General features: G+C 38.9%; 2 protein-coding genes across 3 annotated transcripts in view; one reads left to right on the top strand and one right to left on the bottom strand.

The window, feature by feature from the left end:
- SsRbeta (signal sequence receptor beta) overlaps window positions 1–5,906 on the top strand; it is a 10,424-nt gene extending 4,518 nt beyond the window's left edge. Inside the window, exons 3-5 of the mRNA XM_070100590.1 lie at window positions 156–321; window positions 5,287–5,370; window positions 5,468–5,906. Of these exons, the coding sequence (XP_069956691.1) occupies window positions 156–321; window positions 5,287–5,370; window positions 5,468–5,590 (373 nt within the window). The 3' untranslated portion in view covers window positions 5,591–5,906. The remainder of the gene's footprint in view (window positions 1–155; window positions 322–5,286; window positions 5,371–5,467) is intronic.
- Window positions 5,907–20,601: 14,695 nt separating this feature from the next.
- NiPp1 (nuclear inhibitor of protein phosphatase 1) lies at window positions 20,602–63,081 on the bottom strand. Of its 2 annotated transcripts, XM_053794675.2 has the most exons (8): window positions 62,992–63,032; window positions 59,855–59,964; window positions 43,675–43,735; window positions 39,060–39,213; window positions 35,944–36,161; window positions 27,685–27,888; window positions 22,051–22,263; window positions 20,602–21,217 (listed from the first exon to the last, which is right to left on the bottom strand). In XM_053794675.2, exons 4-8 carry the CDS (start codon window positions 39,205–39,207, stop codon window positions 21,074–21,076), a joined length of 927 nt encoding a protein of 308 aa, XP_053650650.1. In that variant the 5' UTR covers window positions 39,208–39,213; window positions 43,675–43,735; window positions 59,855–59,964; window positions 62,992–63,032; the 3' UTR covers window positions 20,602–21,073. The 2 variants fall into 2 exon arrangements, with proteins under 2 accessions (XP_053650650.1, XP_053650648.1); XM_053794673.2 differs by lacking the exon at window positions 59,855–59,964 and having other exon boundaries at window positions 62,992–63,081.
- Window positions 63,082–72,089: the final 9,008 nt, after the last annotated feature.

Below are 72,089 nucleotides of genomic sequence, written 5' to 3'. Positions count from 1 at the left end.
GTTGGTTCACAGCAATCTTAAAAATTTCCTGTGTATTGATTGGGCTCTGCAAAGGCTCTAAGTAGTAAAAAAAAATTGTCATTGTAAGTTAGTATATTGTTGTACCACTATAAACTGTAAAAGAATGGATATAATATATTAATATTTTTTTACAGTACTGAAGATTTTGACATAGCTGGTGGTCAGCTGCAAGTGAAGTTTGACAGAATTGCTCCAAATGCAAATGTTTCTCACACTGTTGTTGTGAAACCCAAGAAGTATGGTTATTTTAACTTCACAGCAGCAGAAGTGTCTTACCAGCCATCTGAAGATTCTGCAGAGGTATATTGAATACTGTTTATTAATTTCATTGGTGAAATTAATTATGACATGAAAGGCATACTGTATTATTTACTACAAACTTTTAAACTGTCCAAACGTAGATCTACGTTCACCCACGTAGATCAGTTTTTTTTTTTTACATTTGAAAGCGTGTGAAATAAAACATAGATCTACATTCGGAGCACTACGCGAGCGAACATAGATCTACGTTTGGACAGTTTAATGTTAACGTAAAAGCTATTAGTTGGTAGCATTCCGAACTTGTGCCACTTGGTAATGAGCAGTATACATTAATCACTTATAAAACTGTTCTTGTAAAGTTCTCTACACTGTATTCATGCTAAAAGGGTATAGCAGTGCTTGTCATTACTAGATTACTAATTTTTTTTTTTTTTTTTAACACTGGCAGTCTCCCACCAAGGCAGGGTGACCCCCCAAAAAAAAAATGCTTTCACCATCAGATATGACAGTTTAGGTGTCACTCCAAACAGCCAGTATTCCAGACCTCTTTTAAAGTGCAGGCCTTGTACTACCCACCTCCAGGACTAGTCCAGCTAACTGGTTTACCTGAATCCCTTCACAAAATATTACCCTGCTCACACTCAAACAGCTTGTTGGGTTCCAAAAACTGTCTCCATTCACTCCAATCTAACATGCTCTCACATGCCTGCTGCATGCTCAGATATGCAACTTAGCATGTCCAGATATGCAACTTAGACTAAAAAGCAAGTTAAGAATTAACAAAATAAGGATTCCCATAATTTAAGTGTTCAAAAAAAAAATTCATTAAAAAGTTAGCTTTTTACTTCACCTTTTAATGATTATCATACATTTGTATGTATTTTTACATAAAAATAGTTAATATTTTTAAAAGGCTTTATTTTCTAACTTGCTATACTTCACACACTCTTGTCAGTTATCTGCATGAAGGGATGGAGAATAAAACTTGTGATTAGGTTTGAACCTTATTTCCTAGCTCTTTATGACCAATTGATGTTAAAAGATTCATGGTTAACTGGTGATGGGAAGGAGCCAGTGAAATGTCTTTATTAGAGTATGTGCAGATAAAGGACTACTGCTGTCAATTTAGTAATTGCCACATACTGGCATCTCCAGTCAAGACAAGGGTGATCCTAGAAATCATTCACAATTATTCAATCAATGTCCTGTCTAAAGTGTATGTGTACTATCATATTTTAAATAACCCTCCAAACTGTAACATCCCCACCCCTCCAGAGTGTAGGCACTGCACTTCCCACCTCTAAGACTAAAGTTCAGCTAACTATGGTTACCCTGAATCCCATCAAAAGTTGCCTTGCTCACGCTCCAACAGCCTATCCATTAAAATCGACTTGTCTCCATTCACTCCTTTCTAACATGCTGGTTGTATTGTATTAACAGTACTGTATTTTTTTTTTTTTTTTTCAACAAGTCGGTCGTCTCCCACCGAGGCAGGGTGACCCAAAAAAAAAAGAAAGAAAATCCCCAAAAAGAAAATACTTTCATCATCATTCAACACTTTCACCACACACACACATTATCACTGCTTTTGCAGAGGTGCTCAGAATACAACAGTTTAGAAGCATATACGTATAGAGATACACAACATATCCCTCCAAACTGCCAATATCCCAAACCCCTCCTTTAAAGTGCAGGCATTGTACTTCCCATTTCCAGGACTCAAGTCCGACTATATGAAAATAACCGGTTTCCCTGAATCCCTTCACTAAATATTACCCTGCTCACACTCCAACAGATCGTCAGGTCCCAAGTATCATTCGTCTCCATTCACTCCTATCTAACACGCTCATGCACGCTTGCTGGAAGTCCAAGCCCCTCACCCACAAAACCTCCTTTACCCCCTCTTTCCAACCCTTTCGAGGACGACCCCTACCCCTCTTACCTTCCCCTATAGATTTATATGCTTTCCATGTCATTCTACTTTGATCCATTCTCTCTAAATGACCAAACCACCTCAACAACCCCTCTTCTGCCCTCTGACTAATGCTTTTATTAACTCCACACCTTCTCCTAATTTCCACACTCCGAATTTTCTGCATAATATTTACACCACACATTGCCCTTAGACAGGACATCTCCACTGCCTCCAACCGTCTCCTCGCTGCTGCATTTACCACCCAAGCTTCACATCCATATAAGAGTGTTGGTACAACTATACTTTCATACATTCCCTTCTTTGCCTCCATAGATAACGTTTTTTGACTCTACATATACCTCAACGCACCACTCGCCTTTTTTCCCTCATCAATTCTATGATTAACCTCATCCTTCATAAATCCATCCGCCGACACGTCAACTCCCAAGTATCTGAAAACATTCACTTCTTCCATACTACTCCTCCCCAATTTGATATCCAATTTTTCTTTATCTAAATCATTTGATACCCTCATCACCTTACTCTTTTCTATGTTCACTTTCAACTTTCTACCTTTACACACATTCTCAAACTCATCCACTAACCTTTGCAATTTTTCTTTAGAATCTCCCATAAGCACAGTATCATCAGCAAAAAGTAACTGTGTCAATTCCCATTTTGAATTTGATTTCCCATAATTTAATCCCACTCCTCTCCCGAACACCCTAGCAATTACTTCTTTTACAACCCCATCTATAAATATATTAAACAACCATGGTGACATTACACATCCCTGTCTAAGACCTACTTTTACCGGGAAGTATTCTCCCTCTCTTCTACACACCCTAACCTGAGCCTCACTATCCTCATAAAAGCTCTTTACAGCATTTAGTAACTTACCACCTATTCCATATACTTGCAACATCTGCCACATTGCTCCTCTATCCACTCTATCATATGCCTTTTCTAAATCCATAAATGCAATAAAAACTTCCCTACCTTTATCTAAATACTGTTCACATATATGCTTCAATGTAAACACTTGATCTACACATCCCCTACCCACTCTGAAGCCTCCTTGCTCGTCCGCAATTCTACATTCTGTCTTACCTCTAATTCTTTCAATTATAACCCTACCGTATACTTTTCCTGGTATACTCAGTAAACTTATTCCTCTATAATTTTTACAATCTCTTTTGTCCCCTTTCCCTTTATATAAAGGGACTATACATGCTCTCCGCCAATCCCTAGGTACCTTCCCCTCTTTCATACATTTATTAAACAAAAGTACCAACCACTCCAACACTATATCCCCCCCTGCTTTTAACATTTCTGTCATGATCCCATCAGTTCCAGCTGCTTTACCCCCTTTCATTCTACGTAATGCCTCACGTACCTCTACCACACTTACGTTCTGCTCTTCTTCACTCCTAAAAGATGGTATACCTCCCTGGCCAGTGCATGAAATTACCGCCTCCCTTTCTTCCTTAACATTTAAAAGTTCCTCAAAATATTCTCGCCATCTACCTAATACCTCCTTCTCCCCATCTACTAACTCCCCTACTCTGTTTGTTTTTAACTGACAAATCCATACTTTCCCTAGGCTTTCTTAACTTGTTTAACTCACTCCAAAATTTTTTCTTATTTTCATTAAAATTTCTTGACAGTGCCTCTCCCACTCTTTCATCTGCTCTCCTTTTGCGCACTCTCACCACTCTCTTCACCTTTCTTTTACTCTCCATATACTCTGCTCTTCTTATAACACTTCTGCTTTATAAAAACCTCTCGTAAGCTACCTTTTTCTCTTTTATCACACCCTTTACTTCATCATTCCACCAATCACTCCTCTTTCCTCCTGCCCCCACCCTCCTATAACCACAAACTTCTGCCCCACATTCTAATACTGCATTTTTAAAACTATTCCAACCCTCTTCAACCCCCCCACTACTCATCTTTGCACTAGCCCACCTTTCTGCCAATAGTCGCTTATATCTCGCCCGAACTTCCTCCTCCCTTAGTTTATACACTTTCACCTCCCTCTTACTTGTTGTTGCCACCTTCCTCTTTTCCCATCTACCTCTTACTCTAACTGTAGCTACAACTAAATAATGATCCGATATATCAGTTGCCCCTCTATAAACATGTACATCCTGGAGCCTACCCATCAACCTTTTATCCACCAATACATAATCTAACAAACTACTTTCATTACGTGCTACATCATACCTTGTATATTTATTTATCCTCTTTTTCATAAAATATGTATTACTTATTACCAAATTTCTTTCTACACATAGCTCAATTAAAGGCTCCCCATTTACATTTACCCCTGGCACCCCAAAATTACCTACTACTCCCTCCATAACGTTTTTACCCACTTTAGCATTGAAATCCCCAACCACCATTACTCTCACACTTGATTCAAAACTCCCCACGCATTCACTCAACATTTCCCAGAATCTCTCTCTCCTCTACACTTCTCTCTTCTCCAGGTGCATACATGCTTACTATAACCCACTTTTCACATCCAATCTTTATTTTACTCCACATAATCCTTGAATTTATACATTTGTAGTCCCTCTTTTCCTGCCATAGCTTATCCTTCAACATTATTGCTACTCCTTCTTTAGCTCAACTCTATTTGAAACCCCTGACCTAATCCCATTTATTCCTCTCCATTGAAACTCTCCCACCCCCTTCAGCTTTGTTTCACTTAAAGCCAGGACATCCAGTTTCTTCTCATTCATAACATCCACAATCATCTCTTTCTTATCATTTGCACAACATCCACGCACATTCAGACTTCCCACTTTGACAATTTTCTTCTTCTATTCTTTTTAGTAATCTTTACAGGAAAAGGAGTTACTAGCCCATTGTTCCCGGCATTTTAACTGAATTTAATATGCAAGACTTGACAGTTAAGATACTGAAATTAAATATTTAAATTAATGGAGTTTATTTCTGTGTGTTTTTCCTAAATGTGCCTTGTTTCTGGAAATTCTTACTTCAAGATATGCAAATATAATATGCCCTTGTTTGTATGGAATATTTCCTCAGTTATTCCTTCTGTAATTTTATGCTAATTACAGATCCAGATTGGATATACCTCAGAGCCTGGTGAAGGAGGGATCATTGCTTTCCGTGACTATGACCGAAAATTTTCACCTCATGTTGTAAGTAAACACCTTTGCACTAATAAGTATACACTGTTTAAAAATCTTGCCTGGTTATTAGAATTTTTCATCTAATTAATACATATTGCTTTTCCAGTTTGATTGGTTGATCTTCGCTCTGCTGATGATCCCTGCTCTTCTAGTTCCTTACATGATGTGGTACAACATTAAGTCCAAATATGCAACAGTTCCACGTGGAAAAAAGGGCAGATCTGATTAAGCTGCACATTTCATTCTATTTATTCTTCTTGGCAAATTAATTTCATGAATTAATGATAGCTTAAATTAAAAAAATCAAATGTTCTGGATAACTTGAATGACATTAAATGGCTATTTTAATTTTTAGCCAAACTTGAGGGAAATTTCTAATTGTCTTAAGACTTGCATTCCTTTGCAAGATCCTGGTCATGTTTGGGAATTTTGTATGTCTGATATGTGTGAGTGTATATGATGTACATTTTATTTTGTGCAGTTAAATTTTAGTATGTCAGTTGTAATATTGTTTTTTAATTAAATTGAAAACCAAAAAAAAAAAATTATTATTAATCCACAATTTGTTACCTTACTAGTGGAGAAAACTTGCTACAAATGTAGATATTTGCAAGGTGTGGTGTGCCAAAATTGTCAAAAGTTGGTGCAACCTACAAGGCCTGTTGGCACATCTGCGTGTTTATCAAAGCTGAATTCTGCATACAGGTCGGCCATCACTAATATGGCAATCAGTGTTCCGATTCTATCCATAATCCGGCTAGCATAATTTCAAATTTCATTATTGTGCTGACTCAGTATAATTTGACTCAGAAATTGTGCAGATGATTGTAAATTCACAGTAGCAAGCCAGTAGAGGAGAAAGCCGTGCTGAAAATGAGAAAGATGTAGCAGAAAGTCTCTCTTGATAGGTTAAGTGTATTCTGACCTAACCACTCTGTAATCTGACACTTGCTAATCCGGCACACTGCAGGTCCCAATGTTGCTGGATTAGTGATGGCCAACCTGTACTCTGATGGGAGAGACTTGGGATGTGTTGAGCAGAACTCGGTACAGCAATTTTCAGAAGTATTGGGCATCTTTACATGTGGCAACTGTAAGATATGTTTGATTATTAATTGTGAGAGTATAATTTCTCCATACCCAGCAATGATGGAAAGTTGGCCATAAACCTAATTGTATATGACCCCCATGGGTTTAACACCTTTACGTAAATGCTGGGTAATTGACAAAATTGCTGTCCTCAAGTCAGTACCAACGTTGTGGCCAGTGGTTTCTAAGCCTTCTGGGAGATTACTGGAAAATAGCATGAAAAAGGGATGGCTGTTAGAGATGGGTAGCTGATAAATGGTGAGCCAATCGCTGATTATACTGTGTATGCTTGTTACCCAGAAAATTTGTGGGTTCAGGGACTTGACAAAAAATTACTTTGTGCTGACTAGAAATGAACCTTTTCTGCACATGAAAAGCAATGAAATGTGGAATAAAATTTCAGGGTAACTTTTAATGCATGCCCCTTGGGAAGCTCTTGGATGCCAGCAAGGGGGCTCTTGATCCAAGGAATCTAACACCCCTGCCCACCCCTTCGTCCTTGAACTTTAATGTGCCTCCCATTTGCCCAGATGCTGTATGGTCTCAATGGGCTTATCACTTGCCCAATTAAAAAATAAAATTAAGTTGCACTTTGGGAGTTTCAATGAATGTGGTGGTGGATATAGTTGTAGTGTGCATGGGAAAAAAGTTATATAGTTGGTTTACTTTCAAAACTAGGCAGGTATCCAGGTAGTTTTGTATGCCCTGCAGTGTGAAAATAGTACTGTATTCTCATGTTTCTAGCTCTCCCTCAACAGAGGTTCCTTGATGCTAATGAGGGACCCTTGATCCAAGGGCCCTTCAGAAGAGGTCCTCTTGATTCAAGTAATGGAACTTAGCCCCCTTTTCCTTGGATTGAACCTGAATGCCTGTGGCATGCAAAGAGTACGTAACTCTTATTTGGCGAATGTACACGCCCTCATTGAAAGGCTATCTCCCCCAACCAGCGAGCCAGGTACTAAGGGTTGATGATGGGGCCCCGTCGTTCAATCAGTACCCAGGTTCCAGCCAATGAGATGGTTTTGGCAGTGGCAGAGGTGTGGGTACCACTCGCCTGTCTGCCCTTGTCATTCCCATTTTAGAGCTGGTTGAAGCACGGTCTGCTCTCTAGTGGCTAATATTCTGCCTTGCTTACCGTGGAGTGCACTAATACCTATTGTTGTACATAGTGTACATACTTCTGTTCAAAAGGTTTTCTGCTGTTTATTTTGTTCCCTTTATACCCAGGATAACAGGCCTTTGGGACTCCTGGGTTGTAATAATGCCTCCTATTCCCCAAGCACTATATGTTGGTGAGGGGCTCTTGATTTAGGGAATTGGATCTGTGCTCCAGTTCCCCGAATTAAGCCTGAATGCCTTCCACATCCCCCCCCCAGGCGCTGTATAATCCTCCGGGTTTAGCGCTTCCCCCTTGATTATAATCATAATAATAATCCCCAAGCACTATATGACCCTCTCAGGTGAATAGAATGAAAATCTTGATCCAAGGAATTGGACTTGGCCTCCTCCTCCTTGGATCTAACCTGATTGCTTCTCATTTCCCAGGTGCTGTATGAACCCTATAATTATTATTGTCAAAGTGCTAAAATGAACCCTACAAGTTGAGAACTTTCCCGACGAATATAATATTTAATCATGTGGGGAATGAGTAAAAGCATCCACTGCTGCTTGCATTGAATGACTACACAGTTTTACTGCTTTATATATTTTTTTAATATTTATCCACTATATGTAATGTTCAGAACACCTTTTGCCTTGAAGTACCTGTCTCTTTGATTTCTAATTTGAGGGCTGCTTGAGATTTCTTCTTAGTCATTCTATTGTGACAGAGATGCAAACTGGTTTTATTCTCCAACAGTTGATGTTCTGTTCTTATTTTATGATAGCCTCTTTCACAGTGCTTCTGGCGAGTCTCTCTTCCTCCACTGAAGCTGAAACAAAGGTTCGTCTCCATTTGCTCCACAACCTTAGTGTTATCATTTACCTCAAGGACTGATATCCACAAAGATTCATGACATTTTCCCCAAGTCTCTATCCACCTGCCTTGTCACTTGAACTTTCTGTTCAGCAAATATTTCCCCTTACTGAGTTGGTGAGAATTATAGTCAGCCCAACAGTTTAACATCTTAATTGTTTTATTCTTCAGTGAACACATCAACTTCATTTAAGTTGACTTTTTCTATACCATGTTTACTTTTGCTACCCTCTTCTCAGATGGTCCAAAATTCAATATGGACTCTGATTTCTTAACTGGAATAGATGTTACCCTCTTACTGCATTACCATTTCTCCCCATCTATCTTCTTTTTCACCTGTGTCATGTAGTGAATGACCCTTCTGGATTGTGCCTTACATGAATACAATAATGTTCCCATCTCTTTCTTTTAAGTAATCAATACATACATGGAAAGGGATTACTAGCCCCATGCTCCCAGTATTTTAGCTCACAATCGTGAAGTGCTAGACTCAACAATCGTATAGCAACTTGGAAATATGAGGTAACCAGGTTGGATAAGTGTAACTAGGATTCCTTACATCGGAATCCCATTGCAAGCTTCAAGGCCACACCATGAAAAAAAAAAAATGTGGCTGTGAAGTATCTAGTTATTGTACTGTAAAGCACATGCCAACATCAATAAAAACTTTGTAAATCAGTTGTTCAAAACACCAAAACACATTTTCCCATAAACATCCATATTCTAATATGACATGCATTCCCAACTGCAAAATTCTGTAACTATTTTCATTTATTTTTATAACTAAAAATATTTACACAATATTTTACTTTCAGTACTGTTTTCACTTACAAATTGCATTAAAGATTGTTTAATTAATGTGTATGTATATGTTGATTAAACAGAACAGCTATAATAAAGTATACAGTACATGTGTTCAAAAGGCAGTTGAACTGTCTTGGAGAATGGGGGGGGGGATTCCCCCCTTACATACCATCAATACAACATTTGTATCTGCACAAATAACCCACATAGAAGAGAGGAGCTTACATTGTCAAGCTCCTCTCTTCTATGTGCGGGTTATTTGTGTATCATATTGTGCCTTGTTTTGTTATTTGTATCTGCAAATATACAGGGTCTAAAGCCATCAACAAACAATAAAATACCTTTCATCAGTGGACTCCTCAAAGTCAAATGCAATGCTTGCAGCTTTTGCAGACACCCACAACCCTTGTGGGTTTAGCACTTAGTTTTGATTATAATCACAGACACTCACACAAAGGATCACTTTGACATTGAAATATAGATCCCAGGCAACAAGGGAGAAGGCATTTCCTGTATGTCAGAGTCAGTCACTTGTTTGGAATAACTAAACACCACAAATGATATGTAGTCGAAGTTTTGGCAGTAAACACTGAAAAACCAAAACACTATCACTGTGGATGTATACAAGCCACCAGCTACAATTTCACAATAATTCAAGGAACAGCTTTGGAAAATTAACTATTGTCTGGAATGTGGAGGAATGTGGCAAATATTATCTTAGCTGAGATAACCCCAGGAGGCAGCTCAAACAAAAATTCACACACACGAAGTGTTCAAGCCCCGCCTGTGGTATGGTTTATTAAACCTAAGCCAGCAAACAGTAGAGCCAACAACACTGGAAAATACACGTGACCTTATCTTCACTAATAACGATGATCTGGTATGAAATATAACATTACCAAAGACAATACACTTTATCGCAACATAACTGAAGTACAGACATGTATGGGATGGGCTCCTGACCAGCAAAATGAGATCAATCATGAGGGTGCCTTCACCAAATTCAACTTCAATAATGGAAACATACAGTGGGATCAAATTAACCATGCCCTAAAAGAAACGCACTGGGAAGATATCATAAACAAAGATGAACAAGGAGGCTTTAGGAAAGGTAGGGGGTGTGTGGACCAGGTGTTTACAGTGAAACATATAAGTGAACAGTATTTAGATAAGGCTAAAGAGGTCTTTGTGGCATTTATGGATTTGGAAAAGGCGTATGACAGGGTGGATAGGGGGGCAATGTGGCAGATGTTGCAAGTGTATGGTGTAGGAGGTAGGTTACTGAAAGCAGTGAAGAGTTTTTACGAGGATAGTGAGGCTCAAGTTAGAGTATGTAGGAAAGAGGGAAATTTTTTCCCAGTAAAAGTAGGCCTTAGACAAGGATGTGTGATGTCACCGTGGTTGTTTAATATATTTATAGATGGGGTTGTAAGAGAAGTAAATGCGAGGGTCTTGGCAAGAGGCGTGGAGTTAAAAGATAAAGAATCACACACAAAGTGGGAGTTGTCACAGCTGCTCTTTGCTGATGACACTGTGCTCTTGGGAGATTCTGAAGAGAAGCTGCAGAGATTGGTGGATGAATTTGGTAGGGTGTGCAAAAGAAGAAAATTAAAGGTGAATACAGGAAAGAGTAAGGTTATGAGGATAACAAAAAGATTAGGTGATGAAAGATTGAATATCAGATTGGAGGGAGAGAGTATGGAGGAGGTGAACGTATTCAGATATTTGGGAGTGGACGTGTCAGCGGATGGGTCTATGAAAGATGAGGTGAATCATAGAATTGATGAGGGAAAAAGAGTGAGTGGTGCACTTAGGAGTCTGTGGAGACAAAGAACTTTGTCCTTGGAGGCAAAGAGGGGAATGTATGAGAGTATAGTTTTACCAACGCTCTTATATGGGTGTGAAGCGTGGGTGATGAATGTTGCAGCGAGGAGAAGGCTGGAGGCAGTGGAGATGTCATGTCTGAGGGCAATGTGTGGTGTGAATATAATGCAGAGAATTCGTAGTTTGGAAGTTAGGAGGAGGTGCGGGATTACCAAAACTGTTGTCCAGAGGGCTGAGGAAGGGTTGTTGAGGTGGTTCGGACATGTAGAGAGAATGGAGCGAAACAGAATGACTTCAAGAGTGTATCAGTCTGTAGTGGAAGGAAGGCGGGGTAGGGGTCGGCCTAGGAAGGGTTGGAGGGAGGGGGTAAAGGAGGTTTTGTGTGCGAGGGGCTTGGACTTCCAGCAGGCATGCGTGAGCGTGTTTGATAGGAGTGAATGGAGACAAATGGTTTTTAATACTTGATGTGCTGTTGGAGTGTGAGCAAAGTAACATTTATGAAGGGATTCAGGGAAACCGGCAGGCCGGACTTGAGTCCTGGAGATGGGAAGTACAGTGCCTGCACTCTGAAGGAGGGGTGTTAATGTTGCAGTTTAAAAACTGTAGTGTAAAGCACCCTTCTGGCAAGACAGTGATGGAGCGAATGATGGTGAAAGTTTTTCTTTTTCGGGCCACCCTGCCTTGGTGGGAATCGGCCAGTGTGATAATAAAAAAAAAAAAAATAATAATATAATGTACAAACCTTTGCCAAGAAAGAATTAACTCTGTGGCACCTGAGGTATGCTCAAGGCACATTTCCCTAAGAAAAAAGAAGAGAAGATGTAATCTAGAAAGAAAGAGATGCTCCCTCTACAGGTGAAAGTGAAGAATCACAGAGCTGCTCAAGGGAGCCAGTGTATCCGAAATATGGAAGGAAGAACTGGCTAGAGAAATAGAAAATGTCAAACTTAAGCTCAAGGACTCAAACAGGACCCAAGAAGCACAGGAAGAACTTAAAGCCATAAATGAAACTGAAAAAAAAAAAAAAATATTTCTTAATCTAGGGCAAAACCACATCCAGTTTTGGGGCCCCTGTTTAAATAAGATGGGATTTACACAGATGATGCAAAGAAATGAGTGAGATACTGAAGTCCCAGTATGACTCAATGTTTAGTGAGTCATTAATCAGACAAAGGGTCAACAATCTAAATGAATTTTTTATGACCGAGACTCGAAATCTGGTTAATTCAAGAATTTCTGATATAATCCTAACACAACAGGACTTTGAAAAAGCAATAAATGACATGCCCAGGCCCAGACTCGTGGAACTGTGTGTTTATCAAGAACTGCAAGAAACCCCTTTCATGTGCCTTAAATATCCTCTGGAGAGGGAGCATAGACACAGGTCAACCCACGGTCACTAAAAACAACGGATATAGCCCCACTCCACAAAGGTGGCAGTAAAGCAATTGCAGAGAATTACAGACTGATAGCACTAACATCCCATTTCATAAAAATCTTTGAAAGGGTTCTAAGAAGTAATATTGCCAACCACTTGGATATCCAACAATTGCACAACCCAGAGCAGCAGGTCACTCCTGCCTCTCATAACTACTGGACCACTATAACATGGTCTTTGATGCATTGGAGGACAAACATGATGTAGACATAGTATACACAAGACTTTGTGAAAGCCTTCGACAAGTGTGATCACGGTGTAATATACTGTAACACAAAATGTGTGAAAAAGGCATAACAGGAAAAGTTGGTAGATGTATCTATAAATTCCTAACAAATAAAATAGAAAAAGTAATAGTAAACAGAGTAAGGTCAGATACAGCTATAGTGATTAGCTCTGTTCCACAAGGTACAGTACTCACTCCCATCCTTTTCCTCATCCTCACATCCGACACTGACAAAGATGTAAGCCACAGCACCGTGTCTTCCTCTGCTGATGATACCAGAATCTGCATGACAGTGTCGGCCACTGAGGACACTGCAAATCTCCAGGAAAACATTAACCAAATCTTTACATGGGCCTCAGAAAACAATATGAGGTTCATTGAAGGCAAATTTTAATTACCCCGGTATGGAAAATCTGAGGAATTAAAAACTGAATTGGAGTATAAAACAAATTCCAACCACACAACAGAGCAAAAAACTAAAGTGAAGGAGCTGGGAGTGATAATTTCAGAGAATCTCACTTTCAAAGAACACAACAATGTCTCTACCACATCTGCTAGGAAAATGATAGGCTGGATAACGAGAGCCTTCAAAACTAGGGATGCCAAGCCAATGATGATTCTCCTCAGATTGCTTGCTCTCTCTAGGCTGGAGTATTGCTGTACACTAATGAATGGCCCTTTCAAGGCAGGCAAAATTACAGACCTGGAGAATATACAAAGAACTTTCACTGTACATATAAATACAATAAAGCACGTAAACTACCAAGAACAACTGAAGTCCCTTGACATGTACTCCTCGGAGTGGAGGCGAAAGAGATACGTGATAATATATATTTGGAATATCCTAAAGGGACTAGTCCCAAATTTGCATACGGAAATCACTCCCAACGAGAGCAAAAGACTCAGCAGAGGGTGCAATATCCCCCAATGAAAAGAAGGTGTCATGAGTACAATAAGAGACAACACAATAAGTGTCAGGGGCTGAAAACTGTTTAACTGCCTCCCAGCATACATAAGAGGTATTACCATTAGACCCCTGGCTGTCTTCAAGAGGGAGCTGGACAGGCATCTAGTCAGTTCCTGACCAGCCGGGCTGTGGTTCGTATGTTGGTTTGTGTGCGGCCAGCAGTAACAGCCTGGTTGATCAGGTCCTGATCCACCGCGAGGCCTAATCATGGACCGGGCTGCGGGGATGTTAACCCCTGAAACACCCTCCAGGTATACTTCAAGGTAACTGTAACAATAATGGGCAATTCTGAAAACAATGAACTCTGTCCGTTGTTTCTGAAATCAAGTTACCCAGCAGACTGTAATAATAATGGATAATAAAGGTTGAAGGGAGGGGGTAAAGGAGGTTTTGTGGGCGAAGGGCTTGGACTTCCAGCAACCATGCGTGAGCGTGTTAGGAGTGAATGGAGATGAATGATTTTTGGGACCTGACGAGCTGTTGTAGTGTGAGCAGGGTAATATTTAGTGATAGGAAACCGGTGATTTTTATATAGCTGAACTTGAGTACTGGAAATGGGAAATACAATGGCTGCACTTTAAAGGAGGGGTTTGGGATATTGGCAGTTTGGAGGGATATGTTATATTAATCTTTATATGTGCTTCTAAACTGTTTTATTTGGGCACCTCTGCAAAGACAGTAATTATGTATGAGTAAGGTGAAAGTGTTGAATCATGATGAAAGTATTTTCTTTTTGGGGATTTTCTTTCTTTTTGGGTCACCCTGCCTTGGTGGGAGACGGCTGACTTGTTGAAAAAAAAAAAGATTATTGTTATTTTTTCCAGATGTTACATAACTCTCTTGATGTGTGTACACTAAGAACAGCAGTGTGTATACACTGAGGGGTGTATATCTCAGTATGCTGTACACAGATTATGCTTACATTACCTTACACACTAAAGTATCCTTGAAGAAGAATATTAATACAATAAATTTAAGCACTAAGCCTGTATAGGTCATACAGTGTTGATCCTTGACTAAGAGAGTACAAGTGACATGCTGTCTTAACGACATTTATGTAGCCTTGCAACTGATAGGCTTGAAATCTAATAAACCAACCAACCACAACCCACACCATCCTAGTGCACAAGCACTGTAACCCAGTGTGCATTTGCTAATTTGTTTCTGGAGTAGCAAGCGCTACAAAAGGTTGCTAAAGAAACTTATTCCATATGATGACACTAAAATAAGCAAGAAAGTCAGTACGGTAGAGGACACTGAAAAAGTACAGGAAGACATAAACAGGGTTTTCCAGTGGGCAGTGGAAAACAACATGACGTTCAATGGTGATAAGTTCCAGCTGCTTAGGTATGGAAAGAATGAAGCACTCAAAAGGAGCACTATATACAAAACTCAAGAGAGTCACCAAATAGAATGTAAGGAACACGTAAAAGACCTAGGAATAATTATGTTAGCGGACCTTTCTTTTAAAGACCATAACAAGACAAAGATCACGACAGCCAGGAAGATGACTGGGTGGGTATTGAGAACTTCCAAAACAAGGGAAACCATGCTGATGGTGACACTCTTCAAATTGCTAGTGCTTCCCCACTTAGAATATTGCTCAGTGCTGACGGCCCCGTTCAGGGCAGGAGAAATATCGGAGCTGGAACAAATACAGAGATCGTTTACATCTCACATTGAGCCAGTAAAGCACCTAAACTACTGGGAATGCCTGCAAGTCTTGAACATGTACTCATTGGAGCGGAGGAGAGAGAGGTACATGATAATACATACCTGGAAGATACTCGAGGGCTTGGACGCAAATCTGCACACTGCCATAGCAACATACTGGAGTGAGAGATATGGGAGGAAGTGTAAAATAAATCCAGGGAGGAGCAGGGGTGCGGCAGGGACAATAAGGGAACACTGTATCAACATCCGGGGTCCCAGACTTTTCAACATCTTACCAGAAGATATCAGAAACACTGCTGGAACAAGTGTTGAAGCCTTCAATAGGAAACTTGATAAGTATCTTCACCAGGTGCCAGATCAACCAGGCTGTGATGGATATGTGGGGCATCGGGCCTCCAGCAGCAACAGCCTGGTTGACCAGGCAAGCACCAGACAAGCCTGGCCCATGGCCGGGCTCAGAGAGTAGATATACTCTCGAAATTCTTCAAAGGTATATCAAAGGTATATATGTATCCTTAGCTGCTAAGCAAAATTACACCAGGTGAATGTTCACTAAGCATGTGGTTAATTTTACCTGGAAATAATTGTGCATTAAGGCAAAGGAATCAGTAGGTACCATAGGAGAATAAGGACAATGATTATCACAGTATTTCACCTCACTCATACATAATCACTGTCTTCTCAGCACACTTATTCCCCTATAATTTTTACAATCTCTTTTGTCCCCCTTCCCTTTATATAAAGGAACTATACACACTACCAATCCCTAGGTACCTTCCCCTCTTTCATACATTCTCTTTCTTTCTTTCAACGCACCAGCCATATTCCACCGAGGCAGGGTGGCCCAAAAGAAAAATGAAAGTTTCTCCTTTTACATTTAGTAATATATACAGGAAAAAGGGTTACTAGTCCCTTGCTCCTGGCATTTTAGTCGACTCTTACAACGCGCAGGACTTATGGAGGAAGAATTCTGTTCCACTTCCCCATGGAGATAAGTGGAAATAAACAAGAACAAGAACTAGTAAGAAAAATACAAGAAAACATAAGCTTGTACATGCATGTGTAGTGTGACCTTAATGTAAGTAGAAGTAGCAAGACCTACCTGAAATCTTGCATGTTTATGAGACACAAAAAAAGCATCAGCAATCCTACCATCATGTAAAACAATTACAGGCTTTCATTTTACACTCATTTGGCAGGACGGTAGTACCTTCCTGGGCAGTTGCTGTCTACCAACCTACTACATTTATTAAACAAAAATACCAACCACTACAACACTATATCTCCCCATGCTTTTAACATTTCTGTCATGATCCCATCTGTTCCAGCTGCTTTACCTTAAAAGTTCCTCCAAATATTCCCACCATCTACCCAATACCTCCAGCTCCTCATCTACTAACTCCCATACTCTGTTTTTAACTGACAAATCCATTCGTTCCCTAGGCTTTCTTAACTTGTGTTAAGGATATTGTATAGAAATACTGAATGTGAATGATTCTTTATAATCCAATTTTTAGTTCTATATTTGAAAAAAAGATAAAGAATTTCAGCATTGTTGAATGATCCTTTGAATCAAGATTATGCAATTTTCAATTAATTAAGATTTGGTGCTTTGCCTGACAATTAGCATTAAATGCTATAAATTAAAAGATATGACATCAGATGCACTCTACAAAAAAAAAAGTTAGAGAAAAAACTATTACTGTTACCTGCAAAGATTACAGGCACAAAATAAATGGACCCAGAATGGTCTTCAGTATTCACAAACTGTTATAATTTTCTACCATTTACCACTTACAAGGGGATTAAAAAAATGAGATATGACAATAAAAAAAAAGAGGGCTAAAGACACTGACCAACACCCGATCATTTACTGACCTTCAATACTCAGTAGTAGTTAAATGAAACTAATGCCACAATGCTCAAAAAAATCCACTACCATACTTCAGTGCTTAGATGTAAAATAATCTACTTACCACTTATCCTCATTCTTTTTTTTTTTTTTAACAAGTCTGCCATCTCCCACCGACGCAGGGTGACCCAAAAAAGAAAGAAAATCCCCAAAAAGAAAATACTTTCATCATCATTCAACACTTTCACCTCACTCACACATAATCACTGTTTTTGCATAGGTGCTTAGAATACAACAATTTAGAAGCATATACCTATAAAGATACACAACATATCCCTCCAAACTGCTAATATCCCGAACCCCTTCTTCAAAGTGCAGGCATTGTACTTCCCATTTCCAGGACTCAAGTCCGGCTATATAAAAATAACCGGTTTCCCTGAATCCCTTCACTAAATATTACCCTGCTCTCACTCCAACAGATCGTCAGGTCCCAAATACCATTCGTCTCCATTCACTCCTTTCGAAAACACTCATGCACGCCTGCTGGAAGTCCAAGCCCCTCGCCCACAAAACCTCCCTTACCCCTTCCTTCCAACCTTTTCGAGGACGACCCCTACCCCGCCTTCCTTCCCCTACAGATTTACACGCTCTCCATGTAATTCTACTTTGATCCATTCTCTCTAAATGACCAAACCACCTCAACAACCCCTCTTCAGTCCTCTAATACTTTTATTAATTCCACACGTTCTCCTAATTTCCACACTCCGAATTTTCTGCATAATATTTACACCACACACTGCCCTTAGGACATCTCCACTCCCTCCAACCTCCTCCTCACTGCAGCATTTACCACCCAAGCTTCACACCCATATAAGAGTGTTGGTACTACTATACTTTCATACATTCCCTTCTTTGCATCCATAGATAACATTTTTTTGTCTCCACATATACCTCAATGCACCACTCGCCTTTTTTCCCTCATCAATTGTATGATTAACCTCATCCTTCATAAATCCATCCGCCGACACATCAATTCCCAAATACGTACCTAAAAACATTCGCTTCTTCCATACTCCTCTTCCCCAATTTGATATCCAATTTTTCTTTATCTAAATCATTTGATACCCTCATCACCTTACTCTTTTCTATGTTCACTTTCAACTTTCTACCTTTACACACACTCCCACATTCGTCCACTAACCTTTGCACTTTTTCTTTAGAATCTCCCATAAGCACAGTATCATCAGCAAAAAGTAACTGTGTCACTTCCCATTTTGTATTTAATTCCCCATAATTTAATCCCACCCCTCTCCCGAACACCCTAACATTTACTTCTTTTACAACCCCATCTCTAAATATATTAAACAACCATGGTGACATTACACATCCCTGTCTAAGACCTACTTTTACTGGGAAGTAGTCTCCCTCTCTTCTACACACCCTAACCTGGGCCTCACTATCCTCATAAAAACTCTTTACAGCATTTAGTAACTTACCACCTATTCCATATACTTGCAACATCTGCCACATTGCTCTCCTATCCACTATCATATGCTTTTTCTAAATCCATACATGCAATAAAAACTTCCCTACCTTTATCTAAATACACAGTTACTTTTTGCTGATGATACTGTGCTTATGGGAGATTCTAAAGAAAAATTGCAAAGGTTAGTGAATGAGTTTGGGAATGTGTGTAAAGGTAGAAAGTTGAAAGTGAACATAGAAAAGAGTAAGGTGATGAGGGTGTCAAATGATTTAGATAAAGAAAAATTGGATATCAAATTGGGGAGGAGGAGTATGGAAGAAGTGAATGTTTTCAGATACTTGGGAGTTGACGTGTCGGCGGATGGATTTATGAAGGATGAGGTTAATCATAGAATTGATGAGGGAAAAAAGGTGAGTGGTGCGTTGAGGCATATGTGGAGTCAAAAAACGTTATCTATGGAGGCAAAGAAGGGAATGTATGAAAGTATAGTAGTACCAACACTCTTATATGGGTGTGAAGCTTGGGTGGTAAATGCAGCAGCGAGGAGACGGTTGGAGGCAGTGGAGATGTCCTGTTTAAGGGCAATGTGTGGTGTAAATATTATGCAGAAAATTCGGAGTGTGGAAATTAGGAGAAGGTGTGGAGTTAATAAAAGTATTAGTCAGAGGGCAGAAGAGGGGTTGTTGAGGTGGTTTGGTCATTTAGAGAGAATGGATCAAAGTAGAATGACATGGAAAGCATATAAATCTATAGGGGAAGGAAGGCGGGGTAGGGGTCGTCCTCGAAAGGGTTGGAGAGAGGGGGTAAAGGAGGTTTTGTGGGCAAGGGGCTTGGACTTCCAGCAAGCGTGCGTGAGCATGTTAGATAGGAGTGAATGGAGACGAATGGTACTTGGGACCTGACGATCTGTTGGAGTGTGAGCAGGGTAATATTTAGTGAAGGGATTCAGGGAAACCGGTTATTTTCATATAGTCGGACTTGAGTCCTGGAAATGGGAAGTACAATGCCTGCACTTTAAAGGAGGGGTTTGGGATATTGGCAGTTTGGAGGGATATGTTGTGTATCTTTATATGTGTATGCTTCTAGACTGTTGTATTCTGAGCACCTCTGCAAAAACAGTGATAATGTGCAAGTGTGGTGAAAGTGTTGAATGATGATGAAAGTATTTTCTTTTTGGGGATTTTCTTTCTTTTTTGGGTCACCCTGCCTCGGTGGGAGACGGCCGACTTGTTGAAAAAAAAAAAAAAAAAAAAAATATATGCTTCAATGTAAACACTTGATCTACACATCCCCTACCCACTATAAAACCTCCTTGCTCATCCGCAATTCTACATTCTGTCTTACCTCTAATTCTTTCAATAATAACCCTACCGTACACTTTTCCTGGTATACTCAGTAAACTTATATTATCCTCATTCATTCCTTAATAAAATGCTTGCTGTACCTCCCATGAACTCATCACGCATTTTGAACAATTTTGTGCTTTGGAGAATTCTGGGGTGCTGAAAATGAATTCAATCATAATGATAAGCAATTGACGAAAGGAAATTTTATGTATTTTTTAAACAACTAAGCACTGGGGCTACAGGAAACTGTATATATGGTTGAAGCAATCGTGAATTGTGGGTTTCAATCACGAGCCTTTTCCCTGTACAGTTTATTTACTCTTATCCCTTCCCACATCAGATAACAGCAACCAATCTGAGTCCATATCTTCATAACACATCCAATTTGCAATTTTAAGCAGTGACCCAAGATTAGTAAAGAGTGACTAGGTTTATTTCCAAAGCAGACCAGAGTTATCTATCAATCTTTAATAAACTGGCCATTTTTATTTCTAAATTATTTCCATTTAAGTTTTAATGCCTGCAGTTTTGTAATTAAGGAATAACTAATATGTCTTGATAAATACAAATATTTATTCAGTTATCAATTAACTACCTACTGTCTTAATTAAACTTAAAAATTACTAATAACAATACTCTATTAAACAATTGCAAGCACAGGGATAAAAATGATAATGTACCATTCACTCATGAAAACTACTTACATTAACTATTAATGCTGACACTCAGTGTATGAGACACACAACATACTGACCTAGTGCTTATGGCCTCAATTCAGACTGACCAAGATGAGCACCAAAATTTTAACCCGATCATGGCTTTATTCATGACTATGCTCTAGTTCTGCAACACTCATCTCAAGCTTGTATCAATAACAAACAGACACTAGAAAAATACAAATATATATATCAAGAGCAAAGCTCCAACAAAATGATGGAGCATTGTGTTTTTCTTTCATTAAAATATGTTATAAAATTATGGTAGCATTCAAATAAATCTGCATCTTTTAACCACTTTTGCTACTCTCTTTACTACACAAGCAGAGATGGAGTAGGTTTCTTGCCCGGCCAAGCTTCCTTGGCATATTTCTTCTTCTTAGGTTCATCTGGATCCACAGTAACTTGAAGATGAGCAGGTACCTCAGGAGCAACAGGTTCTGGAGGTACAAGTTCGACCTGCACAAATATTGAAAGCTTGTAATACTACAGATTCATTAAATAAAAAATCAATGCTCTGAAAATGTGCTTTCACAATTAATTTGTAATTGTATATTCTATATGGTACTTCATTACAGTAAAACCTCAATTTAATGGATCTCAATAGAATTCCATTTAATGGACAAAATTTATTATCCAGAGAAAGTCCAAAAACAAATCCATTGTAACAAGTCTAAACTGTCCATTATTGTTACGGTTTGCTGGGTAAATTTATTTCAGATTTAATACAGTTCATTAAATCAAGAATTTTCCATTATTATGATCATAGAAAAGCAATCTCATCATTTGGATTTAACAAAGAATTGGTGTTACTGGACACTTTCTCCACTATTAGTACATTAAGTCAGGGTTTCAATGTACAATATACCATACAATCAATAGATTTTAATCCTAATAAACTACTGTACTATCATACACCAACAGATCTATACTTAATTCCATACATCTTGTGTAGGAACTGGAAATCTTGTTTTTTTTTGTTTGTTTGTTTACAAAGACTGTCCCCTCAAAGTGGGTGCCTTGATGCTGATGAAAGACTCTTGATCAAAGGAAATGAAGTTACCTTCCCCTTCTTAGTTCTTATTACATTCATGGGAGGAGTGCTAAATCTGCAGAGTCATAGTGCCTAGGGGAACAGAAGGCATACAGACTTGATTCAAGGAATTATAGCATAGGTCCAATTCCTTAGATCAAGAGCCCCTCACCAGCATCAAGGAACCTCCTTTGAAGGGTCCCCTTCCTAAGATCAATGCTGATTATCTCCCACTGTCTAATAATTTACCACAACTTACCTCTGGTGCAGGATTTGGTAGTGGTAAACCAAGTTTTGATGATAACAGCGAGGAAAACATGGAGTGATGAGCCCCTCCATGCCCATGTTGTTCTGGTGGTAAATCTGAATATAAGCCATCACTACGAGGAAACTGAATCTGATTTTTATTACCTCCTTCATGATCGCGTCCACTGCTACTAGACACAAGTCCGCTAATGTCCAACCGCCGTTTCTGTTTGTGATTTATTTCATTAACACTCAAGAATATCTAAAGAAAGTAAATTATTTAAGGATGAACTAAGCCTCTATATAAGTTCCTAAATGTTTTTAAGCAACTGTAAAGTATAACCATGTATAACATGTATGTATACAAAATGTGCTACACAACCTACAGTTTCCTCTCAATACATTCAACTTCAACTGAAAATAATTTTTCATATTTATATAAATTAAACTATTTTTTTTTAACACATTGGCCATTTCCCACCGAGGCAGGGTGACCCAAAAAAAAGACCCCCCTCCCCCCCAAAAAAAGAAAATTCATCATCATTCAACACTTTCACCATCACTCATACATAATCACCGTCTTTGCAGAGGTACTCAGATACAACAGTTTAGATGTCCCTCCAAACTGCCAATATTCCAAACCCCTCCTTTGAAGTGCAGGCATTGTACTTTCCATATCCAGGACTCAAGTCCAGCTAACCGTTTTCCCTGAATCCCTTCACAAAATATTACCCTGCTCACACTCCAACAGCTTGTCAGGTCCTAAAAACTATTTGTTTCCATTCACTCCTATCTAAGACGCTCACAAATGCCTGCTGTATGTCCAAGCCCTTTGCACACAAACTCTTTTATCCCCTCCCTCCATTCTTTTCTAGGACAATTCTTTCCCCTCCTCCCCTCCACCACAGATTTATATACCCTCCAAGTCATCCTATTTCACTCCATCCTCTCTAAATAACCAAACCACCTTAACAACCCCTCCTCACCCCTTTGAATAATACTTTTAGTAACTCCACACCTCCTAATTTCCACACTAATTTTTACATTTTTTTATCCATCTTTTTTTTGTTGCTTATGGAGACCATTTCAAGAAAGTGTGTATACATCAGTCCATCTACATTCCTCAAGATCAAAAAAAAAAAAAATCTCTATTTCACTTTAACCCTTAAACAGTCCAAACAGATCGACGTTCAAATTCATAGTGCTACAAAAGTAGATCTACTTTTTTTTACATATTTTCAAATATAACAAAAAAATAATGTAGATAAAAGTTTTTTTTACACGTTTTCAAATGTAAAACAAAAAAGAAGATCTACATTCTTTTACATACTTTCAGATGCTTAAAAAACGTATATATACGTTTGGACCGTTTAAGGGTTAATGCAGTAAGTACTGCACTTCGATTCTCTAATTGTCTAAACTGTATTGACATTATAAGACTGTCAATTATCCATCCATAGCTAGTGCTTGTATTTCTTATGCAATGTTATATCAAGCACAATTTTTCAAAAATATCCTTTTATATCTAGTTCACCATATTTTGATTTGCAAATTATTGCACACATTTTTCTTCAGTATTTTATCATCATATACAGACATGCATACTCCATTCCAAAACATCATTTCAGCAGAGAATCTATTTAACTAATCTACTGTACAATGGAACCTTGGCTTACGAACTTAATCCGTTCCATGACCTTGTTTGTATCCTGATCTGTTCGTATGCTGTGTCAATTTTCCTCATTTAAATTAATTGAAATGCAATTAATCCATTCCAGCCTCTCAGGAGGCATGACAAAATAATGCTAATATCAACTCTACAGCTTATTTCTTCTTTCTTTCTTTCTTTCAACACACCTGCCGTATCCCACCAAGGTGGGGTGGCCCAAAAGGAAAAACGAAAGTTTCTCCTTTTACATTTAGTAATATATACAGGAGAAGAGGTTACTAGCCCCTTGCTCCCGGCATTTTAGTCGCCTCTTACAACACGCATGGCTTACGGAGGAAGAATTCTGTTCCACTTCCCCATGGAGGTAAGAGGAAATAAACAAGAACAAGAACTAGTAAGAAAAATGGAAGAAAACCCAGAGGGGTGTGTATATACATATATGCTTGTACATGTATGTGTAGTGTGACCTAAGTGTAAGTAGAAGTAGCAAGACGCACCTGAAACCTTGCACGTTTATGAGACAGAAAAATGGACACCAGCAATCCTACCATCATGTAAAACAATTACAGGCTTTCGTTTTACACTCACTTGGCAGGACAGCAGTACCTCCCTGGGCGGTTGCTGTCTACCAACCTACTACCTACTGTATTATACGTGTTATTATTATTAGCAGTAGGTACGTATTATAATAATAATTTTTTTTTTTTCAACAAGTCAGCCGTGTCCCACCGAGGCAGGGTGACCCAAAAAAGAAAGAAAATCCCCAAAAAGAAAATACTTTCATCATCATTCAACACTTTCACCACACTCACACATTATCACTGTTTTTGCAGAGGTGCTCAGAATACAACAGTTTAGAAGCATATACGTATAAAGATACACAACATATCCCTCCAAACTGCCAATATGCCAAACCCCTCCTTTAAAGTGCAGGCATTGTACTTCCCATTTCCAGGACTCAAGTCCGACTATATGAAAATACGTAACCGGTTTCCCTGAATCCCTTCACTAAATATTACCCTGCTCACACTCCAACAGATCGTCAGGTCCCAAGTACCATTCGTCTCCATTCACTATCTAACACGCTCATGCACACTTGCTGGAAGTCCAAGCCCCTCTCCCACAGAACCTCCGTTACCCCCTCTCTCCAACCCTTTCGAGGGCGACCCCTACCCCGCCTTTCTTTCCCTATAGATTTATATGCTTTCCATGTCATTCTACTTTGATCCATTCTCTCTAAATGACCAAACCACCTCAACAACCCCTCTTCTGCCCTCTGGCTAATACAGTGGAACCTCAAATATCAAACTTTTTTCAGTCCAGAAGGCTGTTCGAGTGCTTTTACCGAATGAATTTATTCCCATCAGGAATAATGTAAATTAGATTAGTCCATTTCAGACCCTCAAAAATGCACTTATAAAAGCACTTACAAAAATACACTTACATAATTGGTTGTATTGGGAGCAGTTCGATTTTTGAGGTTCCACTGTACTTTTATTAACTCCAAACCTTTTCCTAATTTCCACACTCCGAATTTTCTGCATAATATTTACACCACACATTGCCCTTATTAATTTAGGGAACTGGAGCACAGATCCAATTCCCTAGATCAAGGGACCTTCACCAAGGAACCTCCCTTGAGGGGTGAGGATGTATCCTGAAATTTCGCTCATATCCAAAAGCAAAAAATCGACTGAATGACGGTTCGTATCATGAAAAGTTCATATGGTGGGGCGTTCGTAAGCCGAGGTTCCACTGCATTTTGTCCATATATGGATTTGTCAGTTAAAAACAGAGTAGGGGAGTTAGTAGATAGGGAGATGGAGGTATTAGGTAGATGGCGAGAATATTTTGAGGAACTTTTAAATGTTAAGGAAGAGAGGCAGTAATTTCATGCACTGGTCAGGGAGGTATACCATCTTTTAGGAGTGAAGAAGAGCAGAATGTAAGTGTGGGGGAGGTACGTGAGGCATTACGTAGAATGAAAGGGGGTAAAGCAGCTGGAACTGATGGGATCATGACAGAAATGTTAAAAGCAGGGGAGGATATAGTGTTGGAGTGGTTGGTACTTTTGTTTAATAAATGTATGAAAGAGGGGAAGGTACCTAGGGATTGGCGGAGAGCATGTATAGTCCCTTTATATAAAGGGAAAGGGGACAAAAGAGACTGTAAAAATTATAGAGGAATAAGTTTACTGAGTATACCAGGAAAAGTGTACAGTAGGGTTATAATTGAAAGAATTAGAGGTAAGACAGAATGTAGGATTGCGGATGAGCAAGGAGGTTTCAGAGTGGGTAGGGGATGTGTAGATCAAGTGTTTACATTGAAGCATATATGTGAACAGTACTTAGATAAAGGTAGGGAAGTTTTTATTGCATTTATGGATTTAGAAAAGGCATATGATAGAGTGGATAGAGGAGCAATGTGGCAGATGTTGCAAGTATATGGAATAGGTGGTAAGTTATTAAATGCTGTAAAGAGTTTTTATGAGGATAGTGAGGCTCAGGTTAGGGTGTGTAGAAGAGAGGGAGACTACTTCCCGGTAAAAGTAGGTCTTAGACAGGGATGTGTAATGTCACCATGGTTGTTTAATATATTTATAGATGGGGTTGTAAAGGAAGTAAATGCTAGGGTGTTCGGGAGAGGGGTGGGATTAAATTTTGGGGAATCAAATTCAAAATAGGAATTGACACAGTTACTTTTTGCTGATGATACTGTGCTTATGGGAGATTCTAAAGAAAAATTGCAAAGGTTAGTGGATGAGTTTGGGAATGTGTGTAAAGGTAGAAAGTTGAAAGTGAACATAGAAAAGAGTAAGGTGATGAGGGTATCAAATGATTTAGATAAAGAAAAATTGGATATCAAATTGGGGAGGAGTATGGAAGAAGTGAATGTTTTCAGATACGTACTTGGGAGTTGACGTGTCGGCGGATGGATTTATGAAGGATGAGGTTAATCATAGAATTGATGAGGGAAAAATGGTGAGTGGTGCGTTGAGGTATATGTGGAGTCAAAAAACGTTATCTATGGAGGCAAAGAAGGGAATGTATGAAAGTATAATAGTACCAACACTCTTATATGGGTGTGAAGCTTGGGTGGTAAATGCAGCAGCGAGGAGACGGTTGGAGGCAGTGGAGATGTCCTGTTTAAGGGCAATGTGTGGTGTAAATATTATGCAGAAAATTTGGAGTGTGGAAATTAGGAAAAGGTGTGGAATTAATAAAAGTATTAGTCAGAGGGCAGAAGAGGGGTTGTTGAGGTTAGAGAGAATGGATCAAAGTAGAATTACATGGAAAGCATATAAATCTATAGGGGAAGGAAGGCGGGGTAGGGGTCGTCCTCGAAAGGGTTGGAAAGAGGGGGTAAAGGAGGTTTTGTGGGCAAGGGGCTGGGACTTCCAGCAAGCGTGCGTGAGCGTGTTAGATAGGAGTGAATGGAGACGAATGGTACTTGGGACCTGACGATCTGTTGGAGTGTGAGCAGGGTAATATTTAGTGAAGGGATTCAGGGAAACCGGTTATTTTCATATGGTCGGACTTGAGTCCTGGAAATGGGAAGTACAATGCCTGCACTTTAAAGGAGGGGTTTGGGATATTGGCAGTTTGGAGGGATATGTTGTATATCTTTATATGTGTATGCTTCTAAACTGTTGTATTCTGAGCACCTCTGCAAAAACAGTGATAATGTGTGAGTGTGGTGAAAGTGTTGAATGATGATGAAAGTATTTTCTTTTTGGGGATTTTCTTTCTTTTTTGGGTCACCCTGCCTCAGTGAGAGACGGCCGACTTGTTGAAAAAAAAAAAAAAAAAAAAATCTACTAATCCCTGTTCTTTTGGTTTTTTCACTTTTCTTGAATTTTTTTATTCTCCGACTATTATTTTCCCATCATATTTTGTTTTTGCTTGTGTCTTTTAAGCATCCTGTACTGCTTCAAGTTACAACTGTTTAAAAAAAATATATGTATCTGAGAAGACTTACCTTTGAAGGCACCACAGTAGTTTGAACAAGGTTTCTGAATCTCCCAACACTTGGATCTACATCTTCTGGGTTTATGACATCCTCTTCATCTTTAAAGCTTACATTATATTTGTGCCTTTTAAGTCCTCTTTGTTTGGGATCATCTTCACCAATACCTAACATTGATATACGTCTATTGTGGGCAGTGTTAAATTCTGTTAGGTTCTGAAATGAAGAAAAATTAATGAGAACAGAATAGCATTTTCCTGAAAAATGTGCACAGTGAAGTGTTAAAAATGCAATATTGTAATATATACGCACTGTAATTTGTATTATGCACATCTTTGACACCAGAGATTTCAAACGTGAAAGTACTATATATTGAAAGTTGTTTGATCTGACCTCTAAATAACAGATCGTGTCAAGTATATAACCACCCTTTGTATGGAAAATACTGGTTTAAACTATAAGAAAGCCAAACAGTCTCCAGGTGCAAGGTAGGGCTAGGGTAGTGGCCATGAGCAGTCATTGGAAAACTAATATTTTTTGTTTGAAAAATACAATGTGTAACAGAGGAGGAGCCAATGTGAAACCATGGAAGTCAAAGACAGAAATGAAAATAAAACCATCAATCCCTATCCTAGGGATTAAATTAGCCTTGATATTAGTATCAAGATTAATCTTGACCTTAATGACTGTCTGGTAGTTGATTAACTCAAGTGATATATTATATTACTATTATTACAGAACTGAAGAAGAGAAAATAGTGGTGGTGCATTGAGGCCTCTCAGGAGACAAAGAAGGTAAACCATAGAGGTAAAAAAAAGGAATGTACCATAGAATAGTGGTACCAACACTGGTGTACAAGTGTGAAGCATGGAAGTTGCAATGAGGAGAAAACTGGAGGCAGCAGAGATGTTTAAGAGTAATATATAATGTGAATGTTATGCAGAGAATTCAGAGTTTGGAGATTAAGAGGTGTGAAATTATAAGTATTATTTGGTGGGCTGAGAAGGGTTGTTGAAATAGTTAGGACATTTAGAGAGGATGGAGCAAAATAGGATGACTAAAAGGGCATATAAATTTGGGGTGGAAGGAAGGAGGGGTAGAGATCATCCTAGGAAAGGTTGGAGGAAGGGGGTAAAGGAAGTTTTGAGTGCTAGGAGCTTGAACATCGAACAGGCTTGTGTAACATGATAGATAGGATAGAAGGCCAGTGGCTTTTTATGAGTTGACATACTGTTGGATTGTGAACAAGATAACATTTATGAAGGGATTCAGGAAAACTTGTTAGTTAGACTTGAGTTCTGGAGATGGAAAGCACAGTGCCAGCACTCTAAAGGAGGGGTGACAATGTTATGGTTTTAAGGGTCATCTGAACTGTGATGTTGGCACCCTTCTGACAAGACAGGTGACTGAATGAGTGACTGAAAATGTTTTCTTCCTTGTCGCACTAACTTGGTGGGAGACAGTCAGTTATAACAAATAATAATAATAATAATAATAATTTTATTATTATTTTTTATTATCACACTGGCCGATTCCCACCAAGGCAGGTTGGCCCGAAAAAGAAAAACTTTCACCATCATTCACTCCATCACTGTCTTGCCAGAAGGGTGCTTTACACTACAGTTTTTAAACTGCAACATTTACACCCCTCCTTCAGAGTGCAGGCACTGTACTTCCCATCTCCAGGACTCAAGTCCGGCCTGCCGGTTTCCCTGAACCCCTTCATAAATGTTACTTTGCTCACACTCCAACAGCACGTCAAGTATTAAAAACCATTTGTCTCCATTCACTCCTATCAAACACGCTCACTCATGCCTGCTGGAAGTCCAAGCCCCTCGCACACAAAACCTCCTTTACCCCCTCCCTCCAACCTTTCCTAGGCCGACCCCTACCCCGCCTTCCTTCCACTACAGACTGATACACTCTTGAAGTCATTCTGTTTCGCTCCATTCTCTCTACATGTCCGAACCACCTCAACAACCCTTCCTCAGCCCTCTGGACAACAGTTTTGGTAATCCCGCACCTCCTCCTAACTTCCAAACTACGAATTCTCTGCATTATATTCACACCACACATTGCCCTCAGACATGACATCTCCACTGCCTCCAGCCTTCTCCTCGCTGCAACATTCATCACCCATGCTTCACACCCATATAAGAGCGTTGGTAAAACTATACTCTCATACATTCCCCTCTTTGCCTCCAAGGACAAAGTTCTTTGTCTCCACAAACTCCTAAGTGCACCACTCACCCTTTTCCCCTCATCAATTCTATGATTCACTTCATCTTTCATAGACCCATCCGCTGACACGTCCACTCCCAAATATCTGAATACATTCACCTCCTCCATACTCTCTCCCTCCAATCTGATATCCAATCTTTCATCACCTAATCTTTTTGTTATCCTCATAACCTTACTCTTTCCTGTATTCACCTTTAATTTTCTTCTTTTGCACACCCTACCAAATTCATCCACCAATCTCTGCAACTTCTCTTCAGAATCTCCCAAGAGCACAGTGTCATCAGCAAAGAGCAACTGTGACAACTCCCACTTTGTGTGTGATTATCTTTTAACTCCACGCCTCTTGCCAAGACCCTCGCATTCATTTCTCTTACAACCCCATCTATGAATATATTAAACAACCACGGTGACATCACACATCCTTGTCTAAGGCCTACTTTTACTGGGAAATAATTTCCCTCTTTCCTACATACTCTAACTTGAGCCTCACTATCCTCGTAAAAACTCTTCACTGCTTTCAGTAACCTACCTCCTACACCATACACCTGCAACATCTGCCACATTGCCCCCTATCCACCCTGTCATACACCTTTTCCAAATCCATAAATGCCACAAAGACCTCTTTAGCCTTATCTAAATACTGTTCACTTATATGTTTCACTGTAAACACCTGGTCCACACACCCCCTACCTTTCCTAAAGCCTCCTTGTTCATCTGCTATCCTATTCTCCGTCTTACTCTTAATTCTTTCAATAATAACTCTACCATACACTTTACCAGGTATACTCAACAGACTTATCCCCCTATAATTTTTGCACTCTCTTTTATCCCCTTTGCCTTTATACAAAGGAACTATGCATGCTCTCTGCCAATCCCTAGGTACCTTACCCTCTTCCATACATTTATTAAATAATTGCACCAACCACTCCAAAACTATATCCCCACCTGCTTTTAACATTTCTATCTTTATCCCATCAATCCCGGCTGCCTTACCCCGTTTCATTTTACCTACTGCCTCATGAACTTCCTCCACACTCACAACTGGCTCTTCCTCACTCCTGCAAGATGTTATTCCTCCTTGTCCTATACACGAAATCACAGCTTCCCTATCTTCATCAACTTTAACAATTCCTCAAAATATTCCCTCCATCTTCCCAATACCTCTAACTCTCCATTTAATAACTCTCCTCTCCTATTTTTAACTGACAAATCCATTTGTTCTCTAGGCTTCCTTAACTTGTTAATCTCACTCCAAAACTTTTTCTTATTTTCAACAAAATTTGTTGAAAACATCTCACCCACTCTCTCATTTGCTCTCTTTTTACATTGCTTCAACACTCTCTTAACCTCTCTCTTTTTCTCCATATACTCTTCCCTCCTTGCATCACTTCTACTTTGTAAAAACTTCTCATATGCTAACTTTTTCTCCCTTACTACTCTCTTTACATCATCATTCCACCAATCGCTCCTCTTCCCTCCCGCACCCACTTTCCTGTAACCACAAACTTCTGCTGAACACTCTAACACTACATTTTTAAACCTACCCCATACCTCTTCGACCCCATTGCCTATGCTCTCATTTGCCCATCTATCCTCCAATAGCTGTTTATATCTTACCCTAACTGCCTCCTCTTTTAGTTTATAAACCTTCACCTCTCTCTTCCCTGATGCTTCTATTCTCCTTGTATCCCATCTACCTTTTACTCTCAGTGTAGCTACAACTAGAAAGTGATCTGATATATCTGTGGCCCCTCTATAAACATGTACATCCTGAAGTCTACTCAACAGTCTTTTATCTACCAATACATAATCCAACAAACTACTGTCATTTCGCCCTACATCATATCTTGTATACTTATTTATCCTCTTTTTCTTAAAATATGTATTACCTATAACTAAACCCCTTTCTATACAAAGTTCAATCAAAGGGCTCCCATTATCATTTACACCTGGCACCCCAAACTTACCTACCACACCCTCTCTAAAAGTTTCTCCTACTTTAGCATTCAGGTCCCCTACCACAATTACTCTCTCACTTGGTTCAAAGGCTCCTATACATTCACTTAACATCTCCCAAAATCTCTCTCTCTCCTCTACATTCCTCTCTTCTCCAGGTGCATACACGCTTATTATGACCCACTTTTCGCATCCAACCTTTACTTTAATCCACATAATTCTTGAATTTACACATTCATATTCTCTTTTCTCCTTCCATAACTGATCATTTAACATTACTGCTACCCCTTCCTTTGCTCTAACTCTCTCAGATACTCCAGATTTAATCCCATTTATTTCCCCCCACTGAAACTCCCCTACCCCCTTCAGCTTTGTTTCGCTTAGGGCCAGGACATCCAACTATTTTTCATTCATAACATCAGCAATCATCTGTTTCTTGTCATCCGCACTACATCCACGCACATTTAAGCATCCCAGTTTTATAAAGTTTTTCTTCTTCTCTTTTTTAGTAAATGTCTACAGGAGAAGGGGTTACTAGCCCATTGCTCCCGGCATTTTAGTCGCCTCATACGACACGCATGGCTTACGGAGGAAAGATTTAGAAAAAGGAGAAAAACCTAGATGTATGTATATATATATATGCATGTGCATGTCTGAAGTGTAACCAAAGTGTAAGTAGGAGTAGCAAGATATCCCTGTTATCTAGCGTGTTTATGAGACAGAAAAAGAAACCAGCAATCCTACCATCATGCAAAACAGTTACAGGTTTCTGTTTCACAGTCATCTGGCAGGACGGTAGTACTTCCCTGGGTGGTTGCTGTCTACCAACCTACTACCTGCAGTTTAAAAACTGTAGTGTAAAGCACCCTTCTGGCAAGACAGTGATGGAGTGAATGATGGTGAAAGTTTTTCTTTTTCAGGCCACCCTGCCTTGGTGGGAATCGGCCAGTGTGATAATAAAAATGATAAAAAAAAAATAATAATATTATTATTATTATTTTTTTATTATTATATTAACTTACTGGCTTCTCCCACCCACAAAGGTAGAAATATATTCACTGTCATTCATTCAATCACTGTCTTGCCAGAAGTCTGCTGATATTACAGTTCAGCTGATCCTCCAAATTCCAAAATCCTACTCTCCCCTTTTGGACAAGCAGTGAAGTTCCCAATTCCAGGACTCTTTGTCTGGCTAACCAGTTTCCCCTGAACAAATTCATAGGTACCTTGCTTACACTCCAACAGCATGCCAAGCCATAAAAGCCGCTAGTCTCCATTCAATATGACCTATTACGCTCACATAATCCCACTAAATGTTCAAGCCTCTAGCACTCAACCTCCCCCCCATCCCTTCAACACTTATAATCATGTATGGCATCAGGAGAATGAGAGGCAAATTCAATCCAAGGAAATGTAGGGTAGTGTCAATTCTTTGGATCAAAAAGCTATTAATCAACAACAAGGCACACCTCCTTTGAAGGGCCAAGCGAGATAAAGAGTTAATATCGAGTATGAAATGAGCTTAAAAACAGCAGCATGCACTGGATTGTATTAGTAATTGCACATGTGTAAAACTGCTGAAACCCATAAAAATATGAATAAAAAAGTATGCTTTATCTTATGGTTAGTTATTAAATTAGGGGGATAGTGTACCTAATAAAAATAAAAGTGGAAACTTCGATAACTCGTAAATAATCAATACAATGCTATGATTTGTCAAATGCTTGGATGTCCAAGCCCCTCACATACCAAACCTCTCTCACCCCCTCTCTCCAACATATCCTAGGATGACCTCTAACATCCCCCCTATCCTCCACTACAGATTTATACTCTCCAAGGCATCCTATTTTCCTCCATCCTCTCCAGTGTACAACCACTTCAATAACCCCTCCTCAGCCCTCTAAATAATACTCTTAGTAACCCCCATACCTCCTCATCTCCAAACTATGAATTCTCTGTGCAATATTCAAACCACACATTGCCCTCAAATATGACATGTCCATTGCCTCCAGTGCTTCACTCCCATAATAGAGTGTTGGTACCACTATACTTTGATACTTTTTTTTTTTTTGCCTCCAACAATAACGTTCTTTGTCTCCACAGATGCCTCAATATACTGCCCACCTTTTCCTTCTCATCAATTCTATGCCTCACCTCATCTTTCATAGAACCCTCCATTGACATGTCTACTCCGAAATATCTGAACACATTCACTTCCTCTATACTCCTGCCTTCCAACCTGATATCTAGTCTTTCATTACCTAATTTTTTTGTTATTCTCATCACCCTGCTTCTTCCAATATTCAGTTTTACTTTTCTTGTTTTACATACACTCTTGAATTCTTCCACTGACCTTTGCAACTTCTGTGCAGAATCTCCCAACAGCACTGTTTCATTGGCAAAAAGCAACTGTGACAACTCTCACTCTGTATTAGATTCTTAATCTTTTAATCCCACACCTCTCCCCAACACCCTAGCATACGCTTCTTTTACAACCCTCATTTAAAAATCTGTTAAACAACGACGGTGACATTACGCATCCCTAAGGTGTACTTTTACTCAAAAATAATCTTCTTTCCTACATACCCTAACTCAAACCTTACTATCCTCATAAAAGCTCTCAACTGCTTTAACCCTTTCACTGTCCAGGCCCCTGACAAATAAAAAAAACTTGTGGTTACAGTGTCCACATTTAAAAAAAAAAATTCTCCTGAAATGGTAGAAAATCATTGCCTAAAGGTAATGACACCAAAAACATGAAATCTGAAGGAAAACTTATGGAATTTCAAAGGCATAAAGTTAGCAGTCTTGGCAAATTTTATGCACTGGCGATTTTGCTGAATTTAAGTCCCATTTTAAATAAATTCCATTGCTCAATTTGACCAAATTCTTAGCTATTTTACTAGTATGCCTTCCATTCTAGCAACTGAGTACAAGAAACCACCCATTCAGTTACCAAAACTACCCTCTAGTGCACAAAATTCAGAAATTTGGCAAATTTTATGGAAAAATTAAAAAATTCTAATTTAAAAATAGTTCAAAATAAACAGTGCAGCCATTACAGGCACTAAAACAACATTTCCTCTGTGTAATAATTATATCCCAAAGCTTCTCCTATAATACACTTTTCTTTCATTGTCAATTCATCACACAAAAAATTTAAGATTTTCCCTATTTTTCAGATAATAAAATATAACCAGGAATTATGTGTCATGGTTTTCGGTGTCCCAATAATTGAATTAGACCTAGTAAAGTCCCATAAAACATTTTGGGGGGGTGTAGGGATGGTCTTACCTGTTCTCAGGAATATCGTCAAAAATCAAACATTTCTGTTACTTTGAGGCCAATTTCAAGCTACTTCTGGCTCTGGAACCAACTAAAATCATCTTTATTTCAGTAGTAAGTTTTCCATTCTATCAAATTATATGAAGAAACAGCCAATTTTCAATCAAACACACGGTCAGTTTTGCTTTTCACGTGCACCACATGAGGTACATGGAAAAATCTAATTACAGTGATGAGCAATAAATCCTGCAGACTGATATGATAAAGGATGCATTGACAAAAGGCACAGGTGTAAGCAGCAACTCACATTACTGTAAGTATATAAGATTGCACCAAAACTCTTGATAAACACCGATGAACCAGAATTGGAAGAGTTCACCAGCAAAGTACCAGGAGATGAGCATAATACCTGTACTCTTAAGGTGGTAGACTACATTCACTTCAGTTCTTCCTACAGTACTCCTTCCAGCCAAGGTGGTGTTTGGATACTGTACATCACATGTACATATGTAAATATGAAGAAATTTGAAAATTACTACTACTAAAGGCATTGTTGAGTTTTGTATCCTATGTTTGTAAACTGCAGATTTTATGTATTGGTAATAGTATATTGTATTATGAAAAAGTTTGGTAGTTTCAGAAAGCACCTGGCCGTGAAGTGTCTGGGTCAGTATGGCTGCACTTTAATGTGCTAACATTTTTTAAATATAGTATAAGCAAATATCAACAGATTTATACAGTGTTTTTTTATTAAAACTTACATTTAATGAAAAATAGGCTACTACCTACATCTAACTCTGTTTCAGTCTCTGGGAGGCCTAAAAGACCTCCATCACTATCTTCTGTCATTCTCTCCAGCTCCTCCATGACAGGCTTGGGCGCAGTTTGAGGTCTTTCTCTTAAGGTGTACATTCTTGTGGATGCCCCGAAATGAAATGTAGAGTTTACTGGAAGCTGTGTGGGTTTTTGACTTTCAAGTCTAATTTTTCCAATGTAGGTTCCATGGGCTGAAAAATAAAGGACATTTATATAAGACAGATTTGCCTTCACATTTTAGTAAATAGCTCATGACTCCTGTAATACTGTACTTGATAAATGTTTTTATTATTAACAGTGCTGAAGCATAACTGTCACAGTACCTCTCAAGAATAAGGAGAACTGTAATTTCTAAATTTTTATCTATTACACTAATTGTTTGATTTTATTATTATTATTATTTTTAATGCACTGGCCATCTCCCACTGGGGCAGGGTGACCTAAAAAAAATAATGCGAGCTTTTTTTTGGAAGTTTTTTTTACATTTAGTAATTTATTATATTATAATTATCACACACATGGGGAAGTGCTAAACCCATAGGAATCACACAGTGCCAAAGGAGAAATGGGAAGCATTCACATTCAATCCAAGGAAGGGTAGGGTAGGTCCAATTCCTTGGATCAAGAGCCCCTTACCTGCATACAGGAACCTCCCTTGAGGGAACCCTGTTTGCTCAAAGCCTGGTAATTTCTCTCTTATTTACTTCCCTTCCCACAGAAAATTGGTAGATCAAATAGTAATCTCTCATATACCCACAACATGGTTGGTACATCATATTATTTACTTATTTATTGTATACAGTATAGCCTTGTGATTAAAATCACCAATACACTGCCAGTTGAAAAAATAGTTTCCTATTAGCATTCTGAGCTATAATCCCTTTTTTATAATGCTAATGTTAATTTTTGAAAAATTAGGACTCTTACCTTCTTATTTTAACATATCAGTCATTTCTCACTAAGGCAGGGTAAGCCAAAGAAGAAAAACACAATCACCATTACTTATTCTCTAGCTGTATTTCCATAAGTGTATAGACACATCAATTCAAATGATCCACCAAGCCACAGCATCCCTACTCATCCTTCCAAGTGCAGATACAATACTTCCACCTCCAGCACTTAAGTCCATCTAACAGGTTCCCTGAGTTTCTTCACAGATATCAGACTGTACAGTATACAGGTGAATGAAATAAACTTATACTGAAAGCAAAGAAAGAAAAAAAAAAAAAAAAAAAAAAAATCTGAGGTAACCAAAATGGTCAAGTGTACCTAATGTAACATGGGATTATTACATTCATGGGAAAGCGCTAAACCCATAGGGGTCATACAGCACCTGAGAAATGGGAGTCAATCTGGTTTGATCTAAGGAAGGAAAGTGTAGCTCCAATTCCTCAGCTCAAGAGTGGCCCATCACCACCATCAAGGCACTCCCATGAACCGTATATAACATATTAACTGTATAGTACAACTATTCTGTTTCAAACCTATTTTGAAGCTATGTGGAAGAAAAAAAATTCTCTATATTCGTGTAACCTTTTTACATTTTGTTAGGTTAAACAACAAGGTAGTACACATAAAAGTGCAACAACTAACAACTAAAAAAAAAAAATAAAAAAAAAATTACAAGGGAGAGGGAAAAAGAAGATATGTAAGAGTAAACTGAAAAAAAAAAATGTGTAAGGTAAAGACAAACAAGTGTGAATGAGCTGATTTAGATGAGAAGTTGCAACTGCCAAGAATGCCAGTTAAGACCCCAGAACTTCTTACACAATTATTACTTTCAGAACACAGTGAGATACACATCTCAGAAAGAGAATGGATTAAAGAGAATAATTAAAGGAGACAAATGAAGTCAGGCAAGATGTTAAATACACAAACAACCCGCACATAGAAGAGAGGAGCTTACTACGACGTTTTGGTCTGACTTGGACCATTTACAAAGTCACACTAATGTAAAGGAGAGCAGGAAGGGTATATATAGGCAGGAGGTAGTAGCAGTGGTAGTACCATTACTACTACTACTACCTCCTGCCTATATATACCCTTCCTGCTCTCCTTTACATTAGTGTGACTTTGTAAATGGTCCAAGTTGGACCGAAACATCATAGTAAGCTCCTCTCTTCTATGTGCGGGTTATTTGTGTATCATTCCAGTCACGGTATTGTGCCTTTTTTTTTTGTTATTTTTAAGATTTTAAATATATATAGTACTGTAGGTCACATACATAGTTTTGTAATGCAATAAGATTATAGTAAACAGGTGATAACACAATTTGCAAAATATCCAGAGTGAAGAAAAATAGTGAGATTCCAAACACCTTCATGATTTCTCATGAAAGTGCTGGGAATTTCACTATTTTTTTTTCAATGTGGTTATTTTGCATATTTTAGCAAATTACTCTGGTTCAAATGAATTTAAAAATGATAAGGAATGGCACTAAACTTGTAGGAAAAGAATTTAAGAGATTCAATTGATGTAGGGATTACCCTGGAGACTAACATGATTCCAAGAAGTTAATGTAATAATGATGGATAAGGACATTATAACTGGAATTATTAAGTAAATAAAGAGTAACAATTGAAAAAGAAAAGGAAACACTAGGGATAAAATTGTTCAAAGCTTCAAGAAAGGATTACTTAAAAAACTGCAAAGGAATTGTCATTAGGCACTAAGTTAATGCTTCTTGTTAAAATGCTTCATATAGTTTAACACAAATACAGTATTAACTATACTGTAATAATAATAATAATAATAATAATAACAATAAAATATATAAAGTATATACAGCAGCTCATAAATTATCTGGCAATCAGTTATTTAGCGTTTAACATTACCTGGCAGTCTTGTTCGATTTGGCATGTAAAATACTAAAAAATAAAAAAAATAATGTACTGTACAACAAAAATGAACCACAGAAAGATGCAATCAACTGATGTGATATCCACCCATTTCTATTTATTATACAGTATAAAAGAGAAGCAAATAAGATAAAGTTATAGGATAAAAAATAGTTGGTGTATTATTTTTGTGACCATTGTGTACATAAGATATGAAAGAATAAGATTCATACTGCACGTGCTTATACTTACTGCTTCCAAGGTCTACAAGGAAGGCCATGTTCAGGTGCTTATGATACACTAATGAACAGTGAATTCTAGAGCATGAAGCATGGTCAATACAAAAATCATTCAGCTGAGGATTCCGACCAAATAAATAGCACTTCTTTTCGTCTATCATCAGTTTCTGAAAGGAAAACATATAACATATTATACATAGTACTGTAATGCATACAACTATAAAAACTGAAGATGTACCAGTATGAACATTAAGAAAATTCTTCCTGTTCCATGATATCACTCCTGATAATATTCATAACTTATATGTTCACCCATCCTCTACTGACCAAGATGAATATCTGCCTATCGTCAAAACTTTACTCTCCATGGGAAAATGGAGGAGAATCCTTCCTCCATAAGCCATGGGTGTCATAAAAGGTGACTCAATGATCAGAGCAAGGGGACTAGTAACCCCTTCTCCTGTATAAATTACTACATTTAAAGAGAAAAAACTTTAGTTTTTCTTTTCAGGTCACCCTTCCTAAGTGGGAGATGGCCAGTGCATGGAAAAAAAAAATGAAAAGCTTTACACATGTCTGATAAATAAATATATAAATTTTTGTTTTCAAAAAAGACACAACTGTGTTCTAGAAATTGATTTACATTAACTGTTTCTTACATGGAGAACCAGCACCAAAAATAATCTTAAAAAAAATGTGAGAAATATTCTTTTCAACCAAGTTTATCCCTCCACAACTCTGGGGTTAGGGGTGGGTATCATCATCTTCGTCTAACTTATAAAAACAATAAATATGGATGAACTAGATGATTCATCCTTTGATTTTTTGGCAGGTTCTGGGGGAGAATATACAAAATGGTTCATCATCCTCAATGCCCAAACTTAGAAAATAAACATTTTAAATGAAGACAGAGGAATAATTGACCAATAAATTACTTTTGGGCTATGTAAAATGTTATATAAATAGTTGTTAAATGTTTTATAAATAGCTGTTAAATGTTGATAAAGATAGGGAAGCTGTGAGTTTGTCTATAGGGCAATGAGGAATAATATCTTGTAGGAGTGAGGAAGAACCAGTTGTGAGTGTGGGGGAAGTGAGGCAGTGGATAAAATGAAAGAGGGTAAATCAGCTGGGATTGATTGGATAAAGATAGAAATGTTGAAAGCAGGTGAGGATATAGTTTTGAAGTGGTTAGTGCTTCTGTTTAATAAATGATGATAATAAACTATGCATGATTAGGGTCACAAGTGACATGGTCCTTAGGCAAATTGATTAATTAAAACCTAACAAATCCCCAGGCCCTGATGAAGGGTTCTAAAGGAATGTAAAGAGGAGCTTGGCAAACCTCTGGCTAATCTTTTCAATATATCACTACAGACTGGCATGGTGCCAGATAAGTGGAAAATGGCAAATGTGATACCTATTTTCAAAGCAGGTGACAGGTCCTTAGCTTTGAACTATAGACCAATAAACCTAACCTCCAGAGTGGGAAAATTTATGGAATCAATAATTGCCAAGGCAGTTCGTAGCCACCTTGAAAAGCACAAATTAATCAACGAATCTCAGCATGGTTTTACAAATGGGCGTTCCTGCCTTACGAATTTATTAACTTTTTTCACTAAGGTATTTGAGGAGGCAGATCATGGTAATGAATATGATATTGTGTATATGGACTTCAGTAAGGCTTTTGACAGGGTCCCACATCAGAGACTACTGAGGAAAATTAAGGCACATGGAATAAGAGGAGAAATTTTTTCCTGGATAGAGGCATGGTTGACAAATAGGCAGCAGAGAGTTTGCATAAATGGGGAGAAATCAGAGTGGGGAAGCGTCACGAGCAGTGTTCCACAGGGGTCAGTGTTGGGCCCCCTGTTGTTCACAATCTACATAAACGACATTGATGAGGGCATAAAGAGCGACATAATCAAGTTTGCCGATGACACCAAAATAGGCCGTCGAATTCATTCTGACGAGGATATTACAGCACTACAGGAAGATTTGAATAGACTGATGCAGTGGTCGGAGAAGTGGCAGATGCAGTTTAATATAGACAAATGCAAAGTTCTAAATGTTGGACAGGAAAATAACCATGCCACATATAAACTAAATAATGTCGATCTTAATATTACGAGTTGCAAAAAATAATTAGGAGTTCTGGTTAGCAGTAATCTGAAACCAAGACAACAGTGCATAAGTGTTCGCAATAAAGCTAACAGAATCCTTGGCTTCATATCAAGAAGCATAAAAAATAGGAGTCCTCAGGTTGTTCCTCAACTCTATATATCCTTGGTTAGACCTCATTTAAATTATGCTGCACAGTTTTGGTCACCGTATTACAGAATGGATATAAATGCTCTGGAAAACATACAAAGGAGGATGACAAAGTTGATCCCATGTATCAGAAATCTTCCTTATGAGGATAGACCGAGGACCCTGAATCTGCACTCTCTAGAAAGGCGTAGAATTAGGGGGGATATGATTGAGGTGTATAAATGGAAGACAGGAATAAATAAAGGGGATGTAAATAACGTGCTGAAAATATCTAGCCTAGACAGGACTCGTAGCAATGGTTTTAAGTTGGAAAAATTCAGATTCAGGAAGGATATAGGAAAGCATTGGTTTGGTAATAGAGTTGTGGATGAGTGGAACAAACTCCCAAGTACAGTTATTGAGGCTAAAATGTTGTGTAGTTTTAAAAATAGGTTAGATAAATACATGAGTGGGTGTGGGAGGGTGTGAGTTGGACCTGATTAGCTTGTGCTACTAGGTCAGTTGTCGTGTTCCTTCCTTAAGTAAATGTGTTCTGACCTGACTAGGTTGGGGCATTGGCTTAAGTCGGTAGGAGACTTGGACCTGCCTTGTATGGGCCAGTAGGCCTGCTGCAGCAGTGTTCCTTCTTTCTTATGTTCTTATGTTCTTAAATGTATGGAAGCAGGTAAGGTACCTAGGGATTGGCAGAGAGCATGCATAGTTCCTTTGTATAAGGGCAAATGGGACAAAAGAGAGTATAAAAATTATAGGGGAATAAGTCTGTTGAGTATACCTGGTAAAGTGTATGGTTGAGTTATTATTGAAAGGATTAAGAGTAAAGACGGAGAGTAGGATAGCAGATGAACAAGGAGGCTTTAGGAAGGGTAGAGGGTGTGTAGACCAAGTGTTTACAGTTAAACATATAGGTGAACAGTATTTAGATAAGGGTAGAGAGGCTTTTGTGGGATTTATGGATATGATAGGGTGGATAGGGGGGCAATTTTGACAATGTTGCAAATGTACAGAATAGGAGGTAGGTTATTGAAAGCAGTGAAGAGTTTTTATGAGGATAGGCTCAGGTTAGAGTATGTAGGAGAGAGGGAGATTATTTCCCAGTAAAAGTAGGCCTCAGACAGGGATGTGTGATGTCACAATGGTTGTTCAATATATTTATAGATGGAGTTGTAAGAGAAGTGAATGCTCAGGTGTTGGCAAGAGATGTGGGGTTAAAAGATAAAGAATCTAACACAAAGAAGGAGTTGCTCTCTGCTGATGACACTGTGCTTTTGGGAGTTTCTGAAGAGAAGTTGCAGAGGTTGGTGGGTGAGTTTGGTAGGGTATGTAAAAGAAGGACATTAAAAGTGAATATAGGAAAGAGTAAGGTGATGAGGATAACAAAAAAATTAGATAACGAAAGATTGGATATCAGATTGGAGGGAGAGTGTATGGAGGAGATGAATGTATTCAGATATCTGGGAGTGGAAGTGTCAGCAGATGGGTCTATGAAAGATGAGGTGAATCATAGAATTGACAAGGGGAAAAAGGTGAGTGGTGCACCTAGGAATTTGTGGAGACAAAGAACTTTATCCATGGAAGCAAAGAGGGGAATGTATGAGAGTATAGTTATAGCAACGCTCTTATATGGGTGTGAAGCATGGGTGGTGAATGTTGCAGAAAGGAGAAGGCTGGAGGCAGTGGAGATGTCATGTCTGAGGGCAATGTGTGTTGTGAATATAATGTAGAGAATCCGTAGTTTGGAAATTAGGAGGTGCGCGATTACCAAAACTATTATCCAGAGGGCTGAGGAGGGGTTATTGAGGTGGTTCGGACATGTAGAGATGATAGAACAAAAAAAAATGACTTCGAGTGTATAAATCTGTAGTGGAGGGAAGGCAGGGTAGGGGTCAGCCTAGGAAAGGATGGAGGGAGGGGGTAAAGGAGGTTTTGTGTATGAGGGGCTTGGACTTCCAGCAAGCATACATAAGTGCGTTAGATAGGAACAAATAGAGACAAATGGTTTTTAGGACTTGACATGCTGTTGGAGTGTGAGCAAGGTAACATTTATGAAGGGATTCAGGGAAACTGGCAGGCCAGACATGAGTCCTGGAGATGGAAAGTACAGTGCCTGCACTTTGAAGGAGGGGTGTTAGTGTTGCAGTTTTATAACTGCATTGTGAGTGCACCTCTGCCTTGGTGGGAAACAGCCAATGTGTTAATAAAAAAAAATAGTTGTATACCATAAAACAAGACTACTAGAAACCAATTATGGTATTTCATGATAAACTAATGATGGAGTTAGGTCATATATACTAACTCATTGTACAATACATGACAGCTTACTGTAGTGAAAATTATTGTATGATAGAGTGAGCACATACCTGAATTAACTTTTCACCTTTGGCCACATCCAAATGCAATCCTACAGGCGGTTTACCTGCCCTGAAATAAAAAAAAAAAAATAGCTGTTACTAATACATTACCCAATTTCAAAATATTACAAAAATGTTTGTTTATAACATTGTCTCAAAAAATATTTTCATTATAATAATTTCCAATGATGAATACAGCTGCTCTGAGCTAGGCCTAATGCAATTTGTTCAGGTATTGCATATAAATATATGTTCCATAAATTTCAATATAATCACAATGGCTCTTGAATGTAATGTAGTGTGCAGTGGAACCTCAGTTTTCGTATGCCCTGGTTTTTGTAGGATTTGGTTTTCGATGACATTTTTCATCAAAATTTTGTCCCAGTTTTCGTACATCTGCTCCGTTTTCGTAGAGTTGACAATGGTCCGCAGTGCCAAACACGTCCGCCTGCCCACGCCCACGCAAAGCATCCCACGTGTTCTGACTCAGTCTGACTTTGTTTCTCATTGAGTGAGCATTACCCCACGCATTCATCCGAAACATTTCATAATAATCCATTGCTTTTTGTTCTTGTTTATTGAGTGCAACTGCTTAATAAGCCACCGTGGGGCCATATAAAGTTCCAAGTGCCAGCTCTTTGATAAAGAAGGGAAGAAACATGATACAATTCAAGAAAGAACTCGTAGCAAAGTAGTACTACAAAGTGGCGTATGCGGGGGGCCATCTCGCCAGTAAAAGACAAAGAAGGCAAGTAACCCTGGAAAGAGCCTTGATACCTTATGGAGGGGGATTCCCCTTCCAAACAATAACCTCTCCTCCTCCCTCTCCCCTCCTCGCTGTCTTCCATACACCAACAAGAATCTTCAATAAAGGTAAAAGTGATTTATATAGTCATTTATATTTATTTCTCATTGCTTTCTGTACGTAAAACTATAGTTATTCTCTATAAAATGTATTTTTTGCTAATATTTTTGGGTGTCTGTAACGGATTAATTGGAGTTACATTATTTCTTATGGGAAATATTGCTTCAGTTTTTGCACAATTTGTTTTTCGTCAGACTTTCTGGAACAAATTAATCACGAAAACCAAGGTTCCACTGTATACGTATTGTAATTTTAATAAAGGCAAAACTATTGTACAGAACACTATACCAAACTATCATCCCTATCACACTGACATTTACCTATTCATTATAAAACACAGGATATTGAAGTTAAAAAATCAGTTTCTACCATTAACCTTCCCATAGACACACAGGCAAGAGGAAGAAATTATGACTTGTCTGCCGCATGCACTTTATGATTAATCAAGTCTGTATTAAACTAATGGAACTATTTACTAATCTGTATATTGTATAATACAAAAATTAAGAAATTTATTGTTCTTGTATTGGTGGCAAAGAGCATATGTGTTGAGCATAATAGCAATTGTGAGAACAAAGGTTGATAAAAAGTTACCATGGCTCCTAAATTTCTAGATAATAATACAGTGGACCCCCCGTTCGCGATGCTATCGGTATCCATTAAATCCGGTAGCCGATGCATTATATCGCCAAAAATTTGCCTCGGTTCCCGTTACAAAACCCGGTATGCAATGCGATTTGTACGAGACGTGTCCACGTGTGGCCTGAACTGCCCCGTGTGTGCCAGTGTTTACAAGCCAGCCAGTGTGCGCGCATCTAAGGATACATTCGGTACATTCCATATTATCCATATTATCACTTTTTGGTGCTTGTTTCTGCAAAATAAGTCACCATGGGCCCAAAGAAAGCTTCTAGTGCCAACCCTGTGGTAAAAAGGGTGAGAATTAGTATGGAAATTAAGGAAGATTTTGAAGGGTTTGGGGTTAACCCTGAGAAGCCTATGCCAGTTGTGGAATCCATTGTGCCTACTTCAAAGATTAAGGAAATGTGTGCAAAGTGGGTTGAATTGCAAACCTTTATGGATGAAAATCACCCTAACACAGCTATTGCAAGCCGTGCTGGTGACTATTACAATGACAATGTTGTGGCCCATTTTAGACAAATCTTAAAGAAACGGGAGGTACAGAGCTCTATGGACAGATATGTTGTGTGACAGAAGTCCAGTGACTCTCAAGCTGGTCCCAGTGGCATTAAAAGAAGAAGGGAAGTAACCCCAGAAAAGGACTTGCTACCTCAAGTCCTAATGGAGGGGGATTCCCCTTCTAAACAATAGGTTCAACACACTCCCCTCCTCCCATCCCATCAATCATCACCAGATCTTCATTAAAGGTAAGTGTCAATTATTCTATTGTTATTATTCTATTGTTATTGTAATTATTCTATTGCATTAAACTTAATATTTCATGTGGTAAAAGTTTTTTTTTTATACTTTTGGGTGTCTTGCACGGATTAATTTAATTTCCATTATTTCTTATGGGGAAAACTGATTCACTTTCCAATAATTTTGGTATACGATGAGCTCTCAGGAACGGATTAATATCGCGAACCGGGGGTTCACTCTATACATAATTAGGAGTGAAGATTACTGATTACCTTATTTAACAGCTATTTTCAGCAACATGGAGAAGAGCTGTTGAACAATACAACACAAGAAAATGGGGTGGAATCCAGTGTACCCTGTAATGTATCATACAAAGCTACATGGTAATGACTATGTGTACCATGCCCCACATAAAGCTATATGTTAATGACTATGTGTACCATGACACACATGAAGCTACTTGTTAATGAATGTGTGTACCATGACACACAAGAAGCTACATGGTAAGGATTCTGCACCCCAAGAAATTACAGAGGTAAGACTCAGCATACCATGCCACATAAGAAACTACTAAGATGGATCTAATGCACTACCATCTATGATATGTTAACACTAACAAGAGTGCATCAAATTGTTGGAAAAATATGGAAACACACAATGCATGCTATAATTTCAATGCTTTGCAACTATTCAATCTGTCAAATTAACCATTTCATTTGCAGAATGGATGGGGTTCAAACTCATAGCAAGCCAATCCTAAAACTAATAGGCCAATTTGCTAACCACTGTACCATGCTAGCTTAATAAGATTTATCCAACAAGGTATATTTTTATACCCTAGGAAGGATAGCATGGGCCCCAGAGTGACTACAGTGCAGTTTTACAGCTGAATCTCACACTAACATGGCTGTGGCAAGCTCTAGTTCATGTTCCTTCACAGCTGTTATGACTGACTAGAAAAACTGTAGTAGCATGAATGCAAAATGCATTGACCTGCCAGTTTTTGGACTAGCTTGCCTGGGTTTGAACCCCATCCCTTCTGTCAGTGGTTAATATTATTATTGTTACCCAAAGACGTCATACATCTTGTGCAACACAAATGAACATACAGTAGCATAATCTGTTCATCTTCATTTTTTCTTCAATGTGTTTCACTCTTTTTCAATGTGTTTCTCAAAATATGAACTTTGCATTAGTACTGCAATCTTCAAATTGCAATGATTTCAAAGTACTTATTCCCAAAGTGAATGAGTGTATTTACTGCAAACAATTTTTTATTATTTTAGAGTAAAATGAAAATTTTTGTTACTTGAGAATACAACATACCAACCAAACTCCTTCACTATATCTGATTACATCAATGCAAAACCACACTCAACAGCACAGTTATACAAAAACAAAAGAACATTACAAATGCCATTTTTACTTAAAATAGTGTACTATATAAAAAAAATTACAGGTCCTCCATCACAAATCCGGCATCATTGGGACCTGTAGTGTGCCGGATTACTGAGTTTGCCGGATTACAGAGTGGTTAGGTTAGAATACACTTAACCCTTTCAGGGTTTTGGCCGTACTAGTACGGCTTGCGCGCCAGGGTTTTTGATGTACTAGTACGCATAAATTCTAGCGCCCTCAAATCTAGCAAGAGAAAGCTGGTAGGCCTACATATGAAAGAATGGGTCTATGTGGTCAGTGTGCGCAGTATAAAAAAAAATCCTGCAGCACGCAGAGCATAATGAGAAAAAAACTTTGACCGTGTTTTTGGTTTAAAACAGCGACTTTGCACTGTATTTTTGTATGGTATTTATTGTTGTATTCTAGTTTTCCTGGTCTCATTATATAGAATAGAAGACATATTACAGAAATCGAGATGATTTTGACTGGTTTTACAATTAAAAGTACCTTGAAATTGAGCTCAAAGTAGCAGAAATGTTTGATTTTTACCAAAGTTCAAAAGTAAACAAATCATGCTAAGCGTCCAATACACGTCAACTGGTGAGTCTAATATTCTTTCACAGGTGTGCCGATATTATTTATACCATTTCTACACTAATGCAGTAGTCTGCATAACAGTAAATCTTATTATCTTTGAGAATAAAAAATCAAAGTGGAAAGCAAAAGAAATGTAAGAGGGGCCTGGGGACGTGACTAATGAACAGAGGAAATGTTATTTTAGTGCCAGGAATGTCTTTTCTTGTTTATTCTGGACCCTATTTGGAAATTGGCATCTTTTGAAATTTGTGTGTAATTGGCAAAATTGCTAAATTCTGACCACTTTATTGGATAGCTGAAATCGGTAAATGGGTGGTTTCTTGAACTCATTCGATAGAAAAAATGGAGTTCTAGCAAAATAGTTATGATTTTTGTCGACTAGTACTCTGGAATTGGCCGAAAATAGGGTTCAAAGTGGGCAAAATCGCCGATGCGTAAACACACTCGAGACTGCTAACTTCGCGAGAGCATAATTCCATAAGTTTTCCATCAAATTTCATACTTTTGGTGTCATTATGATCAGGAAAAGATTCTCTATCTTTTCATAAGAAAAAATATTTTTTTTTTTTTAAATTTTGGCGATCCTGAGAACAAGTCTCTGAGAGGGCCTGGCGACCCTCAAAGGCTTAAAAAAAATTAACCAACTTGTCTTACACAAAGTTCATTGAACATCGGCACAAATTGAATATTTCCGCTACTTTGAGCTCAATTTCAAGGTACTTTTCGTCATGAAAGCAATCAAAATTATGTCCATTTCTGTAATTTATCTTCCATTTTATCAAATGACTCCAAAAAGATGAGAATACAACCATAAAAACCATACAAAAATATACTGCAAAGAGGCGGCTAATGGCTGAGAAGTAAACTCCCTTATCTATCGTCCGTCTTTTTTTATTTTTGTTGTACATTAAGAAGTATCTTTCCATCATACATTGCCCAAGTTTCAATGAGATAGCCCAACAAACAACTGAGAAAAAAAAATATTTACCAAAAATCATATATGACAAGCCCAAGCCAGGTACTGGAAATAAGTCACTTTGACTTTTCTGGGTTATCCTAGGTTCTCTAAACATCTGCTGCTATGTATGATAATCTATGTAACTGTATTTGTGTATACCTGAATAAACTTATTTACTTCTAGTCTGTCAACTGAGTACAAGAAACTGCCCATTCACTTATTTCAACTACCCAATAAAGTGGTCAGAAATTGGCAATTTGGCCAATTTCACATAAATTTCAACAGATGCCAATTTCAAAATAGGGTCCAGAATAAACAATGCAGACATTCCTGGCACTAAAATAACATTTTCTCTGTTCATTAGTCATGGCTCCAGGCCCCTCTTATTACTCTTGCTTACCATTTGGAACTTTTATTCACAAAAAAATAGAAGATTTGCTGTTATGCAGACTGCTGCATTATTGTAATAGTTGTATAAATAATGTCAACCCATTCTTGACGCCGTATTGGAATTTGGACTGGCAGGCGGACAGGTATTGGACGGTGACGTCATTTGTTTACTCTTGAGCATCGCTAAAGAATAGAACATTTTTGCTACTGTGAGCGCAATTTCAAGGTACTTTTCATCATGAAAGCAATCAAAATCATATCTATTTCTGTAATATATCTTTCATTCTATCAAATGAGACTGAAAAAATGAAAATACAGTGGACCCCCGGTTAACGATATTTTTTCACTCCAGAAGTACATGTATGTTCAGGTGCCAGTACTGACCGAATTTGTTCCCATAAGGAATATTGTGAAGTAGATTAGTCCATTTCAGACCCCCAAACATACACGTACAAACGCACTTACATAAATACACTTACATAATTGGTCGCATTCGGAGGTGATCGTTATGCGGGGGTCCACTGTATAACCATAAAAAACATACAAAAATATACCGCTAAGCGGCCGCTAATGGCCGAGAAGTGAACTCCGCTATTTATGGTCTGATTTCTTTCATTTTTGCTGTACGTTAAGAAGTATCTTTCCATCATACACTGCCCAAGTTTCAATAAGATAACCCAACAAGCAATTGAGAAAATAATAATAATAATAATAATAATAATACATGTTTTTTTTTTATTATCACACTGGCCGATTCCCACCAAGGCAGGGTGCCCCATAAAAGAAAAACTTTCACCATCATTCACTCCATCACTGTCTTGCCAGAAGGGTGTTTTACACTACAGTTTTTAAACTGCAACATTAACACCCCTCCTTCAGAGTGCAGGCACTGTACTTCCCATCTCCAGGACTCAAGTCCGGCCTGCGGGTTTCCCTGAACCCCTTCATAAATGTTACTTTGCTCACACTCCAACAGCACGTCAAGTATTAAAAACCATTTGTCTCCATTCACTCCTATCAAACACGCTCACGCATGCCTGCTGGAAGTCCAAGCCCCTCTCACACAAAACCTCCCTTACCCCCTCCCTCCAACCTTCCCTAGGCTGACCCCTACCCCGCCTTCCTTCCACTACAGACTGATACACTCTTGAAGTCATTCTGTTTCGCTCCATTCTCTTTACATGTCCGAACCACCTCAACAACCCTTCCTCAGCCCTCTGGACAACAGTTTTGGTAATCCCGCACCTCCTCCTAACTTCCAAACTACGAATTCTCTGCATTATATTCACACCACACATTGCCCTCAGACATGACATCTCCACTGCCTCCAGCCTTCTCCTCGCTGCAACATTCATCACCCATGCTTCACACCCATATAAGAGCGTTGGTAAAACTATACTCTCATACATTCCCCTCTTTGCCTCCAAGGACAATTTCTTTGTCTCCACAGACTCCTAAGTGCACCACTCACCCTTTTCCCCTCATCAATTCTATGATTCACCTCATCTTTCATAGACCCATCCGCTGACACGTCCACTCCCAAATATCTGAATACATTCACCTCCTCCATACCCTCTCCCTCCAATCTGATATCCAATCTTTCATCACCTAATCTTTTTGTTATCCTCATAACCTTACTCTTTCCTGTATTCACTTTTAATTTTCTTCTTTTGCATACCCTACCAAATTCATCCACCAATCTCTGCAACTTCTCTTCAGAATCTCCAAAGTGCACAGTGTCATCAGCAAAGAGCAACTGTGACAACTCCCACTTTATGTGCGATTCTTTATCTTTTAACTCCACGCCTCTTGCCAAAACCCTCGCATTTACTTCTCTTACAACCCCATCTATAAATATATTAAACAACCACGGTGACATCACACATCCTTGTCTAAGGCCTACTTTTACTGGGAAATAATTTCCCTCTTTCCTACATACTCTAACTTGAGCCTCACTATCCTCGTAAAAACTCTTCACTGCTTTCAGTAACCTACCTCCTACACCATACACCTGCAACATCTGCCACATTGCCCCCCTATCCACCCTGTCATACGCCTTTTCCAAATCCATAAATGCCACAAAGACCTCTTTAGCCTTATCTAAATACTGTCCACTTATGTGTTTCACTGTAAACACCTGGTCCACACACCCCCTACCTTTCCTAAAGCTTCCTTGTTCATCTGCTATCCTATTCTCCGTCTTACTCTTAATTCTTTCAATAATAACTCTACCATACACTTTACCAGGTACACTCAACAAACTTATCCTCCTATAATTTTTGCACTCTCTTTTGTCCCCTTTGCCTTTATACAAAGGAACTATGCATGCTCTCTGCCAATCCCTAGGTACCTTACCCTCTTCCATACATTTATTAAATAATTGCACCAACCACTCCAAAACTATATCCCCACCTGCTTTTAACATTTCTATCTTTATCCCATTAATCCCGGCTGCCTTACCCCCTTTCATTTTACCTACTGCCTCACGAACTTCCCCCACACTCACAACTGGCTCTTCCTCACTCCTACAAGATGTTATTCCTCCTTGCCCTATACACGAAATCACAGCTTCCCTATCTTCATCAACATTTAACAATTCCTCAAAATATTCCCTCCATCTTCCCAATACCTCTAACTCTCCATTTAATAACTCTCCTCTCCTATTTTAACTGACAAATCCATTTGTTCTCTAGGCTTCCTTAACTTGTTAATCTCACTCCAAAACTTTTTCTTATTTTCAACAAAATTTGTTGATAATATCTCACCCACTCTCTCATTTGCTCTCTTTTTACATTGCTTAACCACTCTCTTAACCTCTCTCTTTTTCTCCATATACTCTTCCCTCCTTGCATCACTTCTACTTTGTAAAAACTTCTCATATGCTAACTTTTTCTCCCTTACTACTCTCTTTACATCATCATTCCACCAATTGCTCCTCTTCCCTCCTGCACCCACCTTCCTGTAACCACAAACTTCTGCTGAACACTCCAACACTACATTTTTAAACCTACCCCATACCTCTTCGACCCCATTGCCTATGATCTCATTAGCCCATCTATCCTCCAATAGCTGTTTATATCTTACCCTAACTGCCTCCTCTTTTAGTTTATAAACCTTCACCTCTCTCTTCCCTGATGCTTCTATTCTCCTTGTATCCCATCTACCTTTTACTCTCAGTGTAGCTACAACTAAAAAGTGATCTGATATATCTGTGGCCCCTCTATAAACATGTACATCCTGAAGTCTACTCAACAGTCTTTTATCTACCAATACATAATCCAACAAACTACTGTCATTTCACCCTACATCATATCTTGTATACTTATTTATCCTCTTTTTCCTAAAATATGTATTACCTATAACTAAACCCCTTTCTATACAAAGTTCAATCAAAGGGCTCCCATTATCATTTACACCTGGCACCCCAAACTTACCTACCACACCCTCTCTAAAAGTTTCTCCTACTTTAGCATTCAGGTCCCCTACCACAATTACTCTCTCACTTGGTTCAAAGGCTCCTATACATTCACTTAACATCTCCCAAAATCTCTCTCTCTCCTCTACATTCCTGTCTTCTCCAGGTGCATACACGCTTATTATGACCCACTTTTCGCATCCAACCTTTACTTTAATCCACATAATTCTTGAATTTACACATTCATATTCTCTTTTCTCCTTCCATAACTGATCCTTCAACATTACTGCTACCCCTTCCTTTGCTCTAACTCTCTCAGATACTCCAGATTTAATCCCATTTATTTCCCCCCACCGAAACTCCCCTACCCCCTTCAGCTTTGTTTCACTTAGGGCCAGGACATCCAACTTGTTTTCATTCATAACATCAGCAATCATCTGTTTCTTGTCATCTGCACTACATCCATGCACATTCAAGCATCCCAGTTTTATGAAGTTCTTCTTCTTCTCTTTTTTAGTAAATGTCTACAGGAGAAGGGGTTACTAGCCCATTGCTCCCGGCATTTTAGTCGCCTCATACGACACGCATGGCTTACGGAGGAAAGATTCTTTTCCACTTCCCCATGGACAATAGAAGAAATAAAGAAGAACAAGAGCTATTTAGAAAAAGGAGAAAAACCTAGATGTATGTATATATATATATGCATGTGCATGTCTGTGAAGTGTGACCAAAGTGTAAGTAGGAGTAGCAAGATATCCCTGTTATCTAGCGTGTTTATGAGACAGAAAAAGAAACCAGCAATCCTACATGTATCTTTATTTATTACACATACATGTACAAGGTATACAGGCCTAGCTGACATCAGTGACATACTACTACATATACATGTATAGAAAGCCGCTTGTTATGCAGTGTATTTCAAGAAAATTAGGTCAGTGTCCCAGGATAACACCCACACTAGTCGGCTAACACCCAGGTACCCATTTACTGATGGGTAAACATAGACAACAGGTGTAAAGAAACATGCCTAATGTTTCTACCCTGGCTGGGAATCGAATATATACCAAAAATCATATATGGCTAACCCAAGCCAGGTACTAGAAATAAGCCACGTTGACTTTTTTGGGTTATCCTAGGTTCTCTACACATATGCTGCTATGTGTGATAATCTATACAGAGAAAATAGGTTAGGTTAGGTAAGGTTCGTCAGGAAACAGGACAAATGTTTCCTGACGCGGGTCTTAGTCAGATGATGACCCGCCTTTGGAGCTTTTGGTCATCTGACCGAGGCCTTCCGCTGGCTTACCGGTCCACCCCTTTAAAAATTATGGTCATTTATAACCTATCTAAGTCTTAGAGAAAATAACTTTTTTGTTTCAGGTTTATGGTGCAGTGCAAGTGTATATCACAGTTAGCCGTGTGCTACACTCCATTTTCTCTAATATAAGCCCCAAGACAAGGATAGGAGAATGGTATTTGTATACCATATCCTCTACATACCTCCGTCGAATTGCTCGGTATTATGCAGAATATTATTCATTCTGGAGTATTTAACATGTTTTATGTTATTTATATTGTTTATTATGTCATATTAGATCAATTGTGATAGGCAAATAAGCTGTAGTATTGATATTAGCATAATAATAAAGCATATTCTCCTGCTTCATGAGACTGAGCTCATGGCAACCGACAGTGGCTTCAAAGCCACCTTATCTTTAATGGACAATGTACTGTGTCGGTGCTTTACATAATGAGAAGCATTTCTTTTATTCATTGGAACCATGGCTAGGGCTAAAAGTAAGCAGGTTGTAACAATAAATGGAGAAAAAGAAATTGGAATGACTTATGCAGCAAGTAGCACCACCAAACAGTACCAACAGGTTGGTGTGGCGACCCTGGAAATTTGAAATTATGCTAGCCAAAATTAGTGCCGAATAACTGAAGGAACCGAATAACTGATTGCCGGATTTGTGATGGCGGACCTGTACTGTTATCATAGGTAATAGGTTGGTAGATGGCAACCATCCAGGTGAGTACAGGAGGGCCTCACTTATACAGCAGGTTAGGTTCCAGGCTACTGCTGTAAAATGAAAATCACTGTAAAGTGAAATATAGCCTTTTTTTCACTTTCAAATGCTAATAAAAGCATGATAGCATGTTTACACTAACATATATTAAATGAGCAACAGAGCTAGGCCTAAAAAATGCATATACAGTATACACATTACTTACCTTAAAATATTTTCATACTGAGCTTACAGTGAGTGGTGAATACATTAATTGTACATAGCCTGAATAAATGAAGAATGGGTATAACTGAAAACTGCTGTATTAGCAAATGCTGTAAAATGAAGCGCTGTAAAGCGATGCCCTCCTGTACTACCACTGTGGTGAAGACGTATAAGATGGAAATCTGTTCAAATATTTTACACTCTAGCAGGATTGCTAGTCTTTCTTTCAATTGCATGGACACACAAAATATCAGATAAATCTTACAAGTTTGCATTTACATTCAGTATACATTTATCTTTACTTTCAGATGTTTCTTAACAGTTCTAATTCCTGTGATACTGCAATTCCTATTTATGAAGCCTCGTCTCAGACTGGGTCCCGAAGGCAATGATCCCAGGAACAATTAATAGATATCATGTCCAGTAAACAAATCCTATACCATGAATATACAGGCAGGACCCTTTTTATAGTGCTTCACTTTACGGTATACAGCTAATACAGCAGTTTTCATTTATACCCATTCTTCATTTATTCAGACTTCCTACAATAAATATGCTCACCACTCACTATACACTAAAGACAAAAATATTTTAAGGTAAGTAATGTGCGTACTGTACATACAGTAGACTGTCATTTAACACGGTAGTTACGTTCCTGAAAACGCCATATTCGGTAAAACTGTGAGAGATGAACTGAAGAACTTATGGGAAAAATATGGTTACGTTCCTGGGAGCCCCCAAAAAGCCAAACAACTTTTTTTTTAGACCAACAGATCTTACAAAAAATAAAAGTGAATGTGTAATTGTAGTTCACTGTCATGCTGTATTGCTGTTTTCACTACTTAAGATTACAAATGCAACAGAAATACGTAATAGTATTTCTTACCTTAAATTGTGGGTGCTGGTGTTTGTGGAGAGTTATGCTTTGGCCCTACTGGGCTGAGGTGGATGGTAGAGGTTCTGGTACTAAAGTCGATGTTTGTACTCAAGTGTGCATAAATTCTGTAATGGATTTCTGTTCTATTTTACCCGGCAGTACATTATACTACTGATGGTAAGGCATCAGCTGCTCTAGACACTGTTTCAGGGTCCTCTTCAGTGAAAAAGTCTAACTTTAAATCAGTCAGTAAATCAGTCAAGTAAGTCAGTCAGTCAGTCAGTCAGTAAGTCAGTCAGTAAATCAGTAAGTAAGCCAGTAAATCAGTCAAGTCAGTCAGTCAAGTCAGCAAGTCAAGTCAGTCAGTCAGCCAAGTAAGTCAGTCAGCCAAGTCAGTAAAGACAGTCAGCCAAGTCAGTAAGACAGTTAAGTTAGTAATACAGTCAGTAATACAGTCAGTAATACAGTCAGTAATACAGTCAGTAAATCAGTCAGTAAATCAGTAAGTCAGTCAGTAAGTCAATCAGTAAGTCAGTCAGTCATCACACAAACTCATATTTACCTCATTCTTATATGCTGACCCACAACAAGGTGGCAGCTTGAGCTGGGGAAATTTTTTCCGCACACATAAATGGAACTGTGTAAAGTTAATTTTACAAAGTGTTGTATAAAATTGTGCCACAATTTTTCAATCGTGCTATAGGCAAATCATGCCAAATAAACTTGTGTTAAATGACAGTCTACTGTATATACATTTTTAAGGCCTAGCTACATTGCTCACTTAATTTATGAGAGTGCAAACATGTTATCAAGCTTTTTTATGCATTTGAAAGTAAAAAAAAACTATGAATCATTTTAGAGCAATTTTCCCTTTACAGCAGTAGCCCAGAACCTAACTTGCTGTATAAGCAGAGCCCTCCTGTAGATAGTCAAGGGAATATTCCACATTCTTGCCATATCCCAACCTAGCATGCTACTTACCCATTTCCAACAAGTAACACTTGTTACATTAAATTTCCTAAAGGTTAGATTTCCTCAAATACAGTGGAACCTCGGTACCCCAACAGCTCCGTACTCAAACAATTCGGTATTTGAACACTTTGTTTGGTAAACAAATTGCTCAGTAGTCGACCGTTTGCTCAGCATTCGACCAAACAAATGCAACCTGCCAGAACTTTGCTGTAAACTATTTTGTGTTTCTGTGTATTTTTTTTTTTTATTATTTGTATAAATAAGTCAGCATGGGGCAGTATTTTCTGGGAATTCCTTTATCATAGGATAGAAAATTATTCTTTCAGGATTAAGTAAGTGATAACAGTAAACCAAAAAGAAAATTGACTGGGAAAAATTCATTCTGTACTCGAACAGATCGGCACCCTAACAGCCTTCTGGAACCAATTAAGTTCGAGTGCTGAGGTTCCACTGTAGTACGTGTGGATACAACTACTCTGTGACATCATTTAAGGTATATCCATACATGACATGACATACACATTAATGTAATGATACCATTATTATTTACACCCCTTTCTTCATGCTGATACAGTGTATAGCACCATGAAACAAAAAAAGGTAGGTAATATTGTCTTTCTCTCTCAGCCTCTCATATATTAATCACCCCTCCCCCCTCAAAGTACCTAAAGTTTCACTTCACTTACCCAAACTTCACATTTTTGCCTATATCATCTTGTGCACCAAAGGACAGCATAGTTAGTTACTGTAATTTGTCAGTTTAAGGTCTACTGACTACATGTGGGCACACTAATATCAAAGAGTAATGCCTAATATAGGGCTTAAGGTTAAGAGTGTACATACAGAGGTCATATACACCTGTGTGTGTGCTTTACTTTTCATGTCACTGTTCCTCTGTGAGCCTCATGGGATGTATAAAGAAGGTGGAGTCACCTAGTCTTTTATTCCCCCCGATATGCAATTTACCATGTTATTACCATTATTACCACTACTACTACTACTACTACTACTGCTGCTGCTAGTTACTACCACTACTACCACTGCTGCTGCTACTTACTACCACTACTACAACTGCTGCTGCTACTTACTACCACTACTACAACTGATGCTGCTACTTACTACTGGCTACTTACTACTACACTACTACTGCTACTACTGCAACTACTGCTACTTCTTCCTACTACTACCACTCTCTAAGTGTGGGTTACTTGTGAATTGTACTAGCCAGAGTACATATTGTGACTTTTATTCTTGTGTGTTTACCCTGTAAAGAGTGAACTTCTGACTTTAGCACCTATGCTTTATACTCATGTTGTATTTCCTCAATTATGTCTTTATCCTCTTTAACTTACCAATTCCAGTCTAAACCATATTTCATTAGTAGGTCCTCCTACTTATGATGTTTATGTGTTTGCGAAAAAATTTTGAAAATCAACTGTTCGGATCTCATAACCTATTTTCCTACAGACACCCACATTAAAATTGGAGATACATTCCCGATCCATACTATTCCTTACTTAATTTCATTTATTTTTAACTAACAATATTCATCCAATATTTTATAGTATTAGGTATTATTCCTTTACAATTACAAATACTGTACAGCCTCTCCTCACTTAACAACGGAGTTCTGTTCCTAAGACCATGTCGGTAAACACATTTGTCGCTGAGTAGCATACTATAATGGTAGTGGGTTTGTGTCAACCATCTTTGATATTGTTTTAATGTCACCTCTGCACCATTTATAACATTTCTGGTATACTATTTTTAAATGTTTATACAGTAGTGTACTGTATACTGTAATAAACAGAATAGAGAAAATCAGCTGTAATATACATTATTTAGGTATGCATACTGGTCAGAGAGCCCATCGTGAGTCCGAGTCATCGGTAAACGAGTATGTCACTAAGTGATGAGAGGCGGTATTATTAACCCTTAAACGGTCCAAACGTATATATACGTTTTTTCAACATTTGAAAGTATGTAAAAACATGTACATCATCTTTTTTTTTTTACATTTCAAAATGTGTAAAAAAACTTTTATCTATATTTTTTTTTTTGTTATATTTGAAAACATGTAAAAAGACATAGATCTACTTTTGGAGCACTACGGATTTGAACGTCGATCTATTTGGACCGTTTAAGGGTTAAATAATGTTTAATGTATAAATGTTAATTAGAACAGAGATACAGTATAATACATACAGATGTGAACAGCAGGAAGTAGCTGGACTGTTTGAGAGAGAGAGAGAGAATGGAGAAGGAAGGCAGAAAGACTGAAATGAGGAGGGTAGTGACAAACTCCTGCTGTTCTTCTCTTCGTACTGATATGTTCAATACACCATGGCTGCAGGGAGGGAGGAATGGAGGGAAGGGCTGTGGTGTAAGTAGAGGTGCTGCCTAATCCTCTGGCCTTCCCCAATGACACTGACAATTACATGCCCAACAAAAATGTAATTATTAAATCAATTGTTCTTTACCAATAATTACCTAACATGAACTCTCCACACATGCACAACGACACATGAAAAATATGAATATACTGAACACTATTTGGTGAAAAAATAGTTGAAAAAACTATTTATTAAAAATAAATTCTGTTTGAATACAACACTTGTCATAAATAAGGATCAGAGTTTGTAAAAAAATTGATTAGTGCCAATGTCATAAGTGTAAAGCAACATCAGCTGAAACTTTTTATGTCAGGAACCTACTGTTTACATATTGGTATTTTCTAAATTATTTACTGTATTCTTGCAATTACATTTGTCAATTTTTTATTTTAAAAATAACTAAACAGTTTATGATACACTTTAAATCAACTGCTATCTGAGATTTACTCATACTTTCTTCATTCATAATTTCTATCCTTCACTACTCTATCCATCTAAACAAATTGAACAGAAATTATGTATAAAGTATATACGAATAAGAATAAATAATAAAAGTTATGCCAAGCAGTCACATACGTACTGTACTCTAAGTACTGTATATTTTGCTATATTTCATTTATTTCAAGTACAGTATATATAGAGTGAGAACTCATTTAATTAACAAGATAATGTAGGTTATGAAAACACGAGAAAAAAAAAAAAAGAGTACTGACCAGTGTAGCCGCTAGGATACTCGCTATGTAAGCCAGAGATCCAAGGCTTGTAAACTGGACAAAGATCCTTTACTCCAATCGCCCTTGAGCACCCACCACTCATTGGGGACCTGAATGTAAATGCATTAGCAAATCGTGTTCCAGGAACAAAATGCCAGTGACGTGGATTAATTTGAGCTGAAGTTGGAAACAGCTCCTAGTCTACGTTTGGTATTTTCCATCATACAAGACGCACCTTTACATTTTCCCCACCCTAATTTTAGGAGTTTTTGGGGAAATTTTTTTAGTGTAGATTATCATATTTATACTTTACTATTACCATAATTATGGACTGTATATGATGCAGGACTGCATGATCATTTTTGGACTTAATTTTTTTGGAATTTCTTTTATCGTATATGACAGAAAATATGGTACAGTATTATAGAACAATAGAAACTCCTGTTGCATTCCAGTGCAAAAAAATAAAAAAATTCTCATCCACCTTCTTTTTTGTCTGTCTGTATACACATACATGCATATATACATACATAAAGTTCAAGAGCTAATTTCAGTAAAAATCTACATTACATATATTTTAAACACTGAAAGTTAAGTCAAAATGTACTCTATAGAGAAATCAAGTAACAGATTGTGGTGTGAAATCTCACTACATGATATGGTGCTAGTAACATAAGTGGGTTCATACAATGGCAAAGTTGATTCTCAATTCTTGCTACATGACAGAAGCTACAAAAACTTTAGCATACAGTCAGCTCTCTTGTAAAGCTTCTCTATATAGTGCAAGTTTTCATAAATGCAACTGAAAAAGTACATAAAAAACTGAATATAAACTACTGCACAAATCTAATATCCATACTTGATTATGACTGCACATACATGTACCAATTATTCTGGTAAATGATAAAATTATTATTTTTGAATTATTAATTTTCTGCTTACAATTGAAGACATGGGTTCAGACCCTGGATAAATGGAGACATTGGGCATGTTTCCATATAATTGTTGTATCTGTTCACCTAGTGGTAAGTAGGTACCTGGGTGTTAGTCAACTGGAGATATCTGGAGAGAGTTCCGGGGGTCAACGCCCCCGCGGCCCGGTCTGTGACCAGGCCTCCTTAGGTCAGTGTCCCAGGATGCGACCCACACCAGTCGACTAACACCCAGGTACCCATTTTACTGATGGGGAACATAGACAACAGGTGGAAAGAAACACGTCCAATGTTTCTACTCTGGCTGGGAATCGAACCCAGGCCCTCACTGTGTGAAGCGAGAGCATTAACCACCAGGCCACCAGTCACATTCTGGGGGGCAAGAATGAGGACCCCACTAGTAGTAAGACAGACAATCCTTGATGACGCAATGACTTTATTGGGTTATCCTGGGTGGCTAACCGTCCGGGCTAAAAATCCAAGCAAAATCTTATCTCAAGAACCTTAATGGAAATAATAGTCTGATAACAGGGGCTTCACTGGGTTATCCTAGGCTACAAGGGGGTTATGATCAGGGCTGTGGAGTCGGTACATAAAACCTTCAATTCCAACTCCTTTAAATATATACTGGGAATAAATTATAAATATACTAATTAAGTATTTCTTATATTGATTGCAAGCATGCAACATACAAGCCCAGTAACCTGTTAAAGCTTGGGTCTAAAGGCTATAGCTATGCCATTTTGGTTTTTATATGTTATTTATTAAAGAAATTATAAACATTCAATAACCTTATAGTTAAACAAAGGACAAAACTTAAAAAATGGAAACAATGAGGTTATATTTTTACAAAAAGACTAGCAAGTATAAAGTAATAGAATGTAAAAGAAAGAAACTATAAAAAAAAATCTGAATCAGAAACATCTTTCTCTAGTAGTTCAAAAATCTGAAGTACATCTTTTGATATTACTAAAAAGAATTCAAAGTTAAAATTACAATAAAGTAAAACGCAATTGAACACCTAAAACAACCTAATAAATTATTATTTAAAAAAAAAATGAACTCCATTAGGTACATACCCCTTCCTTTTCCAAATTATTGCTTAATTTATATTCTATACAATTTTAATTTATTAGGAGTCGGAGTCAGCGTTGGTACACTTTTACCAACTCCAACTCCAGTAACCCAAGAAATGCTTCCGACTTCAACTCTGACTTCACAGCTTTACTTTTGATCCTCATTATACTTTCACTCTTAAATATGAATGTTAATATTTCTTTGTTACATTTATTTCATCGTTACATTTATAGACAGGTAAGCAAGTGCTTGTAAATTTCTTGAAAGAACAGCCATTCCAGAAAAACAAAATCCCAACTTGGTTGGCTGTGTTGGCAACGCTCTCACCTCACACACTGAATGTCTGTGGTTCGATCCCCGACACGGATAGAAGCATTGGGTATGTTTCTTCACACCTGCTGTTCACCTAGTAAGCAAGTAGGTACCTGGGTGTTAGTCAACTGGTGTGGGTTACATGCTGGGGAACAAGAATGAAGGACCACAATGAAAAAAGACAGATAGTCCTCAATGATGCACTGACTTTTTTGGGTTATCCTGGGTAGTTAACACTCCGGGTTAAAAATCCAAAGAAAATCTTATCATACTATCACACTTTAATATCGATTTTAGCATTTTATCGTTACATTTATTGCTTGGTGTGTGAGCACTTGTAAATTCCTTGAAAGAACAGCCACACTAGAATAAAAAAAATCCCAACTTATTATTATTACCAACCTTCTGCATTAATAACCTAAATAAAACCTAATCTTTCAAATCATTATTATTAAAATTAAACTAAGCGCTTAACCCACAAGGGTCATTTGCCTTCAAACCAAATTGCCTTTTCAGTTTTAATATAACATAACGCACTAATTTAATAATTGGCTTCAAGTTTGACAATGCAATACATTTCGCTAAAGAATGCATTTGCTATATTATTCCTCCCTGTCTTGTTTTTTAAACAGTTTTAAACAACCAATAATAGTTTGTAAATCGTGGCATAAAAAGGCAGACTATTTATTTAGATGTTTTTAGTGTAATGTTTGAGAAGCATCACCTGTGCTTCACATATCACTTGTTTCTACCTCCACTGAGGCCTCCAGTACTACTCTTAATGAATGAGCTCCAACACAAGACTCAAAAGTTTACCATTTGGGAATTTCGTAGTGATTCGCCATGTTCTTGGCGAAGCTTTGTTGACAGCGACAACTGGGCTAAAATATATCCACGGATTATTGGATTAAAATGGAATTGATTATAGATTTATACCTGTGCATTATTCTTGTAGATAGTTCCTTACTACCGTAACTTTCTTAGCTTAGAAATATTGGGCCCCAGTCAGTGTCCCCTACCCTCTTTTTTTTTTTTGTAACACACCGGCTGTTTCCCTCTGAGGTAGGGTGGCCCAAAAACGAAGAATAAGTAAGGTTATTCAGGTATACACAAATACAGTTATAATGATTATCATACATAACAGCATATGTGTAGAGAACCTAGGATAACCCAAAAAAGTCAGGCAGAGTGACTTATTTCCATTGGGGTCTTTAACTTACTTTCATCATCACTCACTCCATCACTGTCTTGCAGGACGGGCGCCGGTACTAGTTTAAAATGTAAATATCCCCACCCCTCCTTCATAAGAAGAACATAAGAACGAAGGAACACTGCAGAAGGCCTACTGGCCCATGCGAGGCAGGTCCAAGTCTCCTACCGGCTTAAGCCAATGCACCCAACCTAGTCAGGTCAGGTCACATTGACTTAAGGGAGGAACACGGCAACCGACCTGTTAGCACAAGCTATCAGGTCTAACTCACACCCACCCACATCTACTCATGTATTTATCCAACCTATTTTTAAAGCTACACAACGTTCTGGCCTCTATAACGGTACTTGGGAGTTTGTTCCACTCATCCACAACTCTATTACCAAACCAGTACTTTCCTATATCCTTCCTGAATCTGAATTTTTCCAACTTAAAACCATTGCTGCGAGTCCTGTCTAGGCTAGATATTTTCAGCACACTATTTACATCCCCTTTATTTATTCCTGTCTTCCATTTATACACCTCAATCATATCCCCCCTAATTCTACGTCTTTCTAGAGAGTGCAGTTTCAGGGCCCTTAGTCTATCCTCATAGGGAAGGTTTCTGATACATGGGATCATCTTTGTCATCCTCCTTTGTACATTTTCCAGAGAATTTATATCCATTCTGTAATACGGTGACCAAAACTGTGCAGCATAATCTAAATGAGGCCTAACCAAGGATGTATAGAGTTGAAGAACAACCTGAGGACTCCTATTATTTATGCTTCTTGATATGAAGCCAAGGATTCTATTAGCTTTATTGCGAACACTTATGCACTGTTGTCTTGGTTTCAGATTACTGCTAACCAGAACTCCTAAATCTTTTTCGCAATCCGTAATATTAAGATCTACATTATTTAGTTTATATGTGGCATGGTTATTGTCCTGTCCAACATTTAGAACTTTGCATTTGTCTATATTAAACTGCATCTGCCACTTCTCCGACCACTGCATCAGTCTATTCAAATCTTCCTGGAGTGCTCGAATGTCCTCGTCAGAATGAATTCGACGGCCTATTTTGGTGTCATCGGCAAACTTGCCGATGTCGCTCTTTATGCCCTCATCTATGTCGTTTATGTAGATTGTGAACAGCAGGGGGCCCAACACTGACCCCTGTGGAACACCGCTCGTGACGCTTCCCCACTCTGATTTCTCCCCATTTATGCAAACTCTCTGCTGCCTATTTGTCAACCATGCCTCTATCCAGGAAAAAATTTCTCCTCCTATTCCATGTGCTTTAATTTTCCTCAATAGTCTCTGATGTGGGACCCTGTCAAAAGCCTTACTGAAGTCCATATACACAATATCATATTCATTACCATGATCTACCTCCTCAAATACCTTAGTGAAAAAAGTTAATAAATTCGTAAGGCAGGAACGCCCCCTTGTAAAACCATGCTGAGATTCGTTGATTAATTTATGCTTTTCAAGATGGCTACGAACTGCCTCGGCAATTATTGATTCCATAAATTTTCCCACTATGGAGGTTAGGCTTATTGGTCTATAGTTCGAAGCTAAGGACCTGTCACCTGTTTTGAAAATAGGTATCACATTTGCCATTTTCCACTTATCTGGCACCATGCCAGTTTGTAGTGATATGTTGAAAAGATTAGCCAAAGGTGTGCTAAGCTCCTCTTTACATTCCTTTAGAACCCTTGCATACAGTTCATCAGGGCCTGGGGATTTGTTAGGTTTTAATTTATCTATTTGCCTAAGGACCATGTCACTTGTGACCCTAATAGTGCACAGTTTATTATCGTCCTGTTCTACATAATTTATCATTACTGGAATATCGCTGGTATCCTCCTGTGTAAAAACTGAGAGGAAGTATGTGTTAAAAATTCTACACATTTCCTTATCACTGTCAGTGAGCTGACCCGAGGAACTTTTGAGTGGGCCTATCTTGTCCCTGATCTTACTTCTGTATACCTGAAAGAATCCTTTTGGGTTAGTCTTCGATTCTTTTGCAACTTTAACCTCATAATCTCTTTTTGCTTTTCTAATTCCCTTTTTTATTTCTCTCTTTAACTGAATATATCGATTTCTTAATTGCCCCTCTCCTCTTTTGATTTGCCTATATATGCCTCTCTTTTGACCAATCAGATATTTTAATCTATTGTTCATCCATTTAGGATCATTTTTGTTTGATCTGATTTCCCTATTTGGAACATAATTTGACTGAGCAGCTAGAACTATGCCCTGGAAAGCATCATATCGGCAACCATCACCACCTACCTGACCCTTAGTCAGGTCATTCCAGTTCAGCCCACCTAAGTAATTTTTCAGTCCTATGAAATCAGCCAAGCGAAAGTCAGGGACGGAGACTTGATTGCCATTATTAGGGGAATTCCATGATATATTAAAACTGAGTGATTTGTGATCACTCTCCCCAAGCTCATCATTAACCTCAAGATTATTAATTAGTGTTTCCCTACTGGCAAGAACCAAGTCAAGGAGGTTATTTCCCCTAGTTGGCTCTGTCACAAACTGTTTTAAAAAACAATCCTGGATCGTATCAAGAAAGTCACCCGACTCTAAATTTCCTGTCAAATTGCTCCAGTCAATCTGTCTATAGTTGAAATCTCCCATTAGCACAACATTTTCGTATGTAGATGCCTTACGAATTTCGTCCCATAGAAGTTTACTGCACTCCCTATCAAGATTTGGGGCCCTGTAAATCACACCCAAAATTAGTTTTTCTCGGCCCTCGAGAAGCTGTAACCAAACAGATTCAGTGGCTGACGCTTCTAATTTAATATCTTGTCTAACACAACAATTTAAATTGTCTCTGACATACATCGCTACTCCACCACCTTTCCTGTTGACCCTGTCAGTGTGGAATAATTTATAGCCTTGTATGTGACATTCAGAGGGCATCTCTCTATCTTTCAGATTGAGCCAGGTCTCTGTTATAGCAATAATATCTATGTTTCCTGCACTTGCAATTAATCTTAGCTCATCTATCTTATTTCTAACACTCCTGCTATTAGTATAGTAAACCTTAAGGGAGCTAGTCCCTTGCTGCCCTCTGCTGTCCCCCTTTGTTTGCTGACCTGTTCTATTGTCTTTATTTATAACTTCATGCTGAATGCCTTTTATACATTTACTGTTTCCAACCCTAGTGTTGCAACCTGCTTGTTTCCCACACACACCCATACCTCTATCTTCCATCAGTTTAAAATCATAGGCATTTCACCAATGGCCTTCTCAATCGAGTCTGCAAGTGCTACCACCCCTGCCCCAGAGAGATGTACCCCATCCCTTGCATACATATCATGTTTGCCATAAAAGTTGTTCCAGTTGTCAATGAATGGGATTGCAAGTTCCTTGCAGTATCTGTCTAGCCAGCAATTTACACCAATTGCCCTAGACAACCATTCATTTCCTACTCCCCTTCTAGGCAAGATGCTACATATGATTGGGATCCCTCCCTTAGACTTAATGAAATCTATAGCTGACCTGTACTTATCTAGCAGCTCTTCTCTCCTACCCTTCCCAATATCATTTCCACCAGCACTGAGACAGATAATGGGCTTGTTCCCATTACCTGACATGATATTATCCAGCCTGTTGACAATGTCCCCAACACCAGCTCCAGGGAAGCACACTCTATCTCTCATCTTCTTATTCCTATTACAAAAAGCACGGTCAACATATCTTACCTGAGAGTCACCAACCACAAGAATGCGCTTACCTTCATTAGCAGGGGCAGTAGTACCCTTACCTTCACTGGCCACTGAAGTACATTCATCCTGGAGAACAGAGAAGCGATTTCCTACCTTCAGATCTTCACTCTTAACTTTCCTTACTCTGATGCGCCTTCCATTACTGTGAACAACTCGCCACTTGTAGCAGGTGCTGGGCTGCACCTCACTGCTGGTAGCCGTTGCTACCTCCCCACCTACAGCCTCCTCACAGTGAGAGACAGACTGCACCTCACTGCTAGAAGCCTCATTCCCCACATCTCCAACCACCTCACACTCTCTCCCAGGCCCATTGAGGTGGACCTTCAGCCTCCTAATCTCCTTCTGGAGCAGCAAGACCTCCTCCTTCAACTCTCCAACCTCAGTTTTTAAAACACTGCAGAAGCAAGCCATGCTTTGTAACCGTCCAGAGTGCAGGCATTGTACTTCCCATCTCCAGGACTCAAGTCCGGCTAACAGGTTGTCCTGAATCCTTGCTGTATACTAAGGTGCTTTCTGTATGCACACCTAAATGTCACCCATCTTTAATAAGTGTTACTTTGCCAACACTCCAACAGCACGTCAAGTCATAAAAACCACTTGCCTCCACTTATTCCTAACACATACTCGCTTGCTGGATGTCTATGCCTCTCGCACACAAAACCAACATTATGTGTCTCTTTAATCTCTGATGACTACCGCACTCAGGATCTCAATGGAAATAAGTCCCTCTGACCTTTTTGGATTATCCTAGGTAATTTACACATATGTTACTAGGTACATAACCCAGGGCAACATGGGTTTAGAACAGGTCGCCCCTGTCTGTTTCAACTATTGGATCACTACGACAAGGTCCTAAATGCACTAGAAGACAAAAAGAATGCAGATGTAATATATACAGACTTTGCAAAAGCCTTCGACAAGTGTGACCATGGCGTAATAGCGCACAAAATGCGTGCTAAAGGAATAACAGGAAAAGTCGGTCGATGGATCTATAATTTCCTCACTAACAGAACACAGAGTAGTAGTCAACACAGTAAAGTCCGAGGCAGCTACGGTGAAAAGCTCTGTTCCACAAGGCACAGTACTTGCTCCCATCTTGTTCCTCATCCTCATATCCGACATAGACAAGGATGTCAGCCTCAGCACCGTGTCTTCCTTTGCAGATGACACCCGAATCTGCATGACAGTGTCTTCCATTGCAGACACTGCAAGGCTCCAGGCAGACATCAACCGGATCTTTCAGTGGGCTGCAGAAAACAATATGAAGTTCAACGATGAGAAATTTCAATTACTCAGATATGGTAAACACGAGGAAATTAAATCTTCATCAGAGTACAAAACAAATTCTGGCCACAAAATAGAGCGAAACACCAACGTCAAAGACCTGGGAGTGATCATGTCGGAGGATCTCACCTTCAAGGTCCATAACATTGTATCAATCGCATCTGCTAGAAAAATGACAGGATGGATAATGAGAACCTTCAAAACTAGGGAGGCCAAGCCTATGATGACACTCTTCAGGTCACTTGTTCTATCTAGGCTGGAATATTGCTGCACACTAACAGCACCTTTCAAGGCAGGTGAAATTGCCGACCTAGAAAATGTACAGAGAACTTTCACGGCACGCATAACGGAGATAAAACACCTCAATTACTGGGAGCGCTTGAGGTTCCTAAACCTGTATTCCCTGGAACGCAGGAGGGAGAGATACATGATTATATACACCTGGAAAATCCTAGAGGGACTAGTACCGAACTTGCACACGAAAATCACTCACTACGAAAGCAAAAGACTTGGCAGACGATGCACCATCCCCCCAATGAAAACCAGGGGTGTCACTAGCACGTTAAGAGACCATACAATAAGTGTCAGGGGCCCGAGACTGTTCAACTGCCTCCCAGCACACATAAGGGGGATTACCAACAGACCCATGGCAGTCTTCAAGCTGGCACTGGACAAGCACCTAAAGTCAGTTCCTGATCAGCCGGGCTGTGGCTCGTACGTTGGTTTGCGTGCAGCCAGCAGCAACAGCCTGGTTGATCAGGCTCTGATCCACCAGGAGGCCTGGTCACAGACCGGGCCGCGGGGGCGTTGATCCCCGGAACTCTCTCCAGGTAAACTCCAGGTAATATAGCCTATGGTAAAATAAGTTTCGTTATACGTCGTTTTGCTTAAAGTTGCAGTTTCCAAGAACTTATCGACGACGTTAAGTGAGGACAAAGATATAGTTCAGCATGACATAATGTTTGTACAGAGATGGGTGCACATGCAGAAAGCCCATGGTCTTGCTGAACATTTCGGACAATGCAGAGCATTTAATCTGGACAAACAGCTGTGTATCTCACTCCAGTGAAGGATTTGGATGCACGTCACTATGACTGAAAATGCTCAAGGAAGAATTGCACACACAACAAATGTGCAGCTTCATCATCATCAACCAAAAAAAAAAAAGGAAAATCCCGCAGATGCAGAGATTTTTTTATTTTCAAATAGCCCACACTCTGAGGAGGAAAATTTACACGATGTTTCGGTCTGACCTGGACCATTATCAAGTCATTAAATAATGGTCCAGGATGGATCGAAAACGTCATTTAAAGTTTCCTGTCCAGAATGTAGGTTAGTTAAGTAAGTTTATTCAGGTATACACAAATACAGTTACATAGAATTATCATACATAGCAGCATATGTGTAGAGAACCTGGGATAACCCAAAAAAGTCAGAGTGAGTTGTGACAACTATGTTATCGTGACTTATACTTCATGTATTGATATTTAGTGCACAAGGTCTTTGACCCTGTATCTTAAATCTAATTCTGTATCTTATCTATACACCTTAAATTGTATTATTATTATTATTATTATTATTATTATTATTATTATTATTATTATATTATTATTATTATTATTATTATTATTATTATTATTATTATTATTATTATATTGTTATTGTTATTATATTATTATTATTATTACTATTATTATTATTATTATTATTATTATTATTATTATTATTATTATTATTATTATTATTATTATTATTATTAGCGCTAAATCCGTAGGAGCCATACAGCGCATGGGGAATAAGAATTAGTTTTGATTCAAGGAAGATGATGGTGGCTTCTATTCCTTGGATCACGAGCCCCTCTACAGCATCAATGAATAGCTCCTTGATGTTGATGAAGGACTCTTGATCTGAGGATTTGGAGCTACCTTCCCTTTCCTCGGATCAAGCCTTGATTACCGCCCATTCCCAAGGCGCTGAATTATTCTTGCAGGTTTAGCGCTTCTATGTGAATATAATATATACTAATATATCAGGGAAGCAGCAAATTCCTGAGTGACGTCAGTCCGGGCAGGTGGTGACGTCATTCCGACCAGGTGGTGGTGATGTAAGTCTGGGCAGGTGGTGACATTAGCGCAGGCAGGTGGTGACATCAAGGTGGATAGGTGGTGACATCAATGTTGGCCGTTGGTGACATCATTGTGGGCAGGTGGGACATTAGTGTGGGCAGGTGGTGATATCAATGTGGGCAAGTGATGACATCAATGTTGGCAGGTGGTGACATCAATGTAGGCAGATGGTGACATCAGTGTAGTCAGGTGGAGACAGTCTGAACAAGTGATATCAGTGTTGAGAGGCAGTTACATCGAACAGGTGGTGACATCAGTGTTGAGAGGTAGTGACATCGAACAGGTGGTGACATCAGTGTAAGCAAGTGATGACGTCATTGTAGGCAGGTGGTGACATCAGTGTGGGAAGGTGGTGACAGTGTGGGCAGGTGGTAACATAAGTGTGGGCATGTTGTGATACCAGTGAGAGCAGGTGGTGACATCAGTGTGGCAAGTGGTAACCAGTAAGAGCAGGTGGTGACATCAGTGTGGGCAAGTGGTGACATCAGTGTGAGCAGGTGATGACAGCAATGTGGGCAGGTGGCGACATCAGTGTGAGCAGGTGGTGACATCAGTGTAGGCAGATGGTGACATCAGTGTGGGCAGGTGGTGACATCAGTTTAGGCAGGTGGAAACATCAGTGTGGGCAGGTGGTGACAGCAGTGTGGGCAGGTGGCGACATCAGTGAGAGCAGGTGTTGACATCAGTTTAGGCAGGTGGTGACATCAGTGTTTGCAGGTGGTGGCATCAGTGAGAGCAGGTGGTGACATCAGTGTGGGGAGATGGTGACATCAGTGTGGGCAGGTGGTGACATCAGTTTAGGCAGGTGGTGACATCAGTGTTTGCAGGTGGTGGCATCAGTGAGAGCAGGTGGTGACATCAGTGTGGGCAGGTGGTGACATTAGTGTGGGCAGGTGGTGACATCAGTTTAGGCAGGTGGTGACATCAATGTGGGCAGGTGGTGACTTCAGTGAGAGCAGGTTGTGACATGAGTGTGGGTAGGTGGTGACATTAGTATGGGCAGGTGGTGACATCAGTTTAGGCAGGTGGTGACATCATTGTGGGCAGGTGGTGACGTCATTGTGGGCAGGTGGTGACATCAGTGAGAGCAGATGGTGACATCAGTGTGGGCAGGTGGTGACATCAGTGTTGGCGGGTGGTGACATCAGTGAGAGTAGGTGGTGACATCAGTGTAGGCAAGTGGTGACGACATTGTGGGCAGGTGTTGACATCAGTGTGGGCAGGTGGTGACATCAGTGTAGGCAGGTGGTGACATCAGTGTGGGCAGGTGGTGACATCAGTTTACCTGGAGTTTACCTGGAGAGAGTTCCGGGGTTCAACGCCCCCACGGCCCGGTCTGTGACCAGGCCTCCTGGTGGAACAGAGCCTGATCAACCAGGCTGTTACTGCTGGCTGCAAGCAAACCAACGTACGAGCCACAGCCCGGCTGATCAGGAACCGACTTTAGGTGCTTGTCCAGTGCCAGCTTGAAGACTGCCAGGGGTCTGTTGGTAATCCCCCTTATGTATGCTGGGAGGCAGGTGGTGACCAGTGAGGGCAGGTGGTGACATCAGTGAGGGCAGGTGG

This window comes from Cherax quadricarinatus, chromosome 73 (assembly GCF_038502225.1).
Source record: "Cherax quadricarinatus isolate ZL_2023a chromosome 73, ASM3850222v1, whole genome shotgun sequence".
Lineage (NCBI taxonomy): Eukaryota > Metazoa > Arthropoda > Malacostraca > Decapoda > Parastacidae > Cherax > Cherax quadricarinatus.
The sequence above is the reverse complement of the archived record's forward strand: the minus strand, read 5'-3'. Positions and strand labels throughout refer to the sequence as shown.

Bases quoted from the DNA above. Each gene is read 5' to 3' on its own strand.
- NiPp1 (XM_053794673.2), bottom strand. From the start codon at position 63,020: ATGGCGAATCACTACGAAATTCCCAAATG. The intron at 36,162-39,059 runs GTAAGTATAAGC...TTTATTTTTCAG, and splicing joins CCTTGTAGACCTTGGAAGCA to CCCATGGAACCTACATTGGA. The intron at 27,889-35,943 runs GTAGGTAGTAGC...TCTTCATTTCAG, and splicing joins AGACTGAAACAGAGTTAGAT to AACCTAACAGAATTTAACAC.